Source organism: Carica papaya, chromosome 9 (assembly GCF_054855325.1).
Source record: "Carica papaya isolate Zhongbai chromosome 9, ASM5485532v1, whole genome shotgun sequence".
Lineage (NCBI taxonomy): Eukaryota > Viridiplantae > Streptophyta > Magnoliopsida > Brassicales > Caricaceae > Carica > Carica papaya.
Window position 1 is genome coordinate 10,434,311 of NC_142317.1, and position 60,948 is coordinate 10,495,258.

General features: G+C 35.9%; 1 long non-coding RNA gene across 1 annotated transcript; it reads left to right on the top strand.

Annotated features, from left to right (window-relative positions):
• The first annotated feature begins 25,403 nt into the window (after positions 1-25,403).
• On the top strand, positions 25,404-58,688 carry LOC148239799 (uncharacterized). Its single transcript, XR_015816236.1, has 2 exons — positions 25,404-25,958; positions 58,489-58,688. It is a non-coding gene; the product is annotated as an uncharacterized LOC148239799 (long non-coding RNA).
• Positions 58,689-60,948: the final 2,260 nt, after the last annotated feature.

Here is a 60,948-nt window from a genome sequence, read left to right on the forward strand (position 1 = left end):
ATGCACCATTATTGGTGGCTTGGAATAAAAAATGATATTGCTAATTATGCCTCTCAGTGTCTCACTTGCCAAAGGATCAAAGCAAAGCATCAAAAACCTAGGGGTCTTTTGCAAGATCTCTCTATCTCCAATAAAAATGGGAGCACATGACCCATGAACTTCATCACTGGTTTGCAAAAGATCAGTGTAAAACAAGATGCCATTTGGGTCATTGTGAATATACTAACTAAGTATGCCCATTTCCTTGCCATCAAGACCACTAATACGATCATGAAATTAGCCCGGCTATACGTTGAGAAGATTGTTCGATTCCATGGTGTCCCTACTTTCATGGTATCATACAGATATTCTCATTTCATTTTTGGGATAGCTTCCAAAAAGCTTTTAGTTCCAACTTGTACTTCAACACTGCTAATCACCCAAAAACAGATAGGCAGTCAGAATAAATCATTTAGACATTAGAAAACATGTTATGCGCTTACGTACTAGACTTTAATGGCACTTGGCATCAACACCTTCCCCTTTGCGAATTTACTTATAACAACAACTACCACTTTAGTATCGGTATGGCTCTATTTGAAGCTCTCTATGATAGGCCTTGTTGATCTCCAACCTGTTGGAATGAAGTTGGAGACATGCGTCTCCTTGTATCAAATTATGTCTAGGAAACTATCAAAAAGGTTGATGTCATTCGAAAGCACCTCATCACTACTTAGAGTCGTTAAAAGAGTTATGCTGATGAACAAAGAAGGCCTTTGAAGTTTGTTGTTGGTGACCATGTTTTCCTCAAGGTCTTTCCATAAAAGGGAAGAATGCGGTTAGGAAATATAGGAAAGTTGTATCCTCGTTATATTGGACCTTTTAAGATCATGGGACGTGTAGGCCCCATGGCGTACTGCCTTACATTGACCCTAAAATATGCAGTCCTACACGATATTTTTCATGTCTTCATGCTCAAGAAGTATCACCATGATCCTTCTCACATTATTCTACGCCTGAAGGTTCCTATCTGTATGGACAGGGCTTATGGGGAGTATCCTATGAAGATTATCGATCAAACGGAGAAGGTTCTACGCAATAAGAGGATTTCTATGATCAAGATGTTTTGGTGGAACCACACTCCAGAGCAAACGACGTGAAAATTGGAAGAAGAAATATGGAACTGATTTCATGAATTATTTTAAAAGTTTTTTCCAAATTTGGATGACCGAAATTTTATAAAGTGGGGGGATTGTAACACTCTGAACCTTTGTGCTTGATTATGGTATTGAACTCTATTATTTTGAGCTTCATGGCCATTTAATTTCTATTGATATTATGCTTTAAAATTTTATTTTTATTTTTATTAATTTCTTTAAGATTTTTCTTAAATTTTTTTTAAATTAGTTTGAGTTTAATTTCAGGAAAATAAGAGAAGAAAATGGGAAGGAAAAATAAAAAAAGGAAGGAAACCCGAAACATGCGGGAAAGGGCCCGCAAGCACTATGTGTGGTCATATTAGCACGGGCTCGCATGTCAGCCCCTGCATGGCACAGTGCACGCAAGTCTGTGTATTGTGTGCGCAGACATGTGCGCAAGTGCCTGTACAGGCAAAATGTGTGCACAGCGTGCGACATGCCAACCTGGGCGCACGCCCTCACAGGCTATGTGCACTAGTAGCTGCATGGACAAGCCTCCTGTTTCATGGACATACCCCTCATGCCTGTGAACATGCTGACGTTCCATCCGTGGCAGCCTTTCCCCAACCACCCGCCACTTGTCCCCTATGGATGGCTGCCACGTGGCAAGCATCTGGAGCCCCGTCCCAAGCCTACTTAAATGGACTCTTTCTCCCCATTTTACCTCAATTTTTTTATTCTTCCACTATTAAAAGAAACTTAGAGAGAGAAAGAGGAATTTAATGAGAGAGAGAAAAAAAATAAAAAAGAAGTAGGAATACTCACAAGACTCTTTTCTTCCCACCCAAAAGAAAAATCTAGTTATGGTTATGATAAGGGATTTAGTGTTTTTTCTTATATATCTAAGTGTGTTTTCTAGTTAAACTAATTTGTGATATTGATGATTTGATGAATGGATTTCTATGCTTGTCCTAGTGATTGATTTTTTAAATATGGATATGAGATATATTATGCATAAAGGATGTGTCATATGATGATTTGAAATGCATGTGGGATTGGCCATTTTTCTTACCCTTGGTGATGACAAAGAGAGTTGTTCTAAGGAACTTCGGCTCTTAAAAATATCTTGATAGTCAAGTCCCGGTAAAATGGGCCTTTAGCCTGATATGTTGTTGAATCCCACTGGGTTTCCGATGTAAAACAGTTATGGATATGTGATAGATTTGAATATGTGATTGTTATAAATAAATATAGAATATGAAAGAGAAAAAAATGAAAATCCATTTCATTGTTATCTTTGAGGGTTTTCTGTTTTTCCTTCCTCTGAATATGATATATTGGTGAACCACTTCTTGTAAATGATCGATGTTTTTCTCCGACAATAGTGGATTCGCGATATGATATGTAGGGCCACAGTGGCGATGTATGACCATGGTCATAGATTATAACCAATATCGTTATGGAACTGACCCAATATCGATATTGATATGACTCAAAGTCATTATGGAAATAATCTAATATTGTTATGGAATTGACCCAATATCGCTACTGAACTGACCCAGTATCGTTATGGAACTATCCCAAAATGAAAATTGAACTGACCCTAATGGGGATTGAATTGATTTGGTCATTCACAGTGGTAGCTGGGGATCCCTTCTACCCTTAGTAGATATATGTTGAAATAGCTTCGTGCGGAGACCAGTAAAAAACTTACTGAAACACAAATATGATTGAGAATAGTTATTTAGAAACTCTATGGTTATTTGTATGATGGTTCTTCTAAATTATTCTGCTCTTATTGTATTCTTAGTTGATCTAACTAGTTTCTATTATAATACTTATTTATGATCGGCTTTATACTTCCTCTGCCTTTATTTTGATGATGATCATTATTTTCATAAGTAAAATAACAATCTTTTCTAAGTATTTAAATTGAGCTCGTTCTGTGGAGTCTTCTAAGGTAAGTTATTTAACTAAGAAATGATGTTTCTTCTTAAAGGGTTAATTACTTATTAAACCTTAGTGGTGTGGTTTAAATATTGTTTTCCTTACTGAGTTTACATGGAACTCACCCCTAATCCGTACCCCTTCTTGATGATGGAAGTAATGATTCGTTCGTTGAACTGCCCCTTGAAGCTTGTCTGGATCCTTTATTGGATCCTTAGGATGATTACGAGTGCTTTATTTTTTCGTACTCTGATGATACCTATTTGTAATTATTTAAATGACTCTTGTTTTATATATTCACATTTTGGTAACCAAGTTTTGGCCTTAAGTGTAAAATGAACATTTGATTTTGTGTAAGGGATTTCCATTTCTACTTTAATGTTAAGTTTATTACTTGTACTCGTAACTATTTCTATAATCAGACTTTTTTTTAACCCCACCAGTTATCTGGGATGTTACATAGCTTGCATGTAGTAAAACATTTTTAAAGTTCAAATTAAATCAAAACTGAGCCTTGCATGCATGAAAATCACTTACATTTCTCGGGTTCGTCACTAATCTAAGAAGGAAATTTTTGTGCAGGTTTTCTTCAATTTTTAGGACATTTTTTAGAGCTTAATTCACGCCTTAAACACTCCAAAATCGGTAAATATAATTAATAAGTACCCTAAAGCCTTTGTTACATTGATTTTTAACTGTTTTCATCAACTAAAATGAAAGTTATTTGCAGGTGAATAAGGATTGGCGGGCTAGTTTGAGAAACCAATTTTGGACCCATCCAAGAGCCTAAAATCATCAAGAAGGGTCCAAATAGGATCTGCTTTGGCTTAATTTCATGTTTTTAATCTCCATTTGTATGAAATAAATGTATGAAAGCATGTGATTTGTTAGTATTTTGGGCAAATTATAAGTAGAGAGAGAAGAGAATTAATGTAGAGTATCAAATTTTAGGAAAAATTTAGAGAGTGGAACTAGCTAGAAAAAAAATTGTAGAAGAAGAAGAACTATAAATTAATTATGAATTAATTAGAAATAAAATAAAATGAAAATTGATTAAAATTTTAGAAGATAAAAATTATATAATACGTAATAAATAATAATAGTGATATTACTAATAGATTTTAAAAATTAAATCACAAAGAAGTTTATAAAGCAAATTAATATTTTCAAATTAGGAGAATTTAGTTAGAAAAGAAAAGGAAGAGCCACGATAGAAATTCAGATTTGTAAAATAAAACAAAATGAAATATCAATATTAATTAGCACAAGAAAGAAAAGAAAAGAAAATATAAAATTGAAAGAAATAAAAATTTAGAAATAACCTTTCTAAGATTGGTATGACTGAATGCAGCAGTATGGTGACCTCTATTATTAGTTGGATGAAAGCCCTGCAAACTTGGTTAGGATGTGTGTTTTATTCTGATTCACCTGACGATGGACTATCGTGACCAATTTATATGATATATGTGTGTGTTTGCCCTTGTGATAACAGAAATTCTGATCCCATAGTGGTACAAATTGGATAATGGATGCACCTGTTCAATCTCAAATAAAACTATAAAATTTTAATAGCTATAATTAGATAATTAAGTTGAGGCAAATCGAGAATTGGAAATACCCATTGAGGGGTTACATATGTCTTTATTTAGCCAGAAATTATGAGAAGTTCTGGTATGTGTTTATGAGGGATAAAATTTGGCTTAGGGGGAATTTGAGGGATAAAATTTAGCTTAAAGCGATTTTGAGGGATAAAATGAGTTAGGGAGATAATTAGGGATAAATTAGAAATTTGAACATCTCTATATTTCACAGTTTTCCAAATTAAAAAAAAAATTTACATCTATGATTGATTGATTGCCTGTATGTCATATGTCTAAGGGGCGTAGCCTATTTCTTATATTTACTAAGCGTGTGGAAAGCTCATTCCATTCAATTTTATCAATTTTTCATATCAAGAGGATCCACTTTTGGATCAGGAGGATCCAACCCTTGAACCAAATCAAGAAGGAATTGTGTAAGCATCTGTGGTGGAAATTGATATTTTTGTAACTTAACGGGTATATATTTTATTTTGATTCTATTTTACGAACCTTAAGTATTTAAATAATGTTACATTGTGGTTAAGGGATAGGTAATGTAGGTTTTAAAAGCTATAAATGCTTTGCTTATTTTTTTTTCACTGCTTAATTGGTGATTGATGACTATAATCCCTCCAACAGAGAACAGAGGTGTCACATGTGGAATTAGAGAAAAACGACCCTACAATTATCCCTTGAACATGGGTTCTAGAGTTTAAATATAGAGAAACATAATCTGAAAAAAAAAATATTTAGAAATAATTCTTATAATTGAAATTAAAATTCTAAACTTGTATTTTCTGGTTGTAGGATAGTAGTATGACACATGAGAGACCTCCAGGGCAACCTCCCCACGATGTTTCCACCAAGTAGGAGTTCGATCGGCTTCTTCACATGATTGAGACCGGATATGAACCCAAACACAAGGGTAGATACTTACCTAGAAGATCAATAAGAAGATCAAGAAGGCATCAAGATTCACCAAAAAATGGCTTGGGATAATTAGGAAAAAAGGTTCAAATTCTGAAAGGCCCCATTACCCGAGCACGAGCCAATAACCTCCAAAAGGCCTTTAATCTCCTTGTCCAATAGTGGATCACCCAATAAACCAATTTTGAGGTCTAAATAACAGCAAGAACAGGTCCAAGAAAGTAAGAAGAACCTCAGCCATACCTGATTTTTATTTGGGAGGCTCAAGGTCGAGGACAGAGGAGAATTCCCGCTCATCCATATAGGAATCACACCAATTCAGGAAAGTCAAGCTTGATTCTCTTTGGTGAGCTGGAAGACTTCAACTTAGACATAAGAAACCAGAAGAAGGAATAGAGAAAACCAAAAGAAGGAGAGCGCGACCTCAACTCGAGAGCATCTGTAGAATTATCCAGCAAGCTGCAACCATTCTGGTGTCATAAGACAGAATAGAATCGGAGTCCAAAAAAAGTCTAAAGCCACCAAAGAGGAGAAGTTTTAGTTTATGTTTAACTCTGAATTTTTAAAGAAATTTTTTTATTAAGAGTTCGGGCTTTATTTTCAATTAAAATTTTGTTTTTAATTTGAATTAGGATTAAGAATCATATTAGGATTTTTATTTCCTAGTTTGACTCAAATAAGGATGGCCAACTCTATAAATAAAGGCCTCCTCCCCCTCATATAAATGCAATTTCATATTTCAATAATATTTAGATTTTCTTGCTTTAGCTTTCAAGCTTCCAAGAGTGAGTTCAATTAGCGTGTCTTCAACTAGCTTGTTGAATAAGGAATTAAAATCAGTTATCAAGGTGAGTCTCATAGCATCTTTTCAATTCTAGTTCTTTATTTCTTTCTTTATTATCTTGGTTTTCACTTCCTTGTTGAGTGCTGGTCAAATAAGGATGGTTTACTTAGGGTTTAGAGTTTCTGGTTGCTAATGTGTATGCAAAGTTTTGGATTGCATTATTGATCCCGAGTTCCAGATCAGTTAGTATCAGAGCTTAGGCTTCGGTAGATCTACTATCTTTTTGATTTATTGCCTTGCATTTGTTTTCTTGCATATAATTAACACTAGTTACATAAAGTGCTAAATCACTTAGTTTCTTTTCAAAGAATTTATAACAACAAAAAAAATAGCACAAAAAAAAGATTATGTGAAGAAAAAATCTGTGAAAAACATTTTCAAAAAGATCGATTACTCTTAAAGAAGGCAAGTCGGACACAAAAGAGCTTAGAAGCTTAATTAAAAAAGAATCTAACCAGGCCGCCAACAAGCAAGACTGCACATCCCAACGCAAAATTTTAAATTTTCCAAAAGGTGCGTGATTCCCCTTGCTTTTTATTTTTCTTTCAACATTGCATTTAATCATCCTACATTAACATCTGCATAATAGAAACTCAAGTCAATTTTAGAGCCTAAAAGTCATTTGGGTAGAATAATTTGGTATAATATTATGGTTATATCCATACAGATTAATTGAATTCTTGACGCTTTAAGTTTATGATTTTCTTTTTCTACTCCTAGTTTCACTCTTTCTTGAGTACTCTAGTTCTATTACGCATCTAAGTGGTTAATTGCTTCCTAACTACTTAGTTATAAGTATAAAAACATCACATATTCTTCTTATTTGTGTTTACTTTTGAGCTTCCAGAGAACGAGATCCCTTTTAGGATTCTTTACAAAGTCTTAAAGACAACCTTACTTGTCTTAATTCAAGAGATCTAATTTTTACACTCAACTTGATGGAAGAAGACAAAGAGAGGTAAACATGAATAATTGTGAGGGAATGATTTCTTTTCCTTTTCTATTAACGTCTTTTTCCAAGTATGTCACAACCTAATGAAGCCAATTGTCCTATGACCTTAGAAGAATGCATTGAGGCTAGGATGGATGATATGTACAACAGACTAAGCCTAGCCATTGAAGGCATAACAACAAGGATGGCTGAGAGAGATAGAGGAAGGAACCATAATCATCTCAGACATCGACAATGTCAGGATGATGATGAGTCCTATAACGACAATAATGAGATCAATATAAGAGCAGTTCGGAGGGAAGATAATGACATCAGATCCATCAAGATACAGATACCCCTATTCAGAGGCAGGAATGATGTAGGACCTATCTCAAGTGGGAACAAAAGGTAAAGTTGATTTTTTACTACCATAACTATAGTGAAGCAAGGAAAGTAAAGCTAGTAGCAGTCAAGTTCACAGATTATGCACCTATTTGGTGGGATCAAGTGACCGCCTTTAGGAGAAAAGATAGAGACTAATCTGTATCTACTTGGAGAGAGATGAAATTCATCATGAGAAAAAAAGTTTGTTTCATCATATTATAACAAGGAATTGCACTAGAACCTCTAAATATTGACTTAGGGATCCATGTATGTGGAAGACTACCACGAGGAGATAGAGATGACAATGATAAGGGCTAGAGTTTATGAGAGTCCAAAAACCATCATGGCTAGATTTTTTTATTGGCCTAAATAAAGAGATTGTCAATGTTATGGAGCAACATCACTATATAGATCTAGAAGAGATGGTACACATGGCTATGAAGATTGAGAGATAATTGAAGAACAATGGTTCCTCCAAAAGGAATTTCCAGTATACTCCTCAGTATAGTTTCAGATGGCCCAGAAAGGAGACGAGGAAGAGATTAGAAGAAATGAAGGACAAGTCCAACTCTACTGAATCTAAAGGTAACCTAAACCATATACTACTACTTTAAAACAAAGTAAAGTATCACTAAATGATCCATAATGCTTTAGGTGCCTTGAAGTTGGACACATTACTTCGCAATGCTCCAAAAAAAATCATGTTATTACGAAACGATAGAGAGATAAAGAGTGCCAGTGAGTACAGTAATGATGATGATAATAGAGTATTAGTAAATGATTGTAAAGACAGTTTATCAGTCTTAATACAATACGAGATCCTAGTTGTCAAGAGAGCACTGAATATGCAATCCAAGAAAATAGATAACGATCAAAGAGAGAATATTTTCCATGATAGATGCCATGTGAATGTGAATGTATGCAGCTTGGTCATAGATGGGGGCAGTTGCACCAATGTTGCCAGTACCTTGCTAGTTGGCAAGTTAACGTTATCATGCACTAAAGACCTTAATACTTTTAGACTACATTGACTCAATGAGTGTAGAGAAGTCAAGGTAAACAAGTAAGTCAAGATTCCCTTCTCCATAGGCAGATATAAAGATGAGATATGCTATGATCTCATTCCCATGCATGCTAGTCATATCCTACTTGGACGACCATGGTAGTACAATAGACAGTTACATTATGACGAGTTCAAAAGTTAATACTCTTTACGTCTAGATGGCCTAAAGTACATTTTGACACTTCTATCCCCAAAAGAGGTCTATGTTGATCAAATCAAAATCAAGAAATCTTTGAAGAATATTCAGAAAAAAAAAGACTGAAAAGAAAAAGAATGACCTATTAAGAGAAAAAGAGGCTTAAAAAAAAGAATGGCCCATTAAAAGAAAAATAGACTAAAAAATAATAAAAAACTTCATTGAGTGTAAAAGAGGCCCAAAAGAAAAATAAAGAAGACCCAATAAGAGAGAGGAAGAGAAAAGAAAAGAGTGTTTATCTGTGAAGAGAGAGAAGTGAGAAGAGTGATATGTGAAAAGAGAAGCTTAATTATACTTTGGCATGAGGAAGCCCATCTAAATTGTTTTGACCTTGGCACCTTTTTTCCTAATTCTATTTTCTCTCTTTTACAGGGATATGAGGATGTGTTCTGGGAGGAGATTTCGAATAGTTTACCACCACTATGAGGGATATCATATTAACTTTATCCTTGGAGTTTCAATTCCAAACCACCCAACCTATCGAAGTAATCCCAAGGAGACAAAGGAGCTTCAGTGGCAACTAGAGGAGTTATTAGGTAATGGACATATGAGAGAGAGTTTAAGCCCTTGTACTACTCCAATATTACTTGTGCATAAAAAGGATTGTTCCTACAGGATGTGTGTAGATTATCGAGCTGTCAACAAGATTACAGTAAAGTATAGACACAATATCCCTAGGTTAGATGATATGTTGGATGAATTAAGTGGGTCTACTATTTTTACTAAGATATATCTTAAAAGTGGAAACTACCATATTAGGATGAAACCTGGAAATGAGTGGAAAACTATTTTTAAAACTAAGTATGGATTGTATGAATGGTTGGTAATGTCTTTTAGATTATTAAATACCTCTAACACTTTCATGAGACTTATAAACCATGTCTTATGATGTAACGACCCCGAAAATTAAAAGAAAATGTATAAAATTATTCTAAGTACGGAAGCGAAATAAAATAGATTATGATTAACATCCCTTACACAATAACCAAAACGAATTAAACGTATGAAAGAATAAACTAACTAAAGAAAATACTATGAATGAATACTATAAGGAAAACTAGTAAATTCTTATGCTTCTACTCGCCGTCTTCCTGCAGAACGGGCTCGAAAACCAAGTCCTCCTAATCTGAAATGGTTAAGTAAGGAATGAGCTACACTAGCCCAGTAAAGACATCACACTATCTCACTGTCACAGAAGTAAAGGTTGGTAGAAAACAAAAACGACCAATGGAGCATAATTTATAACAAACTCATTTATTAATAATAAAAATCTTTACTGTCCACTTACCTCAGTGAGATTCATGAAAACAACTTATAAGAAATAATAACATCATAAATATAATGAATTCATACACAATCTGTATCATAGTACATGTCATACTTTTGTATTTCAATCATCAGGCAACAAATTTTCTCTTTTATCAGCCTATTAGTATCCATGGGGATCCATAAGGGGTCCCCGCTACACGTGAACCATTCACATTAATAACTTAATTTCAGGGCCGTCCCCATACCCCGTCCAGTATGGGCACTAAAACCATAAACCTCAATACCCCGTCCGGTATGAGTGTGAAACGGGCCGTCCCCATACTCCGTCCGGTATGGGCGCCAAAACACATAAAATCTCCATACCCCGTCATATGAGAGACCACGTTCCCGATAAGGTTCCTTATGGACCCGGTCCGTCCACCATCTCCCAGGATATCTAGTTAGGCTGTCGACATTATCCATTTATCAATTCACATACCTTTTTTCATTTTTCTTAATTTCAATTATCCAATCAAACATAAACACGTAAACCAGTAATGGACACCAAATAAGGCAACACAACATCGGGTTCACAATAATTCAAACCATAATAAATGAAATCATGATTCATGCATACGAAACTATAGAATAAACACATCAGGCACCATACTGTATTCAAAACTGTAAAATAAATCAAACAACACCTGACCAAAAAATTCATTAGTTTCGGGCTCTATTAGCAATCTTAATTAATTATACATATCTATAAATTCATAAAATATCGTTTTATCATTTATTAAGCTTTAATGCCGTGATAGGAAATAGGGTGAGGGATCCTTACTTGTTTCGGAGTCTGAAATCGTGTTCTCACTGCGCCTATGGGCAGTCCCTAGATTCCCTGAATTTTTCCTTGGAAACTGAAACACACTTCCGGTACCTACACATGTCCCCAAAAAACCCCAAATCAGACCCAGGGCCCTTTCGACAAATTTCAGAATTCTGGCATGGCGGCTCCGCTGTGCTCCGGCGACGGCGCCGTCGCCCACGGCAGCGATCCGCCTCTGATTGGCCGTTTCCGGCCATTTTTGTCCGAATTCGGCCAAACTTGCATTGGTTCCTGTGATAAAACACCCCTAGGGCTCTCGGTGGGCCAAAAAATTCTATAAAACCGAGACTTACCGACGGCGAAGCTCTCGAGTACGGCGGCTCCTCCGGCACGAGTTGCGATTTGGTGTTTTACTCCGGTCAACCTATAGAGAAAGGGATGGTGGTCACAGTGGTATAAAAATTACATCGAATGGGAACCGGGAAGGGCCTCATTAGAGGTAAAAATTGAGGAAACCCACGGCGGCGCCGCTGGACTTCGACGGTGTTTCCGGCCAATCGGCCGGTGGTTTGGCTTCGATTTGGCCACAGAGAGGTTCAGCATCGAAAAATGAGCCAAGGGAAAAAATTTTACCTCGTTTGACGGCCAAAAAATCCTCCGGTGCGGCAGCGGGTGGCGGCGGCCGGTTCCTCCGGTGGCTGAGTCGTCTTCTCCGGCGAGGGTTCTAGCGGCTAGGGTTTGGGGTTGGGTGTGGATGCGATTATTTATAACCTTCTCCTTTCAATCTGAGCCGTCCATCATGATTTAATCTGGACCGTCCGATCGCGATTAAATTAGAAATAAATCTGGGTCGTCCATCGCGATGCGATCTGAGCTGTCAGTGCGTGATCAAATTTAGACCATCTGCACGCTAAGATCTTGGCTGTCAATGCACGCTTTTGATCTGGGTCGTCCGTGCGTGCGGAAACGGATCTGGGCCTTCCGATCGCGCGCACGCGGATCGCCCACGTGTCTTCGTCCCGCGTGGCTTCTCGCGTCAGCATCCCTGCCACGCGGCGTGTCCTGGTTGGCCGGGGCTACTGACGCGACTGCTAACGTGGTGCTATTTTTCTAAATTACGTTTTGACCCTCGGTTTTCAATTTTCTTTTCAAAAAACACCCCCAGAATCCAAATTTTCGCCCCTTTTTCTCAAAATCAATTTCAATTAAATCCAAAAAATAATTTTATTCCATTTTATTATTATTATTATTTTTATTTCTATTAAATTAAATTAAATTAAATTAAAACCTTATAAATTAATTATTAAAATAAAATAAAATTAACAATATTCTAATAAAAATAAAAATAAAATAATAAAAGAAAATTTTTTTGGGTGTTACAACTCTCCTCCCCTTAAAAAAATTTGGTCCCCCAAATTTGTCTCTTACTCTTGGTCGAACAACTGGGGATACTGGGCTCTAAAGTCTTATTCTAGCTCCCAAGTAGTCTCCCTTGGCGAGTGGTTCACCTTTACAAATGATATTTTCCAGTTGCGGAGTATTCTGCTCTTTCGGTCCGTGATACCGACTGGTACTTCCTCATAAGATAAGTCCTCTTAGAGTGGAAGTGGTTCATGAGCCAAAACATGAGAGAGGTCCGGGTTGTACTTACGTAGCATGGATACATGGAACACATTGTGGACCTTGGAGAGCTTTGGAGGCAGTGCTAGTTTGTAGGCGGCAGTACCAATCCTGTCTAAGACTTCATAAGGTCTAATAAATCAGGGGTTCAGTTTTTCCCTCCTGCTAAACCTACTAATTCCTTTAAAAGGAGTGACCTTAAGGAATACTCGGTCGCCTTGTTCAAACGCTAAATCTCTCCTCCGGGTGTCCGCATAACTTTTCTGCTTGCTCTGAGCCGTCTGAATATTCTTTCTGATTTTAACTATTTTAGACGTGGTCTCTTACACCAACTCCGGGCTGAACAATTTTATGTCGCCCACTTCTTCCCAACAAATCGGTGATCTGCATGGGCGCTCATATAACGCCTCGTACGGAGCCATGCCAATGCTCGCTTGGTAGCTGTTGTTGTAGGCAAATTCTATCAGGGGTAGATGGTCGTCCCAATGGCCCCAAAGTCAATGACACAAGCTCGGAGTATATCCTCAAGTGTACGAATTGTCATTTCTGATTATCCATCAGTCTGAGGATTGAAGGTAGTACTGAGAGACAGCTTTGTTCCTATGGCCTGCTGAAAGCTACTTCAAAACCGAGAAGTGAACCTGGGGTCCCTGTCGAATACCACTGTCACTGGAACTCCATGCAATCTTATTATTTTCCGGATATACCTTCTTGTCAACTTGTCCAAGGGATCGGTCATCCTGATGGCTAGGAAGTGGGAAGACTTGGTAAGCTGGTCAACAATTACCCAGATGGCGTCATATCCTGAACGTGCCTTAGGTAATCCCGTTACGAAGTCCATGGTGATATGTTCCCACTTCCACTCTAGGATCGGTAAGGGCTGAAGTAACCCACCTGGGCGTTGATGCTTTGCCTTGACCTGCTGACATACCAAACATTTAGATACAAAGTCAGCTATATCCCTCTTTATCCCATTCCACCAAAACCGGGGTCGTATGCTTTGGTACATTTTGGTGCTTCTGGGATGCATGGCAAACTTGGAGCTATGGGACTCTATCATGATGTCTCTCTTTAACTCACTGTCGTCTGGGACACACACCCTGTCCTGGAAACGGAGTAACCCATCGGCAGAGATTCAGAATTCTGAGCTCACTCCCTGTTCTATATCATTCTTGCGGGCTACTAGGGCGGGGTCGACTGACTGGACTTCCCTTATTCTCTGTATTAACTCGAGCTGGACGGTCAGACGGCCCAAACATGCAACTCTCTTCAGGTCTTGAAGCCGAACCTGTTGTGTGGCCTCAATTTGTCTGCCTTCTGAAACCATAAAATTGGCTAAGATACCTGCATTTTTCTTGCTGAGGGCATCTGCCACGACGTTGCCCTTACCCGGATGATACAAGATATCACAATCATAGTCTTTAAGGAGTTCTATCCATCTTCTCTGACGCATGTTGAGATCCTTTTGCGTGAATATGTGTTTCAAACTCTTATGATCGGTATAGATCTGAAAGGTCTCTCCGTATAAATAATGGCATCAGATTTTCAAGGCGTGCATGATTACGGCAAGTTACAAGTCATGGGTGGGGTAATTCTTCTCATGATTCTTTAACTGCCTGGACCCATAGGCTATGACCTTCCCATGCTGCATCAGGACACAACCTAGGCCTAGATAGGAGGCATCACTATAAACTGTATATCCACCCGATCCACTCGGTAAAGCCAGTACGGGTGCAGTGGTCAGCCGCTCCTTTAATTCTAAAAAAATTTTCTCACAGTTCTCATTCCACTCAAACTTGACACTCTTCTTTGTGAGCCGGGTTAGGGGAGCCACTAGACTATAGAATCCTTCGACAAACTTGTGGTAATAACTTACCATTCCCAGGAAGTTATGGATCTCCTTAAATGATGTCAACTTTTCCCAGCCAAGTACCACTTCAACATTTTTGGGATTCACTGATACTCTTTCCTTCGATATGATGTGTCCTAGGAAGGCGGTCTGCTCAAGCCAGAATCCACACTTACTCAACTTTGTATATAGCTTCTTCTTTTTGAGGACTTGCAAAACTTGGGCTAGATGGTGAGCATGCTCTTCTCTACTTTTTGAGTATACCAAGATGTCATCGATGAACACAATAACAAATTGATCCAAGAATTCTCTGAAGACCCTATTCATCAGGTCCATAAAGATGGTTGGGGCGTTGGTTAGCCCAAATGGCATGACCAAGAACTCATAGTATCCGTACCTGGTTCGAAAAGCCGTTTTGGGGATGTCTTCTGTTTTTATTTTCACCTGATGGTAACTTAATCACATGTCTATTTTGGAGAAGACCTGCACACCCTCCAGCTGATCGAAGAGGTCGTCAATTTTGGGAATAGGATATTTGTTCTTGATTGTGACCTTGTTCAATCCTCTGTAATCAATACACAATCTCAACATTCCATCTTCCTTTCCGGCAAACGTGACTCCAGCATCCCAAGGAGACACACTGTGTCTAATAAAACCACTGTCTTGTAATTCAGTGATCTATTTCCTCAGCTCTTCCATCTCAACGCGGCTCATGCGGTAAGGAGCAACTGAAATGGGCTGGGTGCCTGGTTGTAGGTCTATAGTGAACTCAACTTCCCTGTCCACTGGTAGTCCGGGCAGTTCGTCTGGAAACACATCTGGAAAGTCTCGGACTACCGAAATCTCTTGGATACAAATTTCCTTCTTGGGCTTGCCTAATTAGAGAAAATAGCAAGGTTAAAATTCTTGAAAATTAAGGAAACTTGCCATCAAGAAATAAGAATTAAATGATTTTATTAATTTGTAAATAGCTCCTCATTAGGAGGATTAAATACAATCTTCTTGTTAAAGCAATCTATGGTGGCGTGATATGCCGCTAGCCAATCAATCCCTAAAATTACATCAAAATCCCCCGTGTCTAACCTTATTAGGTTTACACTCAGTTTCATATTTGCTATCTCCACGGCACAAGCCCTATAGAAAACTTCTCCTAATAGTGTTTCACCCCCAGCAATAGACACAAACAACATTGAATCAAGTTTATCAAGTGATACATTAAGTTTGGATGCAAAAACATGTGAGACAAATGAATGCGATGCACCAGTGTCAAATAAAACATGAGCAATATGGTCACAGATAGTGTACATACCCTGTACCATGTCTGGGTCGGCGTCGGCCTCCTGCTGTGTGAGGTTGTAAACCCTACCTTGAAATGGAGGTCTTCTTTGGTTCTGGTTCCTCGGGCACTCTCTCGCATAGTGTTGGGCACTACCACATATGCGATAGGTGTTGTTGAGGCGATAGCATGGTCGGTCCCCGTGACCCCCTGCCGCAGTGCTGACAGATCTTGCCACGTGCTGCCCCTAGAGCCTGAGGGGGAGCCTGGATCACCGGTCTGGGCCTCTTATTTTATTGGACAGGTGCAGTAGGTGCTGGTCTGTGGGGTAGAGCTGAGGGTCTGTGACTCCCTGATGACTGGGAAAGGGTGTTGAAACTCCTCTCCACGATCTGCACCTTTGCTAGAACAGCTGAATATGTCTTGAGCTCTAGTACCAACAAGTGTCGCTTGATCTCTGGGCAGAGGCCCCACTGGAACCTCTTGGCCTTTTTGCCCTCATCCATCAATGTCTCAGAGGAGTATCGGCCCAGCTCTAGGAACTTACGAGCATATTCCGACATTGTCATGTTTTCCTAGATCAGCTGAACAAACTCCGTGTCCTTTAAATGTCGGATGTGCTTGGGGAGGTACTCAGTATGAAAGGCTGCTAGGAACTGCTCCTAAGTGACAGGCGTAGGCAGGGTGGTCTGCTTGAGCTCCCACCAACGATCTACTTCCCCCACCAGCATGTAGGAAGCAAGAGTAACCCTCTACTTAGGAACTACTCTTAAGGTCTTGAAAGCCTTCTCTGTCTCTGCCAACCAGTACTGGGCATCTTTGAAAGAGGACTCCCCTACAAAAGTGGAAGGGTTTAGTCTCCTGTACCTCTCTACATAGCCTGCGTCAATCAGGGAAGAAGTTGGGTCCCGTGGAAAAGGGACTGGGCCGAGCTGAGGATAGACTGGGGGGCCATGTGGTGGCACCTGCTGATATAGTGGGGGCACCAGATTATACTGTGGTAGTGTCGGGCAATACTATGGCTGAGGTACTGGATTATATTGCAGCGGTGGTGTCGGGTGGTACTGTGGAGGAACAAGCTCTTGCTGGGGTGGCTCGGGATCCGCTCGCTGCAACGGTGGCTTAAACTGTGGTAGTGGGGGAGGGTTGGGTAATTCCCTTCTCTCCTTTCGACCTTGCTGAGCAGCAATGATCTTTTCGAGCATCTCAAATATTCTGTCAACATCTTCCCGAAGCAAATCATCCCGGGCTGCTCGGTTTAGTGGGGGTCTCCCTCTCCTCATCTCTCTGCACCTGCATTTCACAATGAAAGGTTGAGTAATAATTCTCAGTTTGGTATTCCTCTAAGTATTATTGTGTAGGGACGGGTCCGAGGAACCTGGCTCTGATACCAACTGTAAAGGCCCCAGAAATTAAAAGAAAATGTATAATTTATTCTAAGTGCAGAAGCGAAATAAAATATATTATAATTAACATCCCTTACACAATAACCAAAACGAATTAAACGTATGAAAGAATAAACTAACTAAAAGAAATACTATGAATGAATACTATAAGAAAAACTAATAAATTCTTATGCTTCTACTCGCCGTCTTCCTGCAGAACGAGCTCGGGAACCAAGTCCTCCTAATCTGAAATGGTTAAGTAAGGAATGAGATACACTAGCCCAATAAAGATATCACATTATCTCACTGTCACAGAAGTAAAGGTTGGTAGAAAACAAAAACGACCAATAGAGTATAATTTATAATAAACTCATTTATCAATAATAAAAACCTTTACTGTCCACTTACCTCAGTGAGATTCATGAAAACAACTTATAAGAAATAATAACATCATAAATATCATGAATTCATATATAATCTGTATCATAGTACATGTCATACTTTTGTATTTCAATCATCAGGCAACAAATTTCCTCTTTTATCAGCCTACTAGTATCCATGGGGATCCATAGGGGGTCCCCGTTACACGTGAACCATTCACATTAATAATTTAATTCCTGGACATTCCCCATACTCCGTCCGATATGGGTGCCAAAACACATAAAGTCTCCATACCCCGTCCGATATGAGAGACCACGTTCTCGGTAGGGTTCCCTATGGACCCGGTCCGTCCACCATCTCGCAGGATATCTAGTTAGGCTGTCGACATTATCCATTTATCAATTCACATACATTTTTTCATTTTTCTTAATTTCAATTATCCAATCAAATATAAACACGTAAACCAGTAATTGACACCAAATAAGGCAACACAATATCGGGTTCACAATAATTCAAACGATAATAAATGAAACCGTGATTCATGCATACGAAACCATAAAATAAACACATCAGGCACCATATTGTACTCAAAACTGTAAAATAAATCAAACAACACCTGACAAAAAAAATACATCAGTTTCGGACTCCATTAGCAATCTTAATTAATTATACATATCTATTAATTCATAAAATATCGTTTTATCATTTATTAAGCTTTAATGCCGTGATAGGAAATAGGGTGAGGGATCCTTATTTTTTTCGGAGTCTGAAATCGGGTTCTCACTGCGCCTATGGGCAGTTCCTAGATTCCCTGAATTTTTCCTCGAAAACTGAAACACACTCCCGGTACCTGCATATGTCCCCAAAAAACCCCAAATCAGACCTAGGGCCCCTTCAGCCAATTTTAAAATTCTGGCACGGTGGCTCCGTCGTGCTCCGGCGACTGCGCTACCGCCCACGGCGGCAATCTGCCTCGAGTTGGCCGTTTCCGGCCATTTCTGGCCGAATTAGGCCAAACTTGCATTGGTTCCTGTGATAAAACACCCTTAGGGCCCTCGGTGAGCCAAAAAATTCTAGAAAACTGAGACTTATCGGCGGCGAAGCTCTCAGGTACGACGGCTCTTCCGGCACGAGTTGTAATTTGGTGTTTTACTTCGGTCAACCTGTAGAGAAAAGGACGGTGGTCACAGTGGTATAAAAATTACATCGAATGGGAACTAAGAAGGGTCTCATTAGAGGTAAAAACCAAGAAAACCCGCGACGGTGCTGCTGGACTTTGCAGTGTTTTCTGGCCAATCAACCGGTTGTTTAGCTCCGATTTGGCCACAGGGAGGTTCAGCATCGAAAAATGAGCCAAAGAGAGAAATTTTACCTCCTTTGACGGTCGAAAAATCCTCCGGTGCGGCGGCAGGTGGCGGCAGCTGGTTCCTCCGTTGGCTGGGTCGTCTTCTCCGGTGAGGGTTCTGGCGGCTAGGGTTTGGGGTTGGGTGTGGATGCGATTATTTATAACCTTCCCCTTTTAATCTGAGCCATCCATCATGATTTAATTTGGGCCGTCCAATCGCGATTAAATTGGAAATAAATCTAGATCGTCCATCGCGATGCGATCTGGGCCATCGGTGCGTGATCAAATCTGGACCGTCTGCACGCGTGAGATCTTGGCCGTCTATGCGCGCTTTTGATCTGGGTCGTCCGTGCGCGCAGGAACGGATCTAGGCTGTCCAATCACACGCACGCGGATCGCCCACGTGTCTCCGTCCCGCGTGGCTTCCCGCGTCAGCGTCCCTACCACGCGGCGTGTCCTGGTCGGCTGGGGCTGCAGACTGGGCTGCTGACGCGGCTGCTAACGTGGCGCTATTTTTTTTAAATTGCATTTTCACCCCCGATTTTTGATTTTCTTTTCAAAAATACCCCTAGAATCTAAATTTTCATCCTTTTTTCCCAAAATCAATTTCAATTAAATCCAAAAAATAATTTTATCCTATTTTATTATTATTATTATTTTTATTTCTATTAAATTAAATTAAATTAAATTAATTATTAAAATAAAATAAAATTAACAATATTCTAATAAAAATAAAAATAAAATAATAAAAGAAAATTTTTTTGGGTGTTACATATGATATTTTCTAGATAAATTTATAGGAGTTTACTTTGATGACATCCTAATTTACAACATGTCTTTAAAGGATCACCTTCAACATATCAGGTATATATTTCAGGTCCTTAGGAAAGAGTAATTGTATGCTAATGCCAAGAAGTGTAACTTTTGCAGCAAAAAATTGATATTTTTACAGTCTGTAGTTAGTTCATAGGGCATTAAGGTGGATGAGGATAAGCTGAAAGCAATCAGAAAGTGGCCTACGCCGACATCAACTAGTGAGGTAAGGAGGTTCCATGATTTGATGAGTTTCTATTGCAGGTTTGTTAAGGATTTCAGTGAGGTAACGTTTTGGGATCTCAAATGTCATAAAGAAAATATGTGTAAATAAATAAATAAATATAGTTTTGTGTTAAATTGAAAGCATGAATATGAATCACAACCACATGAGATGGAAAGTAAATAGAGAAATTTACTGAGAATAAGAAGAACATTCAGTTTATTCGAAAGTTATTCTCTTGAGTTATTTTTTAAAAGCATTCAAATATAGTCAAACCATTTTACTTTTTTTAATTAAAAAATAAAATAAAATAAAATTGTTATGCTAAAAATAAATAAATAACTTAAGAAACCAAATTGTAATGAAAGAAGTATTAGAGACCAAATTGTAGTAAGTGCTAAACTTTATGAATTAATTTGATAACTTGTCCATAATCTTTTTTAGCTAAAAAAACGTACCCTTAATTAAATTAATAACAATAAATTATGTTAACTAATTTATTTTGTTCAATTAATTAAAGTTATTATTTTAGTTATTTTTTTAAAACATTCAAATATATTCTGATTATTTAGTTTTTTCATTAATAAATGTAAAAAACTGAATAGTTGAGACAAATAAAAAATATTAAGATTATAAGTTGTATTAAAAAAATTTATAGAAATTAAATTATAATTAGTGTTAAAATTGGGAGTACCAATTACAATTGGATAATTTACGTATTTAAACATTGAAAACCAATATGACAACATGAGGAAGATTATTATAAAACTTTTACCTTTAAAAAATTTTAACCATTGACATCCGAAGAAGTATATTGTTGACGAGTATATGAGGTGTTGGAATATGTGGAGCATGTCAAAATCATTCCTACCAATTGAAACATACGACATACGTATTGTAATATCCGGGTCCAGAATTTGGTATAGTATTAATTTTAAAGTTTAAAAAAATGTATAAAAATATAATTTTTAAATTTATAAATTTTTATTTAATATAAAATTAGGAAAAAAATAGGTTGAGGATGAAATTGAAAACAATTTTGAGAAAAATGGTGAAAATTTAAGTTCAGAGAGTATTTTTAAGAGAAAAATAAAAAATCAGAAGTCAAAATATAATTAAAAAAATTACACAACGTGGGACCGCCATGTCAGCAGCCTCGACGAACCAGAGCGCTACGTGACAAGACACACTGACTTAGTGCTATGCGGAAGGCCACGCTGGCAATCTGCATGCCCGCGATTGGATGGTCTGGAAGCGTTCCCGTGCGTGTGGACGGTCTAGATCTGTTCTCTCCTCAGGCACAATTGGACAGTCATGATTAAACACGATGAACGGTCCAGATTCGTTTTCTCTTTAAACGTTATTGGACGATCGAGATCAAATTATGATGAATGATCCATATTCATTTTCTCTTTAAACGCAGTCGGATGGTCGAGATCAAAAGCGATGAACGGTCCAGATTTAAGCGAGACAAGTATAAATACCTCGCATCACACTGAACCCAAACCTTAGCCGCCATTCCTCCGCCGGAGAAGAAGAACCAGTCGCCGAAGAAGAGAGCCGACCGCCGGCCGTTGCCGCGCAAGAGCCACCTCTGACCGCCAAAAAAAGTAAAAATTCTCCTATCCGCTCAGAATTTGATTTTGAACACCCCCATGGCAAAATCAAAGTAAAAGAAATGGTGGATGAGTCAAAAACTGCAGAAAAAGTCCGGTGGCGCTACCGTGAGCAAAATCCTAAATCGCCTTTGATGAACCCCTTCTCGTTTCCTATTTCGTACAATTTTTCTACCATTGTATTCACCGTTCTGTTTTCTACAGGTTGACTGAAGAAAAATGCCCAGCCACGAAGGTGATCTGGCAGAGCCGTCGCACTGAAAAATTTCACCGCCGGTAGATTTTTATTTTTTGACTTTTTTCGGCAAACCGAGACCCTCTAACTTATTCTCTCGCAGGGATGGGTATAAAACCGGCCAAACATAGCCAGGCTGAGACAAACTGCTGCTACAGGAGGCAGTGCCGTTGCCGGAGCACAGCGGTTCCGTAGTGTCGGAATTCTAAAATTTTCCAGAAAATGTTCTAACACCGATTTTAAATTTTTTAGGGTATTTTTATATATGTAAAGCATGTTTTAATTTTCGTAGGAAAATTCAAGAAAAACCTGGGGATCCCTAGAAAACGCAGTAGAAAGTTAAGTATTTCTGACACCAATTCGAATAAGAATCCCTCACCTAATTCTCTATTATGGAATTGAAGTTTAATAATCGATTATATGATATTTTGTGTAATTTAGAAGACTTTGAGAAAAATTACAAGCTACTAATGGAGCCAAAAACTGGTTAGTCATTTATTCGTCGTCCTGTTTAACTGATGGTTGAATTTACAGTTTTAAATACATGATGATATACTAGAATGGTTAATTGATTCAATTGTGCTTTCTTGATATATATATTGCTTGTCTTGCGTGAATTACGGTTAATTTGTGAAATTGGTAATTAATATGCAAACGAAAAACTAATTAGTCATGTGAATTAATGAATGGTAACCTAACTGGCTATCCTAGGAGATGGTGGATGGACCGGGTACATAAGGAACCCTACCGTAAATATTGTCTCATAGCGGATGAGGTATTGAGAATTGGTAGTTTTGGCGCTCATACCAGACGGAGGTATGGGGACGGCCTTATTCACCCTCATACAGGACAAAATATTGAGGAATATTATTTTTGGTGCTCATTCAAGAAAGGGTATAAGGACAGCCGATTAGTTGACAATGTTGAATATTGGTTCACATATAGTGGGACATCCTTATGAACTCCCAGGGATATTAATAGACAAATGAAAAGGAAAAGTGGTTGTTATTGCTCACTTAAAAATGAGATTAAAATACTATTTGAATTATTGTCTCTGTAAGTCAATTTTGAAAATCTCACAACGGTAAATATATACAATAAATGATTTTTTTATGATAAATGAATTTACTTAAATCAAGAGCTCACTTTGTAGTTTTTATGATTTTTATCAACCTTTAGTTTCTGTATCGGTGAGTAATGTGATATTCTTATTGGGTTAGTGTAACTCACTCTTTTATTAGTTATTTCAGATCAAGAAAACTAAGACCCAGATCTCGATCAATAAGAGGGTTATGAATAGTTCACCACCCGGACTGCCTTTAAAAGTTAGTGAAAGTTGTCCTAGAATGCTCAGCATATTGCCCTTTATTTATTTCCTTGATTTTGTTTGTTCTTTTACAATGGTCATTCCCATAGCCCTATTGGGTATTCTAAATTATTGTGTAATGAATGTAAACCCTAAACTCTATTGTTTCGCTTTCGTATTTAATTTATGACTTTATTTTCTTTTAAGTTCTGGGCCTTTACAATTGGTATCAGAGTCGCGTTCCTCGGATCCATTCCTTACACAAAAACCTTAGTAAACACTAAAAAAATGAATTATTACTCAACCATTTTTTGTAAAATGCAGGTACAGATAGATGAAGAGAGGAAAACTCCCACTAAACCGAGTAGCCCAAGAGGGTTCGCTTCGACAGGATGTTGACCGACTATTTGAAATGCTGGAGAGACTCATCGCTGCCCAGCAGGCCCAGGAGGAAAGGAGGGAGCTACCTGACCCTCTGCCGCTGCCACAATTTGAGTCATCCTTGTAGCGGGAGGATCCTGAGACACCCTGGTACGACCCTACTTCTCCACAGTACCATCTGGCACCACCACAGTATGGTCCGTTGCCCCAACCGCACCATCCGGAACCACCACAGTATAGTTTGGTGCCCCAACCGCATCACTTGGCACCACCACAGCAATCCAGTGTCTCCACCTTATAATCTAGTACCACCACAGGGCCATCCGGTCCCTCCCCAGCACAATCCCATCCTTCTTCTATGGGATCCAGTTCTACCAATGATGGACCCGAACTACATTGAGAGGTATAAAAGATTAAACTCATCTACTTTTATAGGGGCATTCTCCTTTAAAGAGGCTGAGTACTGGTTAGCAAATATAGAGAAGGCTTTCACGACTTTTGGAGTAGTTCTTGAACAGAGAGTTATACTCGCCACATACATGCTGGTGGGAGAGGCAGGTCGTTGGTGGTAACTCAAGCAGGCCACCATGCCCGTTCTAGTCACTTGGGAACAGTTCCTGATGACTTTCAATGCAGAGTACCTCCCAAAGCATCTCCGACATCTGAAGAAAATGGAATTTGCACACCTGGTCCAGGGTGATATAACTGTGTCAGAATATGCCTGAAAGTTCCTAGAGTTGGGCCAGTAAAGATATCAAAAGTAGGGACTTAATTGAGTAGGAATAATCATAACTGCGACGAAATTATAAAGGCCCAAAAAGCAAACATGTAAGTCATTGAGCTAGAGAGCCAATCAGACTCTGCCATGTGTGTAGGTGAACACTTCACCAGAGTGAAGAATAACTCAAATGAGTCTAAGTGGTGTTGACCAAGCATCTCAAACTGTACAGATTAATAGATCCTACGATGGACGATTGGGATGACATAAATTCTTTCAAAGGCTACGATCTTTTGAACCTAGTATAAAAGAGGAGGCGAGCTGCATTGAGAGAGGCCGAGAGGGAGTGAGAGATAGGAGGTTAATCGGAGAGAGGATGGGCATGATGATTTACAGAGGATTAGGAGGAATTTTCATCGAAAATCAGCAAGGATGAGAAGGGTCCGAAAAAGACTATTACTGAAAATGAAAACCCATTCGGGAGCAAGAGGTAAGACAAATTTAAATTCCAACCCTGAATCTGAGATTTGTACATTCAATTCTTGTATCAGATATGATGTATGTTTACTAGGAGTTAAGGAAAACGAAATAGTGAAAATGTTCTCGCAATAAGAGAGAGAGAGAGAGAGAGAGAAAGAAGGAATAAAGAAAGAGTGTACGTGGAGAATGATATATTAGAGGGGTTAGGGAGAGGAAGTTGTATTATCCAGAAAATAGTTGGGAGTTTGGGTGAAAGTTCAAGGTGAAATTGCTAAATAGTTTGGTAGAATTAAGACGAGAAGAAGAAAAATAGGAGTAGAAGTGGGAGCTAAACACACCCTAATTTAGACTTGACTATAGGATTTGAGAAAATGAAGAGAGAAAGGTGCAGATATCAGAAAATGGGAGACAGATCTTCAGACAGTGAGGGCAACAAGTAAGGGAAATGACGAAGGGCTAAGAATGATGGATAGAAAATAGGTAAAAGAATGGGAAAGCAAAACATAGAGAAATCTTGTGGGTGTATGTAAAAAAATAAAAATAGTGAAAGAAACCAAAATCTAGGGAGATAATTCCTGGTTCTGACGGGTGGAACAAATATGTGTGGGTGAGTGGCCACCTAGTGGTCGAAATGTGCATAATAAATATGTGTTTTACATTTGGGAACAGTTCCTGATGACTTTCAATGCAGAGTACCTCCCAAAGCATCTCCGACATCTGAAGAAAATGGAATTTGCACACCTGGTCCAGGGTGATATAACTGTGTCAGAATATGCCTGAAAGTTCCTAGAGTTGGGCCAGTAAAGATATCAAAAGTAGGGACTTAATTGAGTAGGAATAATCATAACTGCGACGAAATTATAAAGGCCCAAAAAGCAAACATGTAAGTCATTGAGCTAGAGAGCCAATCAGACTCTGCCATGTGTGTAGGTGAACACTTCACCAGAGTGAAGAATAACTCAAATGAGTCTAAGTGGTGTTGACCAAGCATCTCAAACTGTACAGATTAATAGATCCTACGATGGACGATTGGGATGACATAAATTCTTTCAACGGCTACGATCTTTTGAACCTAGTATAAAAGAGGAGGCGAGCTGCATTGAGAGAGGCCGAGAGGGAGTGAGAGATAGGAGGTTAATCGGAGAGAGGATGGGCATGATGATTTACAGAGGATTAGAAGGAGGAATTTTCATCGAAAATCAGCAAGGATGAGAAGGGTCCGAAAAAGACTATTACTGAAAATGAAAACCCATTCGGGAGCAAGAGGTAAGACAAATTTAAATTCCAACCCTGAATCTGAGATTTGTACATTCAATTCTTGTATCAGATATGATGTATGTTTACTAGGAGTTAAGGAAAACGAAATAGTGAAAATGTTCTCGCAATAAGAGAGAGAGAGAGAGAGAGAAAGAAGGAATAAAGAAAGAGTGTACGTGGAGAATGATATATTAGAGGGGTTAGGGAGAGGAAGTTGTATTATCCAGAAAATAGTTGGGAGTTTGGGTGAAAGTTCAAGGTGAAATTGCTAAATAGTTTGGTAGAATTAAGACGAGAAGAAGAAAAATAGGAGTAGAAGTGGGAGCTAAACACACCCTAATTTAGACTTGACTATAGGATTTGAGAAAATGAAGAGAGAAAGGTGCAGATATCAGAAAATGGGAGACAGATCTTCAGACAGTGAGGGCAACAAGTAAGGGAAATGACGAAGGGCTAAGAATGATGGATAGAAAATAGGTAAAAGAATGGGAAAGCAAAACATAGAGAAATCTTGTGGGTGTATGTAGAAAAATAAAAATAGTGAAAGAAACCAAAATCTAGGGAGATAATTCCTGGTTCTGACGGGTGGAACAGATATGTGTGGGTGAGTGGCCACCTAGTGGTCGAAATGTGCATAATAAATATGTGTTTTACATTTGAATTTCTATTTTCCATTTTATTTCCAGAATTGTGCGCTCCAATGGGAGCTGCATGTGTGGCCCGTTTTTGGGTCGTGTGGTGTGTATTTGTTCTGGTAATGCACTGGTACTTTGTTATGTAGAATATGTGAGTTTTGAGTATAATTATGGATAAATAACATTTAAAGTCTGTTGTGAGTGGGTTGTTAATTTTGTATATATGAGATTTAAAGTATGTTGTGGGTGGGGTGTTAATATAGGCATATGAGATTCAAAGTCTACTGTGAATGGGATATTAGTACTAGGAGGGGATTGGCTAGAAGTGAATTTAAGGAGTCGTCAGGTATGGGCAGAGACAAAATATAACTTTAGTGATAGTGGAGAGTATATCCTGGGAAGAGAGATTGTAGGGAATACAAAGGCTCTATTATGAGATTGGTTCAGGTGTAAGTGTGTTATATTAACAAAAACCGAGGGCATAGAAATTCTAGAAGTTTAACAGAAGTGGGTGAATAAGGGCTGTTGGAGTGGGAGTGTAGTGAGAGTAATTCTTGAATACAGGTGATACTAATTTCATCTCGCTAGTTTTCAATTCTAAATTTGATTTAGTGGATATGTGTAGCTCATTACTATTTTTATTACAAATCTGGTGAAGTAGGAATAAAAATAAGAATTACCAATAACAGATCCCAACATATAAAGGTCACAAAGAGTGCTGAGAGTGATAACACATGATTATACTTTCACAAACACACACAAAATTGAGTTGATATACTTGTATTATGGGTACTTTCTTTTCTTTTCGGATTATATAGAACATGATGATTGAACCTTACAAGGGAATGGTGTATATATATATATAAATGGTTGTTAACAGATGTGCAGTTAAACATACCTTGGAATGAGAATTACTTGTTGCTTTATGTTGAGTAGGGATACTTTAGGGATATACTACTGATAAGCAAAGATGGGTTGTAATGGTGCCTTGACCATTTAGATTAAAATAGAGTTCTCTATTGATCCTATGCTTGACACACAACCTATTTCTATTACTCCTTATAGAATGGGAGGAGTAGAATTAGCAGAGTTACATAAATAACTTCAGGAACTCTTAGATAAAGGTTTTATCCGCCCTAGCATTTCTCCATAGGGTGCACCAGTCTTGTTTGTGAAAAAGAAGGACGGGAACCAAAGACTGTATATTGACTATAGGGCTCTTAACCAAGTCACGATCAAAAACATATATCGTATACCAAGGATTGATGACATTTTTTATCAATTGCAAGATGTTAGGGTATTTTCAAAAATTTATTTGAGGGCTGGGTATCATCATATCAAGATCGAGGCAGAAGATATTTCAAAGACTACTTTCAGAACCAGATATGGCCACTTTGAATTCAAGGTCTCACCTTTTGGTTTAACTAATACTCCTATAGTATTTATGGATTTAATAAATTGGGTATTCATGCCTTATATGGTCAAGTTTGTTATCATGTTCATAGATGATATTCTGATATACTCCAAAGACTAATGATGAACATGCTGAACACTTGAGGTGTGTTTTGGGGACTCTCAAAAGAGAAAAGTTATATTCTAAGCTAAGCAAATGTGAATTCTGTCTTGACATAATCTTTTTCCTCAATCATATCGTTTCTAAAGAATGAATCATAATAGACTATGCCAAGATTGATACAATAGTGAATTGGAAGCATGCTACCACTATTACAGAAATCCAAAGCTCCCTAGTGTTGGCAGGTATTACTGCATATTCGTCGAGGGATTTTCTAAGATTACAGTTCACCTTACTCACTTACTAAGATGTGAAATTTAAATAAACAGATGCTTGTGAAAACAGTTTTCAAGAGCTTAAGAATCAACTTTTTACTACTCTAATGTTAGCTTTATCTAGAGGTTTTGGAGGTTATGCAGTGTATATAGATGCATCATAATTGGGCCTAGGTTGTGTTTTAATGTAGCATAACAAGTCATCAATTATGGTCTAAGATAATTGAAGAACCATGAACGAAACTATCCAACTCATGACTTAGAATTATTTGTTATAGTATTTCCTCTTAAAACGTGGCGTCATAGCTATACAAGCCTTAAAGAGGGAAACAAAATGGAATGTGAAGACTGACTTTAGGGTTCATGATGATGGGATCCTTAGATTCAAGAATAGATTATGTATTCCTGATGATCAAGACCTAAAGAAGCAAATCTTAGAGGAAGCCCATAGTTCTAGAATGTCAATCCACCCAGGTAACACAAAGATGTATAAGAATTTGAGATCTCGATATTGGTGGATAAGTATGAAAAATGATACTTCTGATTTTGTCAATCACTTCTTACTTGTTAGAGAGTTAAGACTGAGCACCAGAAACCTAGTGTGTTGTTTCAAGTTATCCTTATCCGGAATAGAAATAGGAGCACATCACTGTGAACTTTGTAACAAGGCTACCAAGAACCAGGTCAAGTCATGATGCAGTATGGGTCATTATGGACATGATCAAATCAACTCATTTTTTACCTTTAAAGACCACAAATTCTCTTGAAAAGCTTGTCAAGTTGTACATTAGATAGGTAATCAGACTCTACAGAATTCCTATTTTAGTGATTTTCAATAGAGATTCCCAGTTTACTTCTAAATTTTGGATAAGTCTTCAACAGGATCTTGACACTACGCTATCCTTCAGTATAATATTTCATCGTCAGACAGATAGGTAATCAGAAAAAACCATCCTAGCTTTGGAGGATATGCTTCAAGCTTGTATTCTAGATTTTGGAGGAAATTGGGATGCTCACATTCGTTTGACCGAGTTTGCTTACAATAATAACAATCAATCCAGTATTGGAATGACTCCATGTGAAGCTTTTTATAGCAGACCCTGTAGATCGCCAATGTGTTGGGAATAGGTTTGGGATCAAAAATTGTATGGACCAGAATTAATCGAAGAAATAAATTTTAAGATTGCATTAATCAAAAGTAATCTCCAAATTACTCAGAACTGACAAAAGAGTTATGCAGATAATTGCATGAGAGATCTAAAATTTCAGGTTGGTGACCATGTATTCTTGAAGGTATTACCACTGAAGGGCATCATGAGATTTGGAAAGAAAGAAAAATTGAGTTCTTGTTTCATTGGATCTTTTGAGGTCTTGGCCAAGATGAGTACTTCTACGTATCAGATAGCACTTCCACAAGAGTTAGTCAAGATCCATAACATATTTTATGTATCTATACTATGCAAGTATCATCCTGACCTGTCTCATGTGCTACACTATGAGGCACTTCTGATTGAAGAGAACTTGACTTATGAAGAGGTGCCAATGGCCATTCCTGATAAGCAAGGCCGGGTACTCAAGAACAAGACCATTCCCATGTTAAAGGTACTTTGGAACCATTAGTCCCAAAATTATTAAGTATAATTTTCTTTTATTATTTATTTACAAATAGTTTTAAGTACATTATTAGTTATTTAATGATATAGTAGTGGTCAACATATAATTATTTATTGAGTGGAATCAAGTACTTAATTTATTAATATATTAGTGAGGTTACAATTGTCAACAAAGTTAAGTTTTAACGAGGTTATTACGTATATTAGCGAAATTAACATTTTATAACCATTAAGTTTTCTTAAATTAGAGTAGTCATAATGGACCACATGTAACATCATATGTATAAGGGATTTAATTTTAATTTATCCTTAAATTAAATTTTAATTCATGTTTTTAATTAAGAATAAATTAGTTAAAATACAAATTAAACTTAAGAAAATTATAAAACATCAAAATTTCCCCTAAATATATAATTAATTAAATTAGGGAGCAAACTGAACAAATTTAAATCAATTTGCAGCACTTTCTAATTTAAAAAATTGATTCAAGGGCCAAAATGCAAAGAAAACTTAAAATCAGGACCTTAGTGCGATTTCTAGAATGTGTCCCAGCTCAACAAGTGACGTAGTTGCAAGCCAATCGTAGAAAGCTGCATGACGTCTGACCTGCACATGTGGTCAGCCACGCGATCATACTTGGGTATGCAAATCAGATGGCTTCCCAGTGTGCAAAGGTAATGATTGTGATCCAATGGCTCACAAGAGAGATGTCGATCGAATGGCCTGCATGTGTTCCAAGGTAATCCAATAGCCTCACGCACAGACGGTCCTGATGGACAAAGATTGCGATCTAATGGCAGGGAGGCGCACAGAGTAGAATTACATTTTTGCCATTAATGAGCCCAGATCACATGGACCGCACGTAGCCACGTCTTGCGGTCAATATTTGATCATAGGAAAATATTTAAACCGGCCACTCCCCTGCTGATCGCCATGTCTGGTGGGGAAGAAGTAAAAGGAAAGAGAGGAGAGGGAAGAAAGAGGAAGAAAATAAGAAAAAGTCACCGCTCGCAGTGGAGGAAAGAGAAAAAAGTGATGGAAAAGGGAGGAATCGTACCAGAAAGAAATGAAACCACGAAAGGGAGATGATCAACGATGGTTCAAAGCCGAAAAAATGTGAAAATCAACTTGGTTTTTTGGTGACCCAACTCCCTTCGGTGTTATCAAACATGAACTTTCGTGAGTGAATTTATGGAGTTTCTTTTATTATTTTAATTAAATAAAATACTCTAGAGATAGCTTGCATATAGTATGATATTTTTAAAGTTCAAATTAGATCAAAATCAAGCCTTGCATGCATGAATCTTGAGTTTGTCACTGACCCGAGAAGGAAACTTTTGTGCAGGTTTTCTTCGATTTTTATAATAGTTTTTAGAGCTTAATTCACGCCTTAAACACTTCAAAATTGATATGTATAATTATTACGTACCCCGAAGCCTTCATTGTATCGATTTTTAATTGTTTTCATCAATTAAAATGAAATTTATTTGCAGGTGAATAAGGGTTGAGGGGTTAGTTTGAGAAACTAGTTTTAGACCCATCCAGGCGGTTAAAACTGCCAGGAAAGGTCCAAACAAGATCTGTTTTGGCTTATTTTCATTTGTGTGAATTAAATGTATGAGAGCATGGCTTGGTGATTTATTAGCATTTTGGATGTACTATAAATAGAGAGAGAAGAGAATTAAGATCGAATATTAAATTTTAGAAAAAACATTTGGTGAGTGGAATTAGGTAGAAAAAAAAATTGTATAGAGAAAGAATTAGAAATTAATTAGAAATAAAATAAAATGAAAAATGCTTAAAATTATAAAAGAAAAAAAAATTAAAATAATACATAATAAATAATAATAGTAATATTACCAATAGATTTTGAAAATTAAATCACAAAGAAGTTCATAAAGTAAATTTGTCACGGACTATACCCCGTCTTATAGGGTGATCGGAACATATTTCTTTAATCATATAGATTCGAGTTAAGTAAAATAATTTAAATTTATTAATAATAAAAGAATCGCAGAAGCGTTATATCCCTTACATATAAAACATAAACATATGTACGAGACTCTAAATTTTCTTACTTACATTACTAAACAAAAAAATAAAACAGTAACTTTAATATCAGAGTCTAGTCTTTAGAGATTTCCTCCATATCATCGCTCACTCTACAATGGTATCTTCTGTATTTGGAGGGTGATAGAAAGGATGAGATAAAATATCCCAATAAGCAATATTATAAAATCACAATATACTACATGTAATATATAGTTTTTTTACACACAACAGAACATATATCAAATAATCTTTTCAAAACATATACAAATCAGAAGACGAAAGCATAAATCAAAAAACCTATACATGTTGTATACCTCATCACTATTATGGAGGATCAATCAGTTACCATACATTATGCATAGGCACGGATACTTATTACTGGTTCCCCATGTACCCGAACACAGAACGACATACATGAGTACCTTGAAACACTGTTACCTCCCTGAACACAGAACGGTTAGGGCGCGCATATCAGACTATTTCCACACACACTCAAACAAAAAATGGTTATATATGAGTACACACTTATCACGTCGCCAGTTCACCCAACATCGAACGATTATGTACGACCAGATTAAAGTCGAGCATAATGCAAGTGCTTTTGAAATAACTTATTTCCATAATTAGTGATGCACACAAATTAAAATCACATTTTGAAAACACTAAGTAAAATAGCATTTATATCGAAGTAAAATTTTAATAAATAGTTTTTTAACAAATACAGAAGACAAATTAAACATGTGTACATTTTTATACTGAAAATATGTAAAATACTTTAAAACTACGTAGGCTATGAATTCATAATATCAACTTACCTTAGTTCTTTAACAGTCGTAGTCTTAATTCCAGCAGAGTTTCGGCCTTATTTATGATTATTTTCTCTAAACAATTCGACAGACTTTCGAGATGATTTTTGGTGACTTTCTTTACTCAAAAATATCCAACACAATACTCAAAAATTAATCTCAAAAATAAAAAAGAAACTGAACTTTAAAATTTAAGAAAAATCTTACATTTCTAACAGTTTATAGCTTCTTTTTAATCATGAGCCTTATTCTTCTTCTCTTCACCTTTCTTTACTCTCACAAATTTAATAGAGTTTTCCTAAGGTTTTTATCTAAAACCTCAAAATATTATCAAATATCACACACTTTGTTCTCCTTCTTCTTCCTTCACCTCTATGTTTCTTACTAATTTTTTATTATTCGAAATCTCTCTTTCTCCCTTCTCCTATCCCCTATTTATAGGAGTGGGAAACCACGAGAAAAAATTTGCCACCATTTCGTCTTACTATTTCATCTAAAAGTTGTCACCTTTCATCATATTTTTTCACTTAAAAGGTTACCACTCTTCACATATCATTTTACCTAAAAGGCCTTTTAACATGTAACTTCATCTAAAATGTTACCACTTTTCATTTGCCGTTTTATTTAAAAGACCTTTTCACATGTCATTTCATCTAAAAGGTTACCACTTTTCATATGTCACTTCATCTACAAGTTATCATTTTCACCTATTTTGAGGTGTCAGAAGATGTTTCCTAATCAATTTCACCTTCTCTGTAGTTTCTTCTACTAATTTAGGTCCAACTAGTTTTTGTTCCTTAACTTCTTTCCAACAGATAGACGATTTGCAGGATCTTTCATACAAAGCCTCATAGGGTTCCATTTGAATACTATACTGATAATTGTTATTGTACGCAAACTCAATCAGAGGTAAATGATCATCCTAATTACCTCCTAACTTAATGACGCAAGCCCATAACATATCCTCTAGAGTTTGGATTGTCAGTTCTGATTGACTATCCATCTGAGGATGGAAAGTCATACTAAAGCATAGCTTGGTCCCCATGGTATTCTGTAAATTGGTTTAAAATCTTGAAGTAAAGCGGAGATCTCAATCAGAGGAGATTTTGATTGGAATTTCATGCAATCTCACAATCTCCTTGATATAGAGTCTGGCCAACTTGTTCAGTGGGTCATTTACTTTGATAGCCAGAAAATGAGTAAACTTGGTTAATTTATCAACGATAAACCATATAACACTATGTTGAGATCTTGTTTTAGGTAGACCCACAACGAAATCTATAGTAATATGTTCCCATTTCCACTCTGCTACCAGTAAGGGTTGAAGTAGTCCTGCTGGTCTCAGACGTTCACCCTTCACTTTTTGGAATATTAGACATTTAGAAACAAACTCTACTATATCCTTCTTCATCCCACTCTATTGATATTTGGTCCTTAAGTTCTAAAACATTTTAGTGTTGCCAAGGTGCATAGCAAATCTAGAGCAGTGCGTTTATTCCAATATCTCATTTTTCATACTATTATTATTCGGCACACATGCTCTGTTTCCAAACCTCAATACACCACCTTCCGATAGTCTAAATTCTGGTATAAGTCCCTTACTGAGATCTTCTATAATTGACTTCAAGGTAAAATCATATTGTTGAGCTTCTCTAATTTTTTGTATCAAAATGGGTTGTACTTTTATATTGGCTAGGTATCTTCCTAATCTCTTATATTAGACATTCAGATTTTGGCTTTTCTCGGATTGTATATGATCTTGCAATTATAATCCTTAAGTAATTTCATCTATCTCCTTTGGCGCATATTAAGTTTTTTCTGCGAGAACAAATACTTCAAATTCTTATGGTCTATATGAATCTCGAAACTTTCACCATATAGATAATGGCACCAGATCTTTAAGACAAAAATATGGCGGCTAGTTCTAAGTCATGGGTAGGATAGTTCTACTCATGATTATTTAATTGTCTAGAACCATACGTATCACTTTTTTGTGTTGCATTAGCACGCATCTTAACCCTTGTTTTGAAACATCACTGTAGATAGAGAATCCACCAATACCATTAGGAATAGGCAATACTGGAGCTGTTGCCAACCGTTTCTTTAGTTCTTGAAAACTTTATTCACACTTCCTATAATAATCTTTGAAAAATTTTCAATAAACTTCCTGGCGTATCCAGCCAGACCGAGGAAACTTCAGACTTTAGTTACCATTGTAGGCATTTTCAAGTTTACTACTGATTCTACTTTAACTGGATCTACTGTTATCCCGTCCTTTGAAACTATATGTCCAAGGAAGGTAACCTTATTTAACCAAAACTCACACTTTTTAAACTTGGCATACAACTTCAGTTTCCTAAATATCCCAAGCACTATTGCCAAATGCTTCGCATGTTCAACCTCGCTCCATGAATAAGTCAATATATCATTAATGAAAACAATGACAAACTTATCAAAGAATTGTAACACCCAAGTAATTTAATTTTTATCTTACTATTTTTATTTTTATTTATTTGAATTTTTTTTTATTTTTAATTAATTTAATTTGATTTAATTTAATTTAATTTAATAAAAATAAAAATAATAATAATGATAAAATTGGGTAAAAATATTATCTGGATTTAATTGAAATTGATTTTGGGAAAAAAGGGTGAAAATTTAGATTCTGGGGGTGTTTTTAAAAAGAAAATCGAAAACTGGAGGTCAAAACACAATTTAAAAAAGTTGTGCCACGTCAGCAGTCCGGTCAGCAACCCCGGCCAACCAGAACACGCCGTGTGGCAAGGAAACGCTGACCAGGGGACGGGCCACATAGGCGATCCGCGTGCGTGCGATCGGACGGCCCAGATCCATTCCCGCACGCACGGACGGCCCAGATTCACGCGTACGGACGACCCAGATTCAATCGAGCACGGACGGCCCAGATTTCATCGCGATGGACGGCCCAAATTTAATCGCAATTAAATCGCGATCGAACGGTCCAAATTTAATCTTGATAGACGGTTGAGATTAAAAGGCAAATGGTATATATAACCCCACCCACACTTGACTACAAAACCCTAGCCGTCAGTGCCTCGCCGGAGAAGAAGAACCAGACGTCGGAGGAGCCGGCCACCGCCACTCGCCGCCGCACCAGGGAAGTTTTTGACCGCCGATCGAGGTAAATTTTTTCTCTCTGGCTCTTTTTCGATGCTGAGTCCGCCTATGGCCAAACCGGAGCCAAACCACCGGTCAAACGGCCGGAAAACCTAGCCGAAGTCCAGTGGCGCCGCCGCGCCCCCCTCTGTTTTTGCCTCCGATGAGGCCCTTCCCGGCCTCCGTTCAATACAAATTTTATACCACTGTGATCACCGTTCTTTTCTCTACAGGTTGATCGGAGCCAAACATCAAAACGCGACTCACGACGGAGGAGCCACCGCACCCGAGAGCACCGCCGCCGGTAAGTTTTGGTTTTTCATGATTTTTTGGCCCACCGAGGGCCCTAGGGTTGTTTTATCGCAGGGACCGATGCAAGTGTAGCCAAATTCGGCCGAAAACGGCCAACCCGAGGCGAATCGCTGCCGGTCATCGCCGGAGCACGGCGGAGCCGCCGTGCCGGAATTCTGATTTTGGCCGAAAGGAGCCCTAGGTCTGATTTGGAATTTTTTAGGACACGTGTAGGTACCGGAAATGCGTTTCAGTTTTCCGAAAAAAATTCAGAAAAATTAGGGACAGCCTGTAGGCACACTGTAGAGTCGAATTCAGACCCCGAAACAAGTAAGGACCCCTCACCCTGTTTCCTATCACGGTATTAAAGCTAAATAAATAATTAAATTGTACTTTGTGACTTTATAGATGTATAATTGATTAAGGTTGCCAATGGAGCCTGAGTCTGATACAGTGTTGGTATGTTATTGTTTGATCTAATTTCCAGTATTAAATGCAGCATGATGTTTGATGTAATTATGTTATGGTCTCGTATGCATGAACTATGGTTTCTTTTATTATGGTTTGTGTTATGGTGAACCCGGTACTGTATTGTCTTGTTTGGTGTCAATTACTAGTTTACATATTGTGTATGATTGGATGATTGAGACCAAGAAAATGGGCGAAAAGGTTATGTGAATTGATAAGTGGAAAATATGAACAGCCTGACTAGATATCCTAGGAGATGGTGGACGGACCAGATCCGTAAGGAACCCTACCGGGAACGTGGTCTCTCATAACGGATGGGATATGGAGACCTTATGTGTTTTGGCGCCCATACCGGACGGGGTATTGAGGTTCATGGTTTTGGCGCCCATACCAGACGGGGTATGGGGACGGCCCTGGAATCAGGTTGTAAATGTTAATGGTTCACGTGTAGAGGGGACCCCCTATGGATCCCCAGGGATACTAGTAGGCTGGTAAAAAAGGAAATCTGTTTTTTGATGATTGAAATGTAAAGGTATGATATGTGTTATGTTATAAAGTGTGTATGATTTCATGATATTATAAGGTTATTATTTTCATATGTTGTTTTCATGGATCTCACCGAGGTAAGTGGACAGTAAAGGTTTTTATGTTAATAAACGACTTCGTTATAAATTATGCTCCATTAGTCATTTTTGTTTTCTACCCACCTTTACTTCCGTGGCGGTGAGATAGTGTGATGTCTTTACTGTACTGGTGTAGCTCATCCCTTATTTAAGCATTTCAGATCAGGAAGACGTTGTTCCCGAGCCCGTTCTGCAGGAAGAGGGCGAAGGGGACGCCTAAAGACTTTATAGTTATATTTATAATTTTTATTTCGAGTATCTCTTTTAGTTAGTTTGTTCCTTCATGTTTTGAGTACGTTTTGGTTATTGTGTAAGGGATGTTAATCAAAATTTTTATTACGCTTCCGCATTTGAGATTTTTAATACATATATTCCATTTAAATTTCCGGAGCCGTTACAAGAATGGCTGAAAGACTTTATTCATCATATCCATAAATGCTGCAAGAGCATTTGTTAGACCAAAAGGAATGACTAAGAATTCGTAATAGTCATACCTGGTTCTGAAGGCAGTCTTGGGAATATTCTTTTTCTTAATTTTTAGTTGATGATATTCAGAACATATATCAATATTTAAAAATATTTGGGCTCCTTGAGGTTGGTCGGATAAATTATTGATACGAGACAACATATACTTATTTTTTATGATAACTTGGTTTTGTATAGTCGATATAGAGTCGCATGGTACCATCCTTCTTCTTCACAAATAGTACTGGAGCTCCCCACGGTGAGACACTTGGTATGATAAAACCGTTATCTAATAATTTGTGCAATTGTTTATAGAGTTCCTCTAATTCAGCTTTCGTCATTCGATACAAAGCCTTAGAGATAGGACTTGTACCAGGAATTAAGTCAATGAAGAACTCAATCCTTCGGTCTACAAGTGAACCTGAAAGATCTTCTAGAAAAACATCAAAAAATTTCTTCACCACTGATATCTGTTATAGATTGACTTCTCTACTTTTATTCTCCACTACGTAAGTCAAATACCCTGCACATCCCTTCTCAAGTAATCATTGAGCTTGAATGCAAGATACGAGACATGGATATTAGGGCTCCCTAATCCCCTTAAATTTGAAGTCCTTGTCATTGGAAATATTAAAAGTAATCATATTTTCATGACAATTTATATTGGCATAGTACACTACCAACCAATCTATTCCTAATATGACATCAAAATCATACATATCTAGGAGTATAAGATATACCGATAACTCTCTGTTGGCAATCTCTACAATACATGTTCGACAGACTGTACTAGTGGTCAAGTCCTTAATGGCTGGGGTAATTACTACTAATACATATTCTAAAGGTGACTGTTTAATGTTCAGATGCTAAGCAAACTTGTGATGGAAAAGAGTATGTAGATCCTGGGTCTATTAAAAGTTTAGCCAAGGTACTAGAGATAATGAGCATATCTTGGATTACATCCTGAGAGGATTAAGCATCTTGCTCTGTAATGGCAAATACTTTTCCTTGAGTTGTTGGTCTGATATGCTCTTTATTTATAGTACACTCTTTGGTCCATTGTTGAGTACTACCACATTTGAAGCATCCATTTGTCAACTTGTAGCAGGGTCTACTACCATGTTTCTTTCTACAATGGGGACATATCTATTCTGACCCTTGTGTTGGGATTAAGAGATTCGTTTTCTACCTTTTATCAAGTTGTTCTGGCTCGTAGACCTTCATCTTATTGTTTGGCATGAATGGTCGAACCCGTTGGATCTGTTATGGGATTAGACTTGTAGCCTTTTCTGTAATTTGGGCTTGTTCCAGTGCTTCTTGATAGTCATTAATTTTCAGAACAGAGATTTTATCCTAAATCTTTTTACATAGGCCTCTCTGAAACTTCTTGGCTCTTAGGCTTCCATTTGCTAGTAAGTTGGGTGTGAACTGAACCAGCTCTATAAACTTTTTTGCATATTCTGCCACCCTCATATTCCCTTGCTTTAATTCTAGGAACTCCATTTGCTTTTGTTACCGAACAAAGTCAGGAAAATACTTCTCGTAGAATGCCGCTCCACATATTTCCCAAATGATCAGTGTCATCAACGATCCATTCTTCAAGGGCCACCAGTGTTCTGCAGCTCCATTGAACATGAATGTGGCTAATTGTATCTTTTGCTCTGAAGTGACGCTGAGAACATCAAATATCTTCTTTAACTCCATGATCCACTGTTTATTTAATATCGGGTCGGTTGCTCCAGCAAATGATGGTGGGTTCATTCTCTTAAATCTTTCAATGAGTTTTTCATTATTTTTATTCATCGGCTAGGTGTTACTAGTACTAGCATTATTACCGTTTGTAACACTTTTGTTATGGACTACGTGTTGAGTTACCATCATGGCCAAACCTTCGACTATATGCATGAGTCTATCTAGACTCTACTCGATCCGGTCTTCTGGAATCTAATGTGCATGCTCTCTCGGTATCCTTGCCATTTCCTACATTCATGAAATTCAAATTTAGAGATATTTTTCTATATTTTCCAACTCTATCTAATTTTTATATAACCTAAGCCTCGTGTTTAAGGGATGTCCTATAATCATGCTTGATACCACTTGTCACGGACCACACCCCATCTTATAAGGTAATGACCGAAGTATATTTTTTTAAAATCATATAAATTCGAGTTAAGTTAAATAACTTAACTTTATTAATAATAAAAGAGTTGCAGAAGCATTACGTCCTTTAAATATAAAATATAAACATATATACGAGACTCTAAATTTCTTTACTTACCTTACTAAACAAAAAAATAAAATAGTAACCTTAATATCAGAGTGTAGCCTTCAGAAACTTCCTACATATCATTGCTCACTCTGCAGCGGTATCTTCTGTATCTGTAGGGTGATAGGAATGGTGAGATAAAATATTTTAATAAGTAATATTATAAAATCACAACATAGTATATGCAATATATAGTTTCTTTACACACAAGAAAACATATATCATATAATCTTTTCAAAACAGATACGAATTAGAAAACGAAAGCACAAATTAGAAAACATATGCATGTTGTATACCTCATCACTATTATGGAGGATCAATCAGTTAGTATACATTATGCGTAGGCACAGATATTTATCACTGATTCTCATATACCTGAACATAAAACAACATATATGAGTATCTTAGAACACTACTACTCCCCGAATACGGTACGGTTAGGGCACGCATATCAGACTATTTCTCCATACACTCAAACACGAAATGATTATGTATGGGTACACACTTATCCCTTTGCCAATACACCCGAACACGAAAAGGTTATGTACGGTCAGATTAAAGCCTAGCATAATGTAGGTGCTTTCGGAATAACTTCTTTCCATAATGAATGATGCACACATATCAAAATCATATTTCGAAAACACAAAGCAAAATAACATTTATATCGAAGTAAAACTTTAATAAATACTTAACAAATACAGAAGATAAATTAAACATATGCACATTTTTATACTGAAAATACATAAAATACTTCAAAACTACATAGGTTATGAATTCATAATATTCACTTACCTTAGGTCCTTAACAGTCGTAGTCTTAATTCTGCATAGTTCTAGCTTTATTTATGACTTTTTTCCTCTAAAAAATTCGATAGAGTTTCGAGATATTTTTGATCATTTTCTTGACTCAAAAATATCTAACACAATACTTAAAAACTAATCTAAAAAATTAAAGAGAAACAAAACTTCAAAAATTAAGAAAAAGCTTACCTTTCTAACAGTTTATAGTTTCTTTTTTATCATGAATCTTATTCTTCTTCTTTTCCTCTTTCTCTGCTCTCTCAAATTTAGCAGAGTTTCTCCAATGTTGTATCTAAAATCTCAAAATATTATCAAATATCACACTTCATACTCGCTTTTCTTCCTTCACCTCTATGCTTCTTATTATTTTTCTCTTATTCGGAATTCCTCTTCCTCCCTTCTCCCATCCCCTATTTATAGGAGTGGGGAGCCACAAGGAAAAAGTTTTCACCATTCTGTCGTACTATTTTATCTAAAAGTTGTCACCTTCATCATATTATTTCACTTAAAATGTTACCACTCTTCACATGTTGTTTTACTTGAAAGGTCTTTCAACATATCACTTCATCTAAAAGAGCACTTTTCACATGTCGTTTTATCTAAAAAACATTTTCACATGTTATTTCATCTAAAAGGTTACCACTTTTCACATGTCACTTTATCTAAAAGTTATCATTTTGTTATGTCATTTTATCTAATAGTTATCACTTTTTATTATACCACCTCATTTAAAAAATTTCCAACTTTTCTCATGCCTCTTCATGCTTATTCCAGCTCCTTCATCCTCATCTATCCTTTTTTCAATTGACTTGACACTACGTCCTTAACCTAACTATATAGTTTCAAACACATGCAAAGTTAGATTAAATGTATCAAATATATGAAATTAACTCAGAGGTATTTTGAAACTATTACAAAATTAATATTTATAAATAATCATTCCATTAACGAAATAAAATATCAAAATTGAAATTAAAAAATTTTAGTTAAAAAAAAAGGAAGAGCTATGATAGAAATTCATATTTGTAAAAAAATAAAATAAAATACCAATCTTAATTAGTATAGAAAAAAATATATAAAATTAGAAGAAGTGAAAATTTAGAAAAAAACTGGTTTATGATTGGTATGGATAAAAATCAGCAGTGTGGTGAACCCTATTCTTGGGTGGATGAAAGCCTTGCCAGACATAGTTGGGATGTGTATTCTGTTTTGAGTCACTAGTGACGAACTATTGTGACCAGTTTGCATGATTTGTGTGTGTCTCTATGCTTGTAATATTGAGAATTATGATTCCACAATGGTGCCAATTAGATAACGGATACATCTATTCAATATCAAATAAAAATCTAAAATTTTAGTAATTTTAATTAAATAATTGGGTTGAGGCACATCGAGAATCAAAGATATCAGTTGAGGGGTTACAGATGTCTCTATTTAGCTGGAAACTATGAGAAGTTATGATATGTGATTATGAGGGATAAATTTTAGCATAAGGGGAATTTAAGAGATAAATTTAGCTTAGAGGGATTTTGAGGGATAAAATGAATTTACGGAGATTGTAAAGAATAAAATGAGCCTAGGAGGATCTTGAGGGATAAAATGAGTTAGGGAGATAATAAGAGATAGATTAGAAATTTTAATCTCTCTGCATTTCACAGCTTTCAAAAAAAAAAATGTTTTACGTCTTTGATTGATTAATTGTTTGTATGTCGTATACCAATGGCGTCACTAATTTTTTATATTTATTGAGCACGTGGAAAGATCATTTCATTCAATTTTATCAATTTTTCAGATCAGGAGGATCCAATTTTAGATTAGGAGGATCCAACCCCTAAACTAGATAAAAAAAGAAACTGTGTAAGCACCCGTGGTAGAAATTGATATTTTTATAACCGAACAGATCTTTATTTTGTTTTGGCTCTATCTTACGGATATCAAGTATTGTAAATAGTGCTACAATATTGTCAAGAGATAGATAGTGTATGTTTTGAAATCTACAAATACTTTGCTTATTATTTTTCCACTGTGTAATTGGTGCTTGACGACTGTAATCCCTCCAAATAAAAATAAGGGTGTCACAACACAAATTTAATTTAATCTTTTTTTCTGAAAAATAAAACAACTTTGCTTAATGATTATAAGATCACTGGTGCTTGACGACTGTAATTCCTCCAAATAAAAATAAAGGTGTCACAACATAAATTTAATTTAATTTTTTTTCTGAAAAATAAAATAACTTTACTTAATGATTATAAGATCATTATTAATTTGTTAACTCATTTCTCTTGAGCTAGAATATCCTATATTATGAAATCTTTTCTTTTACTTCCACTTGAGTATTATGCACATCTTAATCAACTTCATCATTGTATATTCCACACTCTAGTTAATCATCTTATGCTCTTTCATTATTAACTCACTTACCTACTCAATAATACAAGTTAAATATCTACCCAGAATGTTACATTATTTGTAAAAGAAAGCAATGAAGAAATAACATCGATTTCTTATTAAAAGATAATTTAATTAATATGAAATAAGTTCCTCTTAAAATCATATAGTAAGTTCTTCATACTATCTAAAAGTCTTATAAACAAGTTTGGTTTTTTTTATAATTTCAATATCAAAATATATTTTATGTATTTTGAATATAAAACATGTAGAAAGAATAAAATATTATAAGACATGATTGATTTTAAAAGATTATAAGTTACATTTTGAAGATATATACCTTTCATAATTTTTTTAATGTTAAATATAAAATCTTTCTTTAGATAAAAAAAACAAGTATAATTATTCTCTTAGTATATTTTTATAAAACCAGAGCATATATAACTAGTTGTCAGTAAAATAGGGCATGCTTTTAGATATTGATTTTGCTAACACAAAGAAAAATCTATTGATTGTGTCATGAAACAATTATTATAAGCATCAAAACACTTAATATAATAACAAACATAGTTCACAAATCTATTTCCTTCTCTAGCCTTCCTCTAAGTACAATAATTTAAAACCTTGCTCTAGTGAAAGTATATTTGAAACTTAACCATTTTGATCCTTTTGTCCTTCTCAAATTTTGAAAAGACAAAAATCTCATAACTGAAAAATATCTATTTTGACCCTTACAATTACTAAAATTGTAATACCAAATGCTCAAGCATCACTCCAGTAACTTTTTAAACAAAAACTACTAATTTTTAAAACTCAAACATAATTACTAGTAGTTTTATACTTGAGCTTTTATGTAGAGTTTAATAGTAACACATTTTTTCTTAGATGAGACCTATATTCCATAATTTTCATTACTCAAATCATTCATGTGCTATCACAGACCATACTCCTTCTTTATGGGGTAATGACAAGAGCATACTTACTTAAATCACATATACTCGAGTTAAGTAAAATAACTTAACTTTATTAATTATAACAAAGTCGCAGAAGTGTTACATCAATTAAATATAAAACATAAATATATGTACAAGACTCTAAATTTTCTTACTTATATTACTAAACAAAAGTATGAAACGGTAACCTTAATCTCACAGTCTAGTTTCAAAAATTTTCTCTGTATCTTCAATAACTGGAGAGTGATAGGGGTAAGATAAAATATCCCAGTAATGATATTATAAAATAACAGCATCGTATATACAATATATAATTTCTTTACTCACAACAAAATATATATTATACAATCTTTTCAGAATATATACGAATCAGAAAACGAATACACAAATTAAAAAACATATTCAAAATTGTTTTGTTGTAAACTTCATCACTATTATGGATGATCAATAAGTTTTTATTTATTATGTGTAGGTATAGATATTTATCACTGGCTTTCCATATACCCAAACACAAAACGGCATGTAACGGTATACATGAGTACCTTGAAACACTGCTACCCCCTAAACATGGAATGATTAGGGCACGCAGATTAGACTATTTTTTCATACACCCGAACATGGAATGGTTACATATGGGTACACACTTATCACTTCGCCAATACACCCGAATACAGAATAATATGTATGACCATATTGAAGTCTCGCATAATACAAGTGCTTTCAAAACAACTCATTTCAATAATGAGTGATGCACACATATCAATATCACATTTCGAAAACATAAAGCAAAATAACACTTACATCGAAGTAAAATTTTAACAAATCTTACTTATCAAATACAAAAGACATTAAATACTTGCATATTTTTATAATGAAAATACCTAAAATACTTCAAAACTACGTAGGCTATGAATCCATAATATCCACTTACCTTTGGTCCTTTGTAGTCGTAATCTTAATTTCAGCATAATTCCAACTTTATTTATGATAAAAATCCAGTAGAGTTTCAGGATGATTTTTGGTCACTTTCTTAACTAAAAAATATCCAACACAATACTCAAAACTAATTCTAAAAATCAAAGAGAAATTAAACTTCAAAACTTAAGAAAAGGCTTACCTTTCTAACAGTTTATAACCTCCTTTTGATCGTGAGCCTTCTTCTTATTCTCTTACTTTTCTTCTGCTCTCACAAATTTAGTAGATTTTCTTAAGGTTTTTATCTAAAATCTTAAAATACTCTAAAAAATCACACACTTTGTACTCCCTCTTCCTCCTTCAACTTTATGCTTCTTACTATTTTTCTCTTATCTAGAATATCTCTTCCTCCCTTTACTCATTACCTATTTATACGAGTGGGGAGCCATGAGAGAAAGGTTTCCACTATTTCATCATCTTACTTCATCCAAAAGTTGTCATCTTTCATCATGTCACTTCATATGAGAGGTTAACACTTTTTACATGCCATTTTATCTAAAAGGTTACTACTTTTCGCATGTCACTCCATCTAAAAAGTTACTAATTTTTACATGTTACTTTATCTAAAAGTTATCACTTTTTATATATTACTTCATGTAAAAGTTACCATTTTCTGCTATATCATTTTATCTAATAGTTACCATTTTTCATTATACCATTTCATTTAAAAGGTTCCCATCTTTTTTCATGCCTCTTCATGGTTATTCTAACTCATTCATTCTTATCCATCATTTTTTTGTTTGACTCTAAACTATATCATTAATCTTATTATATATTTTCAAACACATACAAAGGCTAAATTAAATATATCAAACATAAAGTATTAACTCGATAATATTTTCAATGTATCACATCCTCCCTCCTTAAAAAAAGAAATTTGATCCTCCAAATTGGACTTACTAGTGGTCACAAACAGATGTGAGTATTTGGCCTTCATTCTCTTCTAGCTCCCATGTGGCTTCTTCAGTCGAATGATGCTATCATGGTACCTTTACTAAGGAGATTACATTGAACCGTAATAGCTTTTCTTTACGATCCACTATCTGCACAGGAAGCTCAATGTAGGATAGGTTGTCCTAAAGTGCAAGGGGTTCATATCATAGTACATGCGATGGATCTGGGTGATATTTCTTAGCATCAACAAATGAGAGACATTGTGTATGTTGGCTAACTCACGTGGTTATGCTAAATAGTAGGCGACATCTCCCACTTTATCCAACATCTCAAAAGGTATGATAAATCTAAGATTGAGTTTTCCTTTCCTCCAAAATATCATGATCCCTTTAATTTATGAGATTTTTAAAAATACATGTTCACCTACTTCAATCTAAATCTCTTTTCCGATTGTTGGCATAATTTTTCTTCCTACTTTGATCTGTTAGAAGATGTTTTCTAATCAATTTCACATTCTCTGTAGTTTCTTCTATCAATTCAGGTCTAACTAGTTTTTGTTCCTTAACTTTTTCTCAACATATAGGCGATCTGCAGGATCTTTCATAAAAGCCTCATAGGGTGTCATTTGAATACTATACTGATAGCTATTATTATATGTAAACACAATCAGAGGTAAATGATCGTCCCAATTACCTCGTAACTCAATGATGTAACTCAATGATGCAAGCCCATAGCATATCCTTTAGAGTTTGGATTGTCCGTTCTGGTTGACCATCCATCTGAGGATGGAAAGTCGTAGTAAAGCATAGCTTGGTCCCCATGGCATTCTATAAACTGGTGTAAAATCTTGAAATAAAGTGGGGATCTCGAACGAAGACGATTGTGATTGAAATTTTATGCAATCTCACAATCTCCTTGATATAAAGTCTGGTTAACTTGTCCAGTGGGTTATTTACTCTAATAGCCAGGAAATGAAAAGACTTCGTTAGTTTATCAATGATAACCCAAATGGCATCATGCTGGGATCTTGTTTTAGGTAGACCCACCACAAAATCTATGGTAATATGTTCCTATTTCCACTTTGCTACCGGTAAGGGCTGAAGTAGTCCTGCTGGCCTCTGACATTCATAATTCATTTGTTGACATATTAGACATTTGGAAACGAAATCTGCTATATTATTCTTTATCCCACTCCATTTGTATTTGGTCATCAAGTTCTAATACATCTTAGTGTTGTCAAGGTGTATAGCAAATCTAGAGTAGTGCGCTTTTTCTAATATCTCAATTTTCATACTATTATTATTTGACACACATGCTCTGTTTCCAAACCTCAATACACCATCTTTTGATAGTCTAAATTCAGGCCTACGTCCCTTACTGACATTTTCTATAATCGACTTCAAGGTAAGATCAAATTGTTGATTTTCTCTAATTTTTGGCACCAAAATAGGTTATACTTTTATATTGGCTAGGTATCCTCCTGATCTCTTATGTCGAACGTTTAGGTTCAAATTTTGGAACTCCTTTATGAGTCTTCACTCTGAGGCCATCATGTAGGCAAGAGTCTAAGTACTCTTCCTACTAAGTGCATCTGCAACCATATCATTTTTTCTCAGATGGTATAAAATCTTACAATCATAATCCTTAAGTAAATCAATTCATCTCCTTTAGTGTATATTAAGTTCTTTCTGCGAGAACAAATACTTTAAAATCTTATGTTTTGTGTGAATCTCAAAACTTTTATCATATAGATAATGGCGCTAGATCTTTGAGGTAGAAACTATAGCGGCTAGTTCTAAATCATGGGTAGGATAGTTATGCTCATGATTTTTTGATTGTTTAGAATCATATGCTATCATTTTTTCGTATTTTATTAACACACATCTCAATCCTTACTTTAAAGCATCACTATAGATAGAGAATCTGCTAGTACCATTAGGAATAACCAATACTGGTGCTATTGTCAACTACTTCTTCAGTTCTTGAAAACTTTGTTCACACTTGTCATTCTACTCAAACTTCGTGTCCTTTCTAGTGAGCTGAGTTAGTGGAGTAATGATCTTTGAAAAACTTTCAATAAACTTCTTGTAGTATCTAGCTAGACTGAAGAAACTTTGAACTTCAGTTATCATTATAGGCCTTTTCCAGTCTACTACGTTTCTACCTTAGTAGGATCTATTGATATCTCGTCCTTTGAAACTATGTCTAAGGAAGGCAACCTCCTTTAACTAAAACTTACACTTCTTAAATTTGACATATAACTTCTTTTTCCTAAGTATCCCAAGCAATATTACCAGATGCTCCGCATGTTCAGCCTCGCTCCTTGAATATATTAGTATATCATCAATGAAGATGATGACAAACTTATCCAAAAATGGTTAAAAGACTCTGTTCATCAAATCCATAAATACCGCGGGAGCATTTGTTAGACCAAAAGGCATGACTAAGAATTCATTATGGCCATACCTGGTCTTGAAGGCAGTCTTAGGAACATCCTCTTTTTTAATATTTAATTAATGGTATGCAGAACGTAGATCAATCTTTAAGAATACTTGGACTCCTTAAAGTTGGTCAAACAAATCATCTATACGAGGTAACTGATACTTATTCTTTATAATAACTTAGTTTAGTTGCTTATAATCGATATAGAGCCACATGGTACCATCCTTCTTCTTTACAACTACTACTGGAGCTCCCTATGGTGATACACTTGGTCTGATGAAACCCTCGTCCAATAATTCCTGCAGTTGTTTCTTGGATTCCTCTAATTCAACTTTTGCCATTTGATATGAAGCCTGAGGCCCTATTTGTTTGGTTATAAATGGTAGTAAATTAATGTATGGTATTTCACAAGCATGATAAAATCATATTTGTATCAACTTCCAACATGATGAGATGGTAGTAAACAGTAGCCGACTGGCAAATTTGGGATGAATTTTAAAAACTATCGAATCGGTGGTATGTGACGGACAAATAATTTTTTTCTCTATATATCCTCATAAAATATATTTAATTCCCGTTATAGCTTCCTAAACAAACACCCTCATAAAATATGCTTAATAAATTAATTCATGGTAAATGATTATTTTAAACACATTTTAATTTTTATTTGTTGAAATAATTTTAGATTTAATATAATAATATATAATTACAATAATTTGTTTCTAATATATAAATAATTTTATTTTTATTAAAATTAAATTAATGTGATAATGTAAATAATAATTATTTATTTTATAAAATATAAAAATTTAATTTGATTATATGTAATAATTATTTATTTAAATACAAATTTAATTATATTTTTATGTAATTTATTTTTTTTCATTATATACTTCTTATATACCATTTACTATTACAGATAATAAAGTATTAGTAAATTAATAATTTGATTAAAAATACAATCATACCATCCTATCATCCAAGAAAAAAGAACTATCATTCTTTTTTTCATCCAAACATAAAAAAAATTGTTATTTTCATCCTATGTCATTGTTATCAAATCACTATTACTACTATATATTAATTACCTATCACTAAAATTTATCCAAATATGGCCTTAGATATAGGGCTCGTACGAGGAATTAAGTCAATAAAGAACTCGATCTCCTTATCTAAGGGTGGACTTGGGAGATCTTTTGGGAAAATATTGAAAAATTCCTTCACCATGAGTATCTGTTGTAGATTGACTTCTTTAATTTTATTCTCTACTACGTAAGCCAAATACCTTGTACATTTCTTCTCAAGTAATCGTTGAGTTTAAATGCAAGATCTGAGACATGGATGTTGGGGCTCCTTAATCTCTTTGAATTTGAAGGTTTTATCATTGGGAACATTAAAGGTCACCGTCTTCCCATGATAATCTATATTGGCATGATACGCCACCAACCAGTCCATTCCTAATATGATGTCAAAAACATGTATATCTAAGAGTATGAGATCTACTGGTAACTCTCTGTTGGTAATCTCCACAACACGTGCTCGGCAGACTCTACTAGTGGTCAAGTCCATATTGGTTGTGGTAGATACTACTAATACATAATCTAAAGGTGATTGTTCAATGTTCAAATGCTAAGCAAACTCATGTGATACAAAAGAGTGTGTAGATCCTGGGTCAATTAAAACCTTAGCCAAGGTACTAGAGATAGTGTTCATACCTTGGATCACAACTTGGGACAACATCTCTCTCTGTAAGGGCAATACTCTTCCTTGAGTTATTAGCCTGGTCTGCTCTTTATTGATAGGACACTCTTTGATCCGATGTTGAGTACTATCACATCAAAAATATCCATTTGTCAGCTTATTGTAGGGTCTGCTACCATGGTTCTTTCCACAATAGGGGCATATCTACTATAGCCCTTGTGCTGGGATTATAATACCTGTTTTTTTACTTTTATCAAATTGTGATAGCTCCTGGGTTTTTTTCTTATTGTTTGGTATTAATGGTTGAACTTATTGGATCTTTTGTGGGACTGCGCTTGTAGCCTCTTCTGCAATTTGGGCTCATTCTAGTGCTTCTTGGTAGTCACTAATCTTCATAACTAAGATTTTATCCCATATCTTCTTAACAAGCCTCTTTGAAACTTTTTGTCTCTTAGGCTTTCATCTGCTATTAAGTTGGGCACAAATCAAGCCAACTTTATGATTTTTTTTGCATATTCTGTCACTCTCATATTCTCGTGCTTTAACTCTAAAAACTCCATTTACTTTTGTTCTCGAACAAAGCCAAGAAAATATTTCTCATATAATGCCGCTCCAAATGCTTCCCAAAGGATTAGTGTCCTCAAGGATTTATTCTTTAGGCGCCACCAGTGTTCTACAACTCCCTTGAATAATGTGGCTAATTGTACATTTTGCTCTGAAGTGGGTTGAGAACCTCGAACATCTTCTCCAACTCCATGATCCACTGTTCGGCTAATATCTGGTCAGTTGCTCCAGCAAATGGTGGTGGGTTCATTCTCTTGAATCTTTCAATGAGTTTTTCATTATTTTCCTCCATGGGCTAGGTGTTACTGGTACTAGCATTATTACCGTTAGTAGTACTTTAGCTATGGACTACATGTTGACCTACCACCGTAGCCAAGCCTTCGATTATACGCGTGAGTCTATCTAGACTCTGCTTAATCCGGTCTTCCGGAATCCAATGTGCTTATTCTCTCAGTATCCTTGTCATTTCCTACATTCATGAAATTCAAACTTAGAGGCATTGCACTATGTTTTAAAACTCTATCTAAATTTCATGTAATCCTAAGCCTCGTATTCAAGAGATGTCTTAGAATCGTACTCTAATACCACTTATCACAAACCATATCCCGTCTTATAGGATAATGACCGGAGTATACTTATTTAAATTACAGATACTCGAATTAAGTAAAATAACTTAAGTTTATTAATCATAACAGAGTTGCATAAGTGTTACATCCCTTAAATGTAAAACATAAATATATGTACGAGACTCTAAATTTTCTTACTTACATTACTAAACAAAAGTACGAAATAGTAACCTTAATCTCACAGTCTAACTTTAAAAATTTTCTCCATATCATCACTCACTCTGTAGTGGTATCTTTAGTATTTTGAGGGTGATAGAAGGTGAAATAAAATATCCCAATAAGCGATATTATGAAATCATAGCATAATACATACAATACATAGTTTCTTTATACACAACAAAATATATATCATACAATCTTTTCAAAACAGATACGAATCATAAAACAAATATATAAATCAGAAAATAGATTTACAATTGCTTCATTATATACTTCATCACTATTATGGAGGATCAATTAGTTACCATACATTATGCGTTGGCAAAATTCTTATAATTGGTTTCTCATGTACCCAAATATGGAACGATATATATGAGTACGTTAAAACACTGCTATCCCTAGAACACAGAATGGTTAGGGCACACAGATCATATTGTTTCTCCAGGCACCCAAATATGAAACGATTATGTATGCGTACACACTTATCACTTCGCCAATACACCTGAACACGGAAGGGTATGTATGGTCATATTGATGCCTAACATAATGCAAGTGCTTCCAAAACAAGTCCTTTCCATAATGAGTGATGCACATATATCAAAATTATATTTCGAAAACATAAAGCGAAATAACACTTATATCGGAATAAAACTTTAACAAATATTTATTTAGTGAATACGAAAGAAAAATTAAATACTTACACATTTTTATACTGAAAATATATAAAATACTTTAAAATTACATAAACTATGAATCCATAATATCCATTTACCTTAGGTCCTTAGCAGTCATAATTTTAATTCCAGCAAAGTTCCAGCTTTAGTTATGACATTTTTATCAAAAATTCAGTAGAGTTTCGGAATGATTTTTGATCACTTTCTTGATTTAAAAATATCAAACACAATACTTAAAAACTAATCCCAAAAAATCAAAGAGAAACCGAATTTCAAAACTTAATAAAAGACTTACTTTCCTAACAGTTTTTAATCTCCTTTTAATCCTGAGCTTTCTTCCTCTTCTCTTCCTCTGCTCTCACAAATTTAGTAGAGTTTTCTCTATGTTTTTATCTAAAATTTTAAAATACTCTCAAAAGTTCCCACACTTCATACTCCCTCTTTGTCCTTTACCTCTATACTTCTCACTATTTTTCTCTCATCCGAAATGTCTCTTCCTTCTTTTTCTCATCCCCTATTTATAGGAGTGGGGAGCCACGAGAAAGGTTGCTACCATTCCATCATGCCACTTCATCCAAAAGTTGTCATGTTTCATCATATCATTTCATCTAAAAAGATCATCACTTTTCACATGCCATTTTATTTAAAAGGTTATTACTTTTCACAAGTCACTTTATCTAAAAGTTTTATCACTTTTCGCATGCCACTTCATCTAAAAGTTGTCACTTTCTATGTTGTCATGTCATTTAAAAGTTACAACTTTTCACATATCATTTCATCTAATAGTTGTCACTTTTTGTTATGTCATTTTATCTAATAGTTACCACTTTTCATTATATCACTTCATTTAAAAGGTTCTTACCTTTTTCTATATCTCTTCATATTTATTTTATCTCCTTTCTCTTTATCCATCTTTTTCCTGTTTGACTCTAAACTATGTTCTTAACCTTATTATATATTTTCAAACACATATAAAGGCTAAATTAAATATATCAAAATAAGAAATTAACTCGAGGGTATTAAATCATTCATGTCCTCATCAAATGCATACATAACGCAAACCAAAATTCAAAGGCCCATATGGTCCAAAATTTATACTAATTGGAGTCATTGAAATGACACATGTTCTGATATCATTTTTGATGCTTTGAGTCTAAACAACACTAGCCAATAATTTTTTGGACTTAAACTATTGGCTCTCAAAAATTAACACTCAAGCATCATTGGTGTATGACTTGAGTCATTCAATATAACTCAACAATCACATATCATTCCTATATAAAATTAAGATATGACAAAAACATAATCTTTAAAAATTAACTACATATTCTTTTCTAAAACTAAATCAAATGTTATGAGAATGAAAAATATTGTGTTGGTATGGGCTTCAACATCAAATTATTCTGGAAGTTTTTAGGCAAAAGTGCATATTTGCTTGCTTGGGAAAACCCAATTAGCATCCAAATTTTAGCATAATAGAAAATTTTATTAGTGCTTTAATTCAAAATAATTCTTTTGTTAACTTGCTACTTATTGAAGTTTACCATACTTTTTTTCTTTTTCAAAATGATCGATTTTGGAATAATTAGTTGGAGATTGTTCTAAATTATAATTGTTGCATAAAATTTTAAGTTGTAAATCAAATATCCAATTTTCTAAATAAGAATCGCTAGTAGAATCAAATATTAAGATTAAAAACATATTTCATTAACTAAAATTTATTTTTATCTATTGTAATTTTTAAAGGAAAATTTGAAATTAAAATATTTTAAAAATAAATTTTGATGTTATAGATAACTAAAAATAATTATTTTTAAAAAAATCATATAAATATTGTATCTTATAATGTACTTTACAATTAAATAAAAATAAGTTATCTAAGTATTTTATTGGATTTAATTTTATTTAGATTCAAGTGAATCTCTAAAGCTACAATTTAATCTTATTTAGATTTCAAGTGAATATTTAAAATTAGAGTGAATCAGATGATTTACTACTAATGTTGGAGTTTGCTTAAGATTCATGATATATTGTGATAAATTTAAATTATTGTATTGCTGAATACAATTGAGTTGTAAGATTCGAATATTAAATTGTAAGATTAATACTCGAGTAAAAGTATAAGCATTGAAACATGAGTATTTAGGTCTTGTTTAATTTTGAATTCATGATTCACAAAAGACAATTTAATTGTTGCAGTAGTCAATTTTTTAATGTAACCATAATATATTTTTTATACACTTCTATCTAATAATAAAAATATTAAGATTATATTCCAAATTAATTCAATTTAGGGTTATTTAACTATTTATACTTAATATATCCTTAATCTACAAGTATCTTAAGTTATCTGTTTAGTAAGGACACTAACTATTTTGACTTTTAAAGTTATGGACTATGATAGCTTGAAAATACCTCCGATTTAATTTCTTATATTTAATATATTTATTTTAGTTTTACATGTGTTTGAAAATATATAATAGGGTTAATGACAGTTTAGAGTCAAATGAAAAAAAGATGGATAAAGATGAAGGACTAAAATAAGCATGAAGAGGCATGAGAAGAGGTGGGAATCTTTTAAATGAAGTGGTATAATAAAAAATGGTAACTACTAGATAAAATGATATGACAAAAAATGATAATTTTGAGATGAAGTGCCATATGAAAAGTAATAACTTTTAGATGAAGTGACATGTGAAAAGTGGTAACCTTTTAGATAAAGTAGCATGTGAAAAGGCCTTTTAGATAAAACGACATGTGAAGAATGGTAACCTTTTAAGTAAAGTGACATGATTAAAAATGACAACTTTTATATAAAATAGTATGACAGAATGGTGGCAACCTTTCCATCGTGGCTCTTCACTCCTATAAATAGGGGATATGATAAGAGAGGAAAAGACATTCCGGATAAGAGAAAAATAGTGAAAAACATAGAGATGAAGGAAGAAGAGGGAGTACGAATTGTGTAATATTTTAGAGTATTTTGAAGTTTTAGATAAAAACCTTGAGAAAAATATACTAAATTTGTGAGAGCAGAGAAAGAGAAAGAGAAGAAGAAACATGATCACGATAGTTTTTAAGTATTGTATTGGATATTTTTGAATTAAGAAAGTGACAAAAAATTATCCTGAAACTCTGTCGAATTTTTTAGAGAAAAAAGTTATAAATAAAGCTGGAACTTTACCGAAATTAAGATTACGACTGCTAAAGACCTAAGGTAAGTGGATATTATGAATTTATAGCCTACATAGTTTTGAAGTATTTTGTATATTTTTAGTATAAAAATGTGCATGTATTTTATTTGTTTTCCATATTTTCTAAGTAAATATTTGTTAAAGTTTTACTTCGATATAAGTTTTATTTCACTTTGTATTTTAAAATATGATTTTGATATGTGTGCATCTATAACAGCCCCGGAAATTTTAAATGGAACTTTAAATTCAAAAATATCAAATGCGGAAGCGAGATCAAAATTTCAGTTAACATCCCTTACACGAAAACCAAAAACGTACTTAAAATATAAAAGATTAAACTAACTAAGAGAGAAACTCGAAAATAAAACTATGAGTATGACTACAGAGTCTCTAGGCATCCCCTTCGTCGTCCTCCTGCGGAACGGGCTCGGGAACCATGTCTTCCTGATCTGAAATGATAAAATAAGGAGTGAGCTACACTAGCCCAGTAAGAACATCACGATATCTCACCGTCACGGAGGTAAAGGTGGGTAGAAAAACACAAAAGACCAATGGAGCATGATTTATAACAAATCCTTTTATTTATGATAAAACCTTTACCATCCACTTACCTCGGTGGAATTCATGAAACAATATAAGAAAACAATAACATTATCACAATCATGGAATAATATAAGCTGTAAAACATAGCACTTATCACGCCTTTTGTAATTCAATCATTATACAGCATATCCTTTTTTCATTTACCAGCCTACTAGTATCTATGGGGGTCCATAGGGGTCCCCTACCCGTTAACCTTTAACATTCATAATCAGTTTCCAGAGCCGTCCCCATACCCCGTCCGGTATGGGCGCCAAAACCATAAACCTCAATACCCCGTCCGGTATGAGGGTGAAACGGGCCGTCCCCATACCCCGTCCGGTATGGGCGCCAAAACCATAAACCTCAATACCCCGTCCGGTATGAGGGTGAAATGGGCCGTCCCCATACCCCGTCCGGTATGGGCGCCAAAACCATAGGATCTCCATACCCAGCCCGGCATGTGAGACCACAATCCCGGTAGGGTTCCCTACGGACCCGGTCCGTCCACCATCTCCCAGGATATCTAGTCAGGCTGACCCCATCATATAATTATCAGTCTACACAATCTTTCATTTTCCTTTTCCTCAATAAGCATCATCAATTCACATTTAAACAAGCAAATCGTAATTCATGTCAAACAGACAACATACAGTATCAGTTCTTCAGTCTTTCAACCCATAATTTATAAAACAGTAATATATGCACTCGAAACTATAAAATGAACACATCAAACCTCATAATGCATTTAAAGCTGTAAAACAGGCCAAATAACAGTAAATCATCAATCACACTAGACTCGGGCTCCATTAGCAGCCTTAAGCAATTTCACACATGCGTTAATTCAAGAAATACCGTTTTATCATTTTGAACTTTAATACCGTGATAGGAAATAGGGTGAGGGGTCCTTACTTGTCTTCGGGATCCGAATACGATTCACAGTGCGCCTACAGGCCGTCCCTAATTTTTCCTGAATTTTTCCCGGGGAACTGAAACACACTAACAGTACCTGCACGTGTTCCAAAAAAAACCCAAATTAGGCCCAGGGCCTCTTTCAGCCCAAATCGCAACTCCGGCACGGCGGCTCCGCCGTGCTCCGGCGACGGCGCCGCCGCTGGCGGCGGCGAGTCACCTCGGGTTGGCTGTTTTCGGCCGTTTTCGGCCGAATTCGGCCACACTCGCATCGGTCCTTGTGAGAAAACAACCCTAGGGCCCTCGGGGGGCCAAAAAATCACGGAAAAACGGAGCTTACCGGCGGTGGTGCTCTCGGGTGCGGCGGCTCTCCGGCGAGGTTCGTGTTTTGGTGATTCGGCTCCGGTCAACCTGTAGAGAAAAGAATGGTGATCATGGTGATATAAAAATTGCATCGAACGGAGGCCGGGAAGGGCCTCGTCGGAGACAAAAACCGAGAGGGGATGCGGCGGCGCCGCTGGTCTTCAGCCGCGTATTTCGGCCGTTTGGCCGGGATTTTGGCTTCGATTTGGCCATAGGAGGAATCAGCGTGGAAAAACGAGTCGGGGGTATGAAATTTACCTCGATCGGCGGTCAGAAATTTCCCCGGTGCGGCGGCGGGTGGCGGCGGTCGGCCTCTGGTTCGTCTTCTCCGGCGAGCGGCAGGCGGCTAGGGTTTGTGGTCTGGTGTGGGGGTTCTATTTATAACCCCTTGCCTTTTGATCTCTGCCGTCCATTTTATTTTAATCTGGGCCGTTCGTTTTTGATTGAATCTGGGCCGTCCGTACGATTGTATCTGGGCCGTCCGATCGCGCGATTGATCTGGGCCGTCCGATCGCGCCCACGCGGATCGCCAACGTGGCCCGTTTCGGAGCGACGTGGTCTTGCCACGTGGCAGGCCCCGGTTGGCCGGGACTGCTGACCGGGCCTGCTGACGTGACTGCCGACGTGGCTTTTTTTTTTTTTTTTTTTCCTCTGTCCGAGCGCTACAGCATCACTCATTATGAAAAAAAGTTATTCCGAAAATACCTACATTATACTAGCCTTCAATATGGCCGTACATAACCATTTCGTGTTCAAGTGTATCGGCAAAGTGATAAATGTGTACTCATATATAACCGTTCCGTATTCGGGTATATGGAAAAAATAGTCTGATCTGTGTACCCTAACTGTTCCGTGTTCGGGGGGTAGTAGTATTTCAAAGTACTCATGTATGTCATTCCATGTTCGGGTACATAGAGAACCACTGATAAGTATCTGTGTCTACGTATAATGTATGCTAACTAATTGATCCTCCATAATAGTGATGAAGTATACAACATGAATCTGTTTTATGATTTGTGCCTTCGTCTTTTGATTCGTATCTGTTTTGGAAAATATTATATCATATATGTTTTGTTGTGTGTAAAAAAATTATATATTACATATACTATGCTGTGATTTCATAATATTGCTTACTGAGATATTTTATCTCATCCCCCTATCACCCTCCAGATACCGCTACAGAGTGAGCGATGATATGGAGGAAATTTCTGAAGTCTAGACTTTGATATTAAAGTTACTGTTTCCTATTTTTGTTTAATAATGTAGGTAAGAAAATTTAGAGCTTCGTACATATGTTTATATTTTATATTTAAGGGATGTAATGCTTCTGGGACTCTTTTATTATTAATAAAGTTCAGTTATTCTACTTACCTCGAGTCTATATGATTTAAAGAAGTATGCTGCAGTCATTATCCTATAAGACGAGGTGTGGTATGTGACATGGACATTAGAAAATATATATATATTTCTTTAATATCTAATCAATACGACATTAGCATTTCACTTCTACTGTTTTCTTTTCTAGTTTGTTTTTTCTTCTACTATATGTTTGGTTTTACAAAGAATACCATCATTTTCTGACAAAAAAATGAGAAGAAAAAAAAATGCAAACACTGTAATAAAAACTAAAAATTAAGGAAAAAATATACTAATTATATTCATCAATAATTTGTCAAGAAACAGAAATCACAATGTGATAACTTGAAAATACTCCCGAGCTAATTTCTTATATTTGATATATTTAACTTAGCTTTTCTACGTGTTTGAAAATATATAATAAGATTAAGGATATAATTTAGAGTCAAATGAAAAAATGATGGATAAGGATGAAGGAGCTAGAATAAGTATGAAGAGACATGAAAAATTGTGGTAATCTTTTTAATGAAGTGGTATAATAAAAAGTGATAACTTTTAGATAAAATGACATAATAAAAAATAAAAATTTTTAGATAAAATATCACATGAAAAGTGATAACTTTTTAGATGAAATGGTATGTGAAAATATAACGGCCCCGGAAGTTTGAATGAAATATATGTATTAAAAATCTCAAATGCAGAAGCGTAATAAAAATTTTGATTAACATCCCTTACACAATAACCAAAACGTACTCAAAACATGAAGGAACAAACTAACTAAAAGATATACTCGAAATAAAAACTATAAATACAACTATAAAGTCTTTAGGCGTCCTCTTCGCCATCTTCCTGCGGAACGGGCTCGGGAACAACGTCTTCCTGATCTGAAATGGTTAAATAAGGGATGAGCTATACCAGCCCAGTAAAGACATCACACTATCTCACCGCCACGGAAGTAAAGGTGGGTAGAAAACAAAAATGACCAATGTAGCATAATTTATAACGAACTCGTTTATTAACATAAAAACCTTTACTGTCCACTTACCTCGGTGAGATCCATGAAAACAACATATGAAAATAATAACCTTATAATATCATGAAATCATACACACTTTATAACATAACACAATCATACCTTTATATTTCAATCATCAGAAAACAGATTTCTTTTTTTACTAGTCTACTAGTATCCATGGGGATCCATAGGGGGTCCCCGCTACCCGTGAACCATTAACATTACAACCTAATTCCAGGGCCGTCCCCATACCCTGTCCGGTATGGGCGCCAAAACCATGAACCTCAATATCCCGTCTGGTATGAAGGTGAAACGGGCCGTCCCCATACCCCGTCCGGTATGGGCGCCAAAACACATAAGGTCTCTATACCTGGTCCGTCCACCATCTCCCAGGATATCTAGTCAGGCTGTCCACATTTTCTACTTATCAATTCACATAACCTTCTTGCCTTTTTCCTTAATCTCAATCATCCAATCATACAAAACATGTAAACCAGTAATTGACACCAAATAAGACAATACAGTACCGGGTTCACCATAATACAAACCATAATAAAAGAAACCATAGTTCAAGCATACGAGACCATAACATAATTACATCAAACATCATACTGCATTTAATACTAAAAATTAGATCAAACAATAACAGACCAACACTGTATCAGACTCGGGCTCCATTGGCAACCTTAATCAATTATATATCTATAAAGTCACAAAGTACAATTTAATTATTTATTTAGCTTTAATACCGTGATAGGAAACAGGGTGAGGGGTCCTTACTTATTTCGGGGTCTGAATTCGACTCTACAGTGTGCCTACAGGCTGTCCCTAATTTTCCTAAATTTTTTTCGAAAAATTAAAACGCACTACCGGTACCTGCACATGTCCCAAAAAATCCCAAATCAGACCTAGAGCCCCTTTCGGCCAATATCGAAATTCTGGCGCGGCAGCTCCGCCGAGCTCCGGCGACGGCATCTCCGCTTGCGGAGGCGATTCGCCTCGGGTTGGCCATTTTCGGCCAAATTCGGTCACACTTACATCGGTCCCTGCGATAAAAAAACCCTGGGGCCCTTGGTGGGCCAAAAAATCACGAAAAATCGAAACTTACCAGCGGTGGTGCTCTCGGGTGCGGCGGCTCCTCCGGCGTGAGTCACGTTTTGATATTTGGCTCCGATCAACCTGTAGAGAAAAGAACGGTGATCATAGTGGTATAAAATTTGCATCGAACGGAGGCCGGGAAGGGCCTCATCGGAGGCAAA